Source organism: Mustelus asterias, chromosome 5 (genome assembly GCF_964213995.1).
Source record: "Mustelus asterias chromosome 5, sMusAst1.hap1.1, whole genome shotgun sequence".
In the NCBI taxonomy this organism is placed as follows: domain Eukaryota; kingdom Metazoa; phylum Chordata; class Chondrichthyes; order Carcharhiniformes; family Triakidae; genus Mustelus; species Mustelus asterias.
Window position 1 is genome coordinate 52,730,223 of NC_135805.1, and position 72,089 is coordinate 52,802,311.

Consider the following 72,089-nt stretch of genomic DNA (forward strand, 5'->3'; position numbering starts at 1 on the left):
AGCTTTAAGCTTTAAGTGAGTGTCAATACACCCACTGATGCTGATCCATTCAGAGAACATTCAAATGAACTGGCAGCATGGTGCCGGCACACTTTCTGCATTATCATCAGCAGCAGTGGGTTAATTATGGATTGCAATCCTCATGCCTGTTTTTAGTGGCTATTTCGTTAGTCCCAACAATGTTTTGAGTTTCTTTTTAACGCACTTCAATAATCTCAATTAGTTTTAAATTCCGACAGGAACTTTAGCCAAACTGGAATCTGCTGATAATCTTCATTTGTAAAGTCCAATGTGCAGAATTCTTTTTGCGCATTTGCTGTTTCTTATTGCTCCATAATATTTCCACCCAGTTTAACGCTTCTAGGATATAGAGGTTTACAGCATGGAAACAGGCCCTTCGGCCCAACTTGTCCATGCAGCCCTTTTTTTAAAACCCCTAAGCGAATCCCAATTGCCCGCATTTGGCCCATATCCCTCTATAACTATCTTACCCATGTAACTCTCTAAATGCTTTTTAAAAGACAAAATTGTACCCGCCTCTATTACTATATCTGGCTGCTTGTTCCAGACACTCACCATCCTCTGTGTGAAAGAATTGCCCCTCTGGACACTTTTGTATCTCTCCCCTCTCACCTTAAACCTATGCCCTCTAGTTTTAGACTCCCCTATCTTTGAGAAAAGATATTGACTATCTAGCTGATATGTGCCCCTCATTATTTTATAGACCTCTATCAGATCACCCCTCAGCCTTCTACGCTCCAGAGAAAAAAGTCCCAGACTATCAGCCTCTCCTTATAACTCAATCCATCAAGTCCCGGTAGCATCCTAGTAAATCTTTTCTGCACTCTTTCTAGTTTAATAATATCCTTTCTATAATAGGGTGACCAGAACTGTACACAGTATTCCAAGTGTGGCCTTACCAATGTCTTGTACAACTTCAACAAGATGTCCCAACTCCTGTATTCAATGCCCTGACCAATGAAACCAAGCATGCCGAATGCCTTCTTCACCACTCTGTCCACTTGTGACTCCACTTCCAAGGAGCTATGAACATGTACCCCCTAAACCTCTTTGTTCTGTAACTCTCCCCAATGCCCTACCATTAACTGAGTAAGTCCTGTCCTGGTTTGATCTACCAAAATACATCACCTCGCATTTATCTAAATTAAACTCCATCTGCCATTCATCAGCTCACTGGCCCAATTGATCAATACCCCATTGCAATCGGAGACAACTTTCTTCACTGTCGACTATGCCACCAATCTTGGTGTCATCTGCAAACTTACTAACCACGCCTCCTATATTCTCATCCAAATCATTAATATAAATGACAAATAACAGCAGACTCAGCACTGATCCCTGAGGCACACCGCTGGTCACAGGCCTCCAGTTTGAAAAACAACCCTCTACAACCACCCTCTGACTTCTGTCAAGAAGCCAATTTTGTATCCATTTAGATACCTCACCCTGGATCCCGTGAGATTTAACTTTATGCAACAACCTACCATGTGGTACCTTGTCAAAGGCCTTGCTAAAGTCCATGTAGACAACATCAACTGCACTGCCCTCATCTACCTTCTTGGTTACCCCTTCAAAAAACTCAATCAAATTTGTGAGACATGATTTTCCACTCACAAAGCCATGCTGACTGCCCCTAATCAGTCCTTGCATCTCTAAATGCCTGTAGATCCTGTCTCTCAAAATACCTTCCAATAATTTACCCACTACAGATGTGAGGCACTGTGGCTATATATGGCAATGACATTAACATTTAGCTGTTGTGACTTTGCTTTGAATGCTTTGATACTGATTGACATACTACCGAATATGTAAATAGTTTAGTATACAATGTCATGGGAAGTGATGTTAGATAACATGTGATACAGTAGTTCAGAGCAATGTTGGTTAGCGAAAGCACATGTATAGAAGAGCTGTCTTGGATCTTGTTTGCTTTGATGAAGAACCCTTCATTTAGTTTATGAATCATTGCTACAGTGTTTGATATGTTTGTATAAGAACCAACAACACAATATTAGCATCGACTTTTAACAGCACCAGTATCAATTCCACTTGAAACAAATTCTTCAACACATCCTTACTAGAGCACTTCAAGTCAAAATGTTGCCAATATTATAAGATAAATATTTAACTTTGAAAGACCTTACTAGATCTTCTAATTTAATGCAAGTTCTAACTGCTTACGGTATAATTGTGGCCAAATTCAAAGCGCTGTGTTTCACTCAGAATGTTGCTTTTTCTGGTTTATGAAAGGTTTATTGTTTTCCACCTAAAGGTTAAACATCCTGAGGTGAAAGGACAAAAGCTTTGGTGAAATTATAACAAAATGCAAATGTTATATCAGCGCAACTGATGATATTTCTGTCCACTTGATTTTAACCTATTTACATAATTAGTAAAGTGAAACACCATCCCGGACAAAGCACCCTGCTTGATTGGCCCCACGTCTACAAACATTCAATCCCTCCACCACCGACGTTCAGTAGCAGCAGTGTGTACTATCTACAAGATGCACTGCAGCAATTCACCAAAGATCCTTAGACAGCACCTTCCAAACCCACGACCACTTCCATCTAGAAGGACAAGGGCAGCAGATACATGGAAACACCACCACCTGCAAGTTCCCCTCCAAGCCACTCACCAACCTGACTTGGAAATATATCGCCGTTCCTTCGCAGTCGCTGGGTCAAAATCCTGGAATTTCCTCCCTAATGGCATTGTGGGTCAACCCACGGAACATGGACTGCAGCGATTCAAGAAGGCAGCTCACCAGCGCCTTTTCAAGAGCAACTAGGGATGGGCAATAAATGCTGGCCAACCAGCGACGCCCATGTCCCATGAATGAATTAAAAAAAAGTGGAATGGGGCCAGTCAGTTGAGTATTTGGTTTGTCCTTTGATGGAAATAATTTTATTGTTTGAGATGATCCTGCCAATTTCACAGGCCGCAGAAATAATGTGAAATGTTGCAAAATGTAAAGAATAGACTGCAGCTGGGTTACTACTGAGAATAACCTTGGGTGAAACTGCAAAGAGAACAAACAAAGAACAAAGAACAATACAGCACAGGAACAGGCCCTTCGGCCCTCCAAGCCCGCGCCGCTCCCCGGTCCAGGATTGAATCCTGAATCCAGGATCCCCGCCCAATTTTCCAGCCTATCTACATACCAATATCCTATCCACCGAGCTGTCCCTCACAGCTACGATGCTTTGTTCATTACAACCTATTAACTCACCCCCACCCCCCCATTCCAGACCATGTGATCTCCAGGGAGAGGCGAAAACCCAGAGTGAAAAACCCCAGGGCCAATATGGGGAAAAAAAATCTGGGAAATTCCTCTCCGACCCCCTGAGGCGATCGAAACGAGTCCAGGAGATCACAATGGCCCCGATCGGAAAATGCTTCCCAACCCTAGTCATTTCCACTTCCACGAACACCATATGAATTCCCTGCCCCCGAGACAGGTTCCCAACTATCCGCATCTGCCATGTCCCTCACAACCTGGGAGCTACACTCACCTCCATGCCTCAGCGTGGTCATCATGACTGGTTTTTGTTTTCAAAAACCAGTTGTGATTCATGCCAACGGGGGGAATATTTAACAGGACTGGAAGCAACAATAGTATAATTATATTATAATTCATTTAAATTCATGGAAATCAGGTTCATGCTCATTTTGGGCATGAACCTGATTACCTCGTTGGCGGGGAGTGGCAGGGGGGTGGCGGGGGGTGGGGGGGGGGGGCGGAGACAGGGAAGATTACAAGCCAAGATCTTGCAGCTGCAAATCCCATTATGACCCTCACGTGAGATCTAGCGGCCAAAGCTAGGTTTGCACCCACAGCAAATGCGCTCACAAAATTGCCCCAATTGGGTGTGATTTTCCCATGATGTCCGCTTCGGGACCGGATATTTCCACTCAAGGTCAATGGCGCTTTCAACGATCTGCTAAAGCAATGATTCTGCAGCAGACTGGAGGTTGCCCACCTCTGATATAGCCGGATGTTATGGAATGTTGAATGTGTACTAATGTTGTTCCTATGTTTTGCACAAAATTGATTGTGAGAGCCATGCACTCCTTCTGCATCCAAAGTGTTTATATTTCTATCATTTTTACCATTTAAAGTTGATGACAGTTCCATTAATATATAAATGATAAAGCATTTTCTATAACTTGTCAATAAATATTCAACGTGTATTAAGTCTATTTAGTCTTATTCATGGGGCCATGGGTAGTGAAGAGGCCTGATTGCAATCTTGCAGCCCACTGAGATGAAGGGACATTCATGCGGCCTGCTCACTGGCCTAGGTTGCCCATCAGTAGGCTAAGTTCAGGCTTTCCTTCATTAACAGCATATTTCAACTCACTGAAATGTGTCACTCACCCAAAATAACCCCAGATTGGAGATTCTGATTTTAGAAGTGGTTGCATAGCGGTTTCAATGTGGCATTGTTGTAGATACTAAGTGTGTGTTTGTTTTTACTAAAAATAGACACTTTAGGGAGTGTTTATTTGGTTTGGTTGAACTGAAATCAAAGAAATGAATTCCAGTGGGTTATTGCTGGATGAGAAAGGCTATTAGCGGGTTTCAAACTGATTTCCTCGCAGACTGTGAGGGAGAATTATTTTAAATGTTGCAGTTCAACCATATTCCCATTCTTAATGTTGTGTTTGTCCAATTTATCTTTCTGTATTACGCTTATGAACCGCCTGCCCACATATGGCAGCTATTAATATATTCCCTCTCTTTCCTCACTTTCTCTCATTCTATCCTTTCCAACCCCACTTAAATCGGTCGGTAGGAGCTGAATTAATGACCTCAGTTTGAACATTTGATTAACTTTTGCATCTTAATGTGAGAACAGCCCTCAATTCTCTTACTGACCCAACAAAAAATAAAGTTCAAAGATTAAAAAAAAGACAGACTGGGCAATTCCCACATAGGAAGTTTCGTGAAAACAAAAGCAGCTCTCCTGTCACTTCTACAGCTGAAACCTGTTTATGTAATGCTTGGGTAGACAAGGTATTGAGAAACATGCTTTTCATATGAAACACCCCATCTGAAAAATAACAAGTTGGTGGCCCAGACTGAATTCTGTTTAATTTTAATGTCATGAGCGTCTACAAAAGTACCATGTTACATTTTAAATCAATCAAAGCTGAAATGATTTGTGAGTTTATTTTTATTTCAGTACATTTCATTGTACATCATAACTATGATATATACTAAATTAAATGTAAAATGTTGAGTGCGTTTTGGTTACAGTAACTCTTCTATGAACCCACTTGTTGAAAAGGTCTTGGCACATTCTTGCTACTGGAAAGTTATAGCCGCTGGTGTTTCTTTAAAAATCCACAATACAATTGTTTTATGATGAAAGTTGAAATCATTTGCTATTATAGTAATGTCTTGTTGGCTGCCACTATATTTGCAACTGATACTTAACAGTTGCACTATCTCGCCTAGTTAGCAGTAGATTGACCCTGATGAAGTATTACATTAATAAAGGGAAATCATTAAGACAAAATTTTGAACTATCTCAAATTCTGGTGACCAAACAAATGTTTTAAAAGCCCCCCCTTTGTTTGTTTCTTTCTTGAGGAGGGAGCATCAAATAGAAGGATGATAATGTGAATGTTTTCAACTTTCTGTTATGGTATAATTTTTTAGTGTGTGTGATTTCCATCTGAATTCTTGTCCTTGTGGCCTTTTGTTCTTAGTAGTCAAACTATGAGAATTCAGCTTTTTTAAAACAATTTCTCTCTTGGTGTCAGAATTTGTCTGAAGCTCCCCAGATTCATTTCAATTTTAAAAGAAACATGATTATGAGGCCATGGTCTCGGGAATTCTCATGCTGAGCTTTAATTTTCATTTCTTTCTCCAAGGCGTGAAACTCATCTTTTTGAACAAGTTTGTTGCATCATTAAACTGGTCTCTTTCTGGCTCAGCATCTGTTTTCCTGATGCCTTATTTGTAAACTGCCTAAGGGATATCCTTAACATTAAAATGGATGTTGTGATATGGGCCAGAATTTTACAGAACTTGGGTGGGCATGTGCCTGACCTGAACTCACGTGAGAAGACGTTGGCCATACATCTGAAGTCATGGTGGCCTCGCATGATATTACAGTCCATGGGCATGTACAGTAGTCAGAAGCATGCCCGCTGACAATTAAAAGGGCAATTAAGCCCTTTAAACATGCATTTGTCCCAAATTTTACCTGGCCCATGTGCCCATTTGGCACACAGGACAGCCAGCCAGGTGATGTCAGGTTTTTTCACCATTCCCGATCAAGGGTAGGATAAAAGTGCAAATATGTTTGAGGTATGTATTTATAACAAAGAGCCTCAATCCACTTCCCAGTATTAGTTACAATGAGTTTGGCATGGTTGTCAGCCAACTGCTCACTGTTCTCCCATGCCAATATCTGTCTCCTCTTGACGAACCCAGGATGTACCTGAACAGGCATCAGAGTGCGGCGACTAGGGGATTTTCATTCCAGTGTTTATGTAAGTCTACTTGTGACACTAATAAATAAACTTTAAAATGTTTCTTTATTACCATGACTGTGGCATCCCATAATAAGCAGTCCTCAGGTTCTCATGCTGCCAGCAGGATAGATCTGTATCGGTGTAGCGTCTGTAAACCTACATCACCATATCGTGAAATTTTGACTGTTGGAATGGCAGCATAAAGGTTTGAACGTCTGAACTGATTTAACAATTTGGAAGAAAAGAGGAAAAGAAGAATAATTGATTATGAAACTAAAATGTTAGAATTGAAAGAATCAGCACTGAATTCAAACATTATTCTTTGCAATCACCTGCTTGATCATAAATCTGTGTAACAAACTTCATCACAATGATGAACTGGTTGTTCGTCTCCCAAAGGCATAATATGTGAAATGACTGTCCCTACTCCATAAGGTGAAGCATTGTAAGCAAGCAGTAATGGTAGTTTGGTTAAAATGAACCTTCTGCAAAGCATCTTTGACATCTTGGTATGCTTTCTCACATTCTATTGTCCAGTCCCATGACTGTTTCACACATAGTAAATTATGCAGTGGCTTCAATAATGTAGCTAAGTTGGGAACAAATTTATCATAATAATTTACTAATGCTAGAAAGGCCCCAGTTACATCACATTCATCAGACGCAGTGCTTCTAAAATAGCGTCCATCTTTTTAGATGCTTAATGTAGGCCTTTAGTATCAATAACGTGACCCAAATACTGGACTAACATCTGGAAAAAGTCACATTTTTCTTTCTTGATACGCAGACCATGTGTTTGAAGATGTTCCAATATTGCTTCTAAATTATTCAAGTGCTCTCGTTTACTGGACCCAGTAATTAGAATATCTTCCAGATAACACTGTACACCAGAGAGACCACTTAAAATCTGATCCATCAATCTATGGTATAGGGTAGGTGTAGATGTTATTCCAAAAGGCAATCCTTTATAACAAAAAATGAGTAACGATGGTAAGTAATGGTTTAGATTCAGTGGCTATATTCTTCTGTAAATATACTTTTGAAAGATCAATCTTGCTGAATTTCTGCCCACCCGATAACCCAGCAAACAAGTCTTCAATTAAAGAAGGCAGATATTGATCAGCACACAACACTGGATTTATGATTGTTTTAAAATCACCATAAATACGAAGTGAACCAGGTTTCATGACAGGTATGATGGGAGTAGCCCAGTCACTCTTTGTAACTGGCTCTAATACACCAGTGTTAACAAGCTGTGCTAATTCTTCTTTGAACTTGGGATGAATTACACATGGCACCATTCTTGCTTTGAGACTTTTTGGCTAACTATTAGGGTTCATCTTGAGTTTCAGTTGAACTCCCTTCATTGAGTCAAGTGTCTTTTTGAATACAAAGAACAAAGAACAAAGAACAATACAGCACAGGAACAGGCCCTTCGGCCCTCCAAGCCTGCGCCACTCATGTGCCCACTAGACCATTCTTTTGTATCCCTCTATTCCCAGTCTGTTCATGTGGTTATCTAGATAAGTCTTAAACGATCCCAGTGTGTCCGCCTCAATCACCTTGCTTGGCATTGCATTCCAGGCTCCCACCACCCTCTGTGTAAAATACACCCCCCTGACATCTGTGTTGAACCTTGCCCCCCTCACCTTGAACCCGTGACCCCTTGTGTTCGTCACCTCCGACCTGGGAAAAAGCTTCCCACTGTTCACTCTATCTATGCCCTTCATAATTTTATACACCTCTATTAGGCCGCCCCTCATCCTCCGTCTTTCCAGGGAGGTACATTCTTGTATTTATCCAGAAAGTGCTGTGGGTCTGTTTTGACATCGACCAGTCTGTTGACAGCAATCCAGCTTTATCTGTAAGCACTATCTTCTCCAACCATGATCTCCCATATAGAGCTGGAAAATTACCACAGGCCACATCGAGAGGCAACTCCGTTGCTTGTCCACTCAACTCTACATTGACCATGATGTAACCTTTTAACGGAACAATCTCTTCTGTGTATGTCTTTGAAATCAGTATAGACAGTATCAAGTCTCTTGCAAGTTCCTCATTAGGCATGGACATACGTGTAGGGTACTTGCAGCCATCTGTGGAATTCACACATCTCATTGTTTAAAGATGGACTAATACTGAAAGACTATAGAGTTTGCAGACTGCTTGTCTCCATGTTTCATACTGGACAAAAAGGAAGATTGAAACTCAATGGCCAATGTCAACTTCCCATTGTATTCCAATTAGATTCCCCCCCCCCCCCCCGCCTCCTCATCCAAACTGGACTGGTAGGCCTCAGAAGTGTTAGCCCAACAGTCACGTGATCAAAACTGGGTTCAGGAATTGCACTCTTAATACTCCAGCACCCAGCAGATCCAGCGGAACCTTCAGTCGTCCGCCAGTTTGAAAATCAGACTCTGAAATGAACTGCACGTGATCAAGCAGCCAAAATACCTAACCTATTCCAGTCTCAAAGTTCACCTGAGAATCAATTTCCAAGACATTTGAGTACAATGAAACCTCACAACCTGCTGGGAACCCTTTGCTTTTTACAAGACCCTCACTTCAACTTTAAATCATCAAATCCATTCGAGAAACCATAGCCTGCCAATGGGAGACTGGAAATCATAAATCAGAGACTAAATTGACTGTAATCTGTAACTTTGAACAGTCTTTCGAGGGAGTCCTCACTTAAAGTTGTTGGTGCATTCCTGAAATTGTGACTTAATGTGAAATGTCTTTACCTGACTCATGGTTTCCCATAGATATCATTGTTCAAGCCAGATTTGGGTTCCTTTGGACATGTCACCCAGAAAAAAACAATGTACAAGTATAAATACTGTACCACTGTATGTTTTCCGTACAATGCTGTCCGAGCTGAAATAACTTGTAAAATAAACTAAATCATTAAAAATAAAACAGACAAAATACATGACATAATTTTTAAAAGACGGACGCACATCAGTACAATAATTTTAGATTCACCAGACTCTATCTGGTGGCAGACGTTTGTTGGTGCAGGTAGCTGCTGGAATCCTGGGACTACCTGCACCAACTAAATTCTGTCACTAGATGGAGCCAAGGAGCTTCAGTTCAGAATGAGAGCCAGAGATGAAGCCAGAAGCAGAGGAGCTGAAAACAGACCCTGGTAAGATCAGAGGGTGGGACTACAAGTGCTGTGGGAAAGATTGTGTGTAGGCAGACGACAGCTGAAGAGATCTATGGAAAACAATTTTAAAGTGAAACTAGCAACGTTAAATATATATTGGAAGTATTTCATTAATGCTGTTAAAGTGAATTGACTTTAAGCAAGTCAACACTAAGTGAGGACTGATTTGTATCCAAGCTTTGTGTGTTTGTCCATGCATGAGACCAAGTGTGTACTGTTGCACTTATTTGAGGTAATTGTGTGAGAATAAATAGCATTTCTTGTTTTGAACTCATGAAAGCTTGCTGCTGAATTATTTAATTGGAATACACACTCCAAGGATGTGACACACTTCGTTCCATAAAAAACCTACTGATTATGGGAAGCATGTGAGCACATTCATTCTGCCTGTAACATTGGGTGGGATTTACCACTCCTTCCCACTGGCGGGATCTTCCAGTTTTGCTGAAGGCAACTCCTGTAGTGGGCTCCCCAGTGGCACTATCCGGTGAAAGAGGTTGTTTGGTTTAGGGAGCAGCTCGAATCCTGGGACTACAGACACTGACTAAATTCTGCCACCAGATGGAGGCAAGGAGCTTCAGTTCATAATGAGAGTCATCGTTTGCTTTTGCCTGTTATGAAAATTGCACTTGGAGCTGTTCAAAATGGCTATCCTGTATTCGGCTATTGAAACATGGGTCTACACACTACTTAATGGTGGAGATGTCCCTGCCTTTCTCAGATCTCCCCTAAAGACAGTTTTCAGAATTCAGCAGTTTGCTTCAAAAAGGTCTTTAGGCCTTTTGGTAAAATTTGGTCAATTTTGTGAGTTTGATCAAGTCATATCAAACCTATACCCTTACATCGAAGAACTAAGGAATAAGAGAGAACATAAGAGCTGGAAGCAGGAGTAGGTCATAAAGCCCATTGAGCCTGCTCCAGATTCAATACGACCATGGCTGATCTTGGGTTTCGACTCCACTTTCCCATGCACTCCGCATATCCCTTGAATAAATTTCTCCTCATCACAGTCCTAAATGATTGTCCGCTACCCTGATATTGTAATCCCGTGTTTCAGATTCCCCAACCAGTGGAAACAAGCTCTCAGTTTCTACCCTGTCAAGCCCCTTAGCATCTTGTATGTTTCAATGAGATCACCTCTCATTCTTGTGGGCTCTAGAGAATGTAAGCCCAGTTCGTTGAGCCTCTTACCATGGAGCAACCCTCTCATTGCAAGGACCAATCTAGTCAAATGAACCTTTTTTTGGTAACTTTGCACTACTGCCTACAAGCACATCTTTCCCTAAATGTGGAGACCAGAACTATTCAGGTGTGATCTCATCAAATAACTTGTATATGATTTCAAGGATGTAGATATAATAATGCCACATGTGTTAGGTAATCAGAAAGTTAAAACAAATGAAACAACCTCAGGATCTTATAATCTATTTTTTATATGAGGTACTTTTTCTCTTACACTGCTGAGTCCCACTCGAATGATTGCTAGATTTATTTTTAACTATCTCATGGATTGATTCAGTTGGGTTGAATTAGGTTCTTCTGCTCTGATTATCATGCAAATCTTTGACAAACTATCATATTTTACTCTGTCAAAACAATATGATACCTTTCCACTTTAGGTGGGAAACGTATCTTTCTTCAGAATGAACTCTTCAAACTCTAGGCTCATTATATCTTAAGGGAGGTGAGAAGGTTGGCTTATGAGGAGAGACTGAGTAGACTGGGACTGTATTCATTGGAATTCAGAAAAATGAGGGGGGATCTTATAGAAACATATAAAATTATGAAGGGAATAGATAAGATAGAAGCAGGGAGATTGTTTCCATTGGAAGGTGAAACTAGAACTAGGGGGAAATAGCCTCAACATAAGGGGGAATAGATTTATGACTGAGTTGAGGAAGAACTTTTTCACCCAAAGGGTTGTGAATCCGTGGAATTCCCTGCCCAGTGAAGCAGTTGAGGCTACCTCATTGAATGTTTTTAAGGCAAGGATAGATAAATTTTTGAACAGTTAAGGAATTAAGGGTTATGGTGAGCAGGCGGGTAAGTGGAGCTGAGTCCATGAAAAGATCAGCCATGATCTTATTGAATGGCGGAGCAGGCTTGAGGGGCCAGATGGCCGACTCCTGCTTCTAGTTTTTATATCCTCATGTCAGGTGAAGAAGAACGACAGATTTGAACCATTCAAGGCAAAGGCAGAGATTTCCCTTAATGGAAACAGTCACATTTCTAAAATTTTGCCATAATGGTGGCAGGTTTCTAGCCGTTCAGAACACCATTTTCACTGATCATGGATGCAACTCGAGTTGCCTGTGCCTGAGTCAGTATTTCTGGTAGCGAGAGACTCATTCTAAAAAGGTAAGAGGATGCTACTAGTGTGATGTCATGCCTAAAGTGTTACAGAATTTGAATGTCTATTGAACACTAAGTAACCTCACTCTTATCCAAATATATTATTTTCCATTTAAATATCCCTATGTCAGAACAGCAATCATGAATTCTGTAAAGGTTTTGAGATCAAGTATCCCTTCAACTATTTATAGGACTACTCCTTAAAGCACCCTGAATCTTTCTGAGTCTTTCTATTTCAACCAATATTTCATATTGAAACGAGAAATGGAATGACCAAACTCAACACTGAATTCAACAATTTTAGATCTTAACCCATGTTAAGAATGGGTTAACAGACCTTTCAATTAAGTCCTAATTTGATGTCATTTATTCAATAGAATCACTGATATATAAAGGTGCCACAGGTGGCACTATCTGTTGGGTGGAGAATTGTGTGTGAAGTTGGATCAAAGAAATAAAGGTATTTCATGAAGAAGCAGAACTTGTGTCTCCTTTACTCCACAGCAACTGAGAGGCCCAAACAACCCTGCTCGTGACTTTTTTTATTCATCCACTTTGCTTTCAGATAGCTGGTATCCAACTGTTCACAACCCATTTGGACACATCTTTTGTTTTACTTTGCCCATTAGCGCAAAACCTTTTCCCATTTAATCTCTCCAGCCCTCCACCCTATCACAGACCTTCCCTTTTGTCCTTCATCTCTGTTTGCTGCCACCAGCTCAAAACCTATTGCATTTCAATCTTTCCTCAGTTCTGATGAAGGGTTAAGAATGTCAACTCTGCTTCTCTCCATGGAGGCTACCTGACCTGCTCAGCATTTCCATCATTATCTGTTTTTATTTCAAGATCGTCTCATGTCCCAGTTCACTCTGATTTATTTTGTCATGTGATGGTGCATTGTAACAATCTCAAAATGTCGATAGCTATTGACAATCTGGTATCTCTAACACCCCTGGATATATGTGGGCAGCATCGAAGAAACAATCGTCAGCGATTTCAGATTCCATTATCCAGGTATTTGCTGATTCCTCCAAACAACTGGGCCCAAAATTCTGAATGGGCCGTTCCGCTGCTAGATGTTAGTCAATGTGTGGGCCCTAGTTTGTCAATGCAGGAACACCCAGACTTTGCCGGGTTCACGTGGCAACATTCAAGAGTAAAATTGGGCCTCACCTGTATTTATTATCCTGAATCTGAGAACCTTGTGGACATGTAGTATCCTGAGCTCTGAGGGCCATATGGCTGCTTGTAATAATGTGTTGCCCTTTGAGAAATGTCTAGCAGTGATGGAGTAAATAGTCTTAAATTTTCAGAGTCCTGCCCAAGATGTGCAGAATAAATCACAATTTAGCTGTTGTAATTAGGTAAGTTAGCAAAATAGAAATTTCCTTCTGTTTTGATGTCTAACATCGTACCTATTGCATGGGTGATATTGTATCCAGTGTGGTGCTCTTGCCAGAATGGCCCATAGCACACACACAGATGTCCCTCCAGAACAATATGCTTGTCAGATTTTATGAAATCACAGTCCAATCAGGTACACTGGACAGAAAAACCAGTCGGAGAGCCATTTACACAAGCCGACTTTCTATCATTTGTGACTGGTTTGGAAATGGCATAATGAGATTCACCTGTCTAGGTTCAAAACTGCAAAAGAACAAATACGTGTTATGCATTGTAAATAGGATCAGCTGAAAATCTGTTGCCAAACTGATGGTTGTTAATAGGGAATGGAAACTAATATGAAGCCACGATGCTACATTTTATTGCAGTGGATAATCCCCAGGCTTGAGACATTTCCTCTACTTTTCTATGCAAATAGTTTTCTTAACTCCATCTCCTTTGTCTTTTCACCAGCTCAAAACCTATTGCATTTCAATTTTTCCTCAGTTCTGATGAAGGGTTATCAATGTCAACTCTGCTTCTCTCCATGGAGGCTACCTGACCTGCTCAGCATTCCATCATCATCTGTTTTTATTTCAAGATCGTCTCATGTTCCAGTTCACTCTGATTTATTTTGTCATGTGACGGTACATTGTAACAATCTCAAAATGTCGATAGCTATTGACAATCTGGTATCTCTAACACCCCTGGATATATGTGGGCAGCATCGAAGAAACAATCGTCGGCGATTTCAGATTCCATTATCCAGGTATTTGCTGATTCCTCCAAACAACTGGGCCCAAAATTCTGAGTGGGCCGTTCCGCTGCTAGAAGTTAGTCAATGTGTGGGCCCTAGTTTGTCAATGCAGGAACACCCAGACAACAATCAATGTGAGGAGACGACAGGTTTCTTTGTCGCCAAGATCAAGACTATCTGATCATCTACCTCTGCCTTCCTTGCCTTCAACTTACCCATGCAGCCAGACTTCCTCTCTCATTCTTCCCTGAACTGGCATCTTTCTCTAGTTTCTCTGCTAGATCTCCTTATGCCCTCTCTGGTCACACCTTCTCCATGAACCCCACCTCTTGCTCCCCTGACCCCATTCACAGTAACTGACAGAGCACACAACTTTTCTTCCTAGTCCCAATATGTCAGCTGATATTGTTAACATTCCTGTCTCGTTGGGCGCTGTCATTCTCTCCTTTAAATCTGCCATCATCTTCCATCTTGTCAAAAAAAGACAACCCTTGACCCCCACCATCCTTGCAGACTACCACTGCACTGCCAAGCTCTCTTTAGACTCAAATGTTGTTAACCACTTTGTCATCTCCCGAATCTGTGCCCAGTTTAAACTCTTCCAACCAGGTTTCCACCCCTGTACAGAACCAGACTGACTCCCAGCAAAGTCACAAATGAAATCCTACGTGACAACATTTAAACTATCTCTTCTAATCCCTCTTGGACAGTCTGCAGCATTTGACACAGTTGACCACAGCATCCTCCTCCAATGCCTCTCCACTGGCTGTGTGGGACTGCCCTCACTTCATCTATCTAATAGCCAGAGTATCACGTGCAATGGCTTCATTTCCTACTTGTGCACCATAACCTCGAGTGCCCCCAAAGGAGCTATCTTTGGCCCCTCCTATTTCTCATCTCCATCCTGCCCTCATCTGAAAACATAGCATTAGTTTTCACATGTACATTGATACCCAGTTCTACCGCACCGCCATCTCTTATTGACTCGTCTAGTTAAACATTGGGAAGACTGTGGTCCACATTCTGTTCTCTGGTCACTGACTTCATCTCTCTCATTGGCAACTGTTTGAGATAAGAGTCATAGAGGTTTACAGCATGGAAACAGGCCCTTCGGCTCAACTTGTCTATGCCGCCCTTTTTTTTAAACCCCGAAGCTAGTCCAATTGCCCGTATTTGGCCCATATCCCTCTATACCCCTCTGTACCCATCTTACCTGTGTAACTGTCTAAATGCTTTTAGATGTGATTCTAAACCAAGATGTTCAGATTTGACCCTGAGATAAGCTTCTGACCCCATGTCTGTGTCAACACCTTCTTCCAGTTCTACAACATTGCCCGACTTCATTCTGTCTCAACTCATCTACTACAGAAGCCCTCATTCCTGCCTTTGTTACCAACAGACTTGACTATTCCAATGCACTCCTCGCCAGCTTTTCAAATTCTAATAAACTTGAGGTTATCCAAACCTCTGTTGTCCAAATCCTTTCTTACACCAAGTCCCATTCACCTATCACCCTGTGCTCATTGATCTGTATTGGCTCCGGCTCAAGCAACACATCAATTTTAAATTTCCCATCCTTGTTTTCAAACCTCTTCAGGGCCTCATCCCTCCCACCATTGTAGCTTCTTCCAGTCCCAAAACCCTCCAAGATATCTGGACTCATCTAACTCTGACCTCTTGAGCAACCCCAATTTAATTGCTCCACCATTGGTGGCTGTGTCTTTGGCTGCCCAGACCCTAAGCTCAGGAATACCCTCTCAAAATCTCTCCAACTCTTTACCTCTCTTTCTCCCTTTAAGGTGCTCCTTAAAATCTATCTCTTTGTTCAAGTTTTTCGTCTTCTCCTCTGATATCTTATGTGGCTCAGAGTCAAATCTTGCTGTATAACTCTCCCGTGAAGCACCTTGGGGCATCCTATCATGTTGTTAAAGCCACTAAATAAATGCAAGTTGCTGTTGCTGTAACCATAAACAGGCAGAAGGGCAGCTCATTGTCACTGGAATGAACATGTATCTGTGTTTGACCAAGTTGAGCTACAGGTCACAGAATCACGGAATTATAACATGTTTTTTTTCCACTGATTGTGTCAACTTGGTTCAGTGGTCGCTTTCTTGCTTCTTGAGTCAGAAAGTTGTGGCTTCAAACCACGTTCCAGGGATTTAAGCACAAAATCTAGTCTGAAACTTGTGTGCAGTATTGAAATGTGGGGCGGGATTTTCCGGCTGCACTTGCCCCAAGACTGGAAAATACCGCGGGAGGTCAGCAGAGTTTGCATGGCCCGCTACGATTCCTGTGGCGGGCGGGACAGGAAGAATTCCCCCACGATCTTTTGCATGAAATGTTAAGCCAAGTCTGCTCTCTCTGTTGAATCTAAATGATGAAGAGTTTTAACAACACCAGGTTAAAGTCCAACAGGTTTATTTGGTAGCAAACACCATTAGCTTTCGGAGCGCTGCTCCTTCGTCAGATGGAGTGGAAATGTAACCCCATGGCACTATGTTGAAGAATAGCATGGGAGTTCTCACTGGTTTCCTGGTCAAGATATATTGAAACGTGCTATCTGGTCATTATTTAATTGTTGTTCGTGCAACTTTGCTGTGTCTAAATTTGCTGCCAGATTTCCTTACTTTTCGTCAGTGACTACACATCGAAAAGTACATCAATATTGTGGCATCCTGAAGATGTGAAAGGCATGATATAGGCCAGAATTCTCTGGCTGTTCACGCCCCACTGCCACTGCCCGCGAGAACGGAGAATTTGGCATTCAGCCAAATCTTCATTCACTGCCGCGGAACCGGAGAATCCCAGCCGTGTGCAAGATCGGAGAAACCGTAAATTATTTCTTTTTAAATAGACTCAATCTAATCCTACCCTTCTGCCCACACTTAATAGCCTTTCTTATTAGATACTGCAGCTACTCCCCATTAATGTTACAACAGTTGTCTGAACATTTTCAGAAAAAACACCTTCATTCATCACATCCGTGCTTAGGATGCATTTAATTTTAGCCATTGCTTCAAATCCTTTTAGCTGTTTGTTTTATTTATTGAACAACATATTAACATAAGGCAACTTAAAAATGATTAAAAATTTCAATTACATTGTGAATAATTGGAACATACTCGGGAACTCACTATACTACTGTCCTAAGGAGGTCATTTAAGGGCACATGTATGCAGGCTTTGATGCAAAAAGTCTGAAATATTACCAGAGCAAGGTGAATGGCTGGCTGCAGTAATTCTAATCTATCACAGATTTTATAGCAATTGTACTTTGGAACAATCCTCCAAAAAATTCAGTTAATACAAAGATCACAGATGGATTTTAAATGTTTGAAGACAGATATTGGGCCGGATTTTTGTGGGGTGAGGGCATCCTTGGAGTGATTTAGTATGGTGGCTGGGACTCGATCTCGGGATTCCCACTCTCTTGCCGGCACTGGCAATTTCCACCAGCAAGCCCTTCTGAATAGGTTGGCTCCATTGTTGGGGTATGCATCTCCTAGCCTCCCCCAATTTTCATGGAGATGGGGCAACTTCTTCAGAGCTCATGGCCGCTCGGAGCGGTCATTAACCATAGTCTGGATTCAGGAACCTGTTGAACCGTACGTTTAAAAGGTCTTACCCATTCCCCCAGTCATTCCCCTTGCCAACTCGTGCCTACATAAAAGAAATGGAGGTATCTAGACTAGTAATCCAGATACTCAGGGTAATACTCATGGGACCCGGGTTTGAATCCCACTATGGCAGATGTCTAATGATGACCATGAAACCATTGTCAATTGTGATGAAAATCCATCTGGTTCACTAATGTCCTTTAGTGAAGGAAATCTGCCGCCTTTACCTGGTCTGGCCTACATGTGACTCCAAACCCACAGCAATATGGTTAACCCTTACATGCCCTCTGAAATAGTCTAGTAAGTCCTTCAGTTCAAGAGCAATTAGGGATGGGCAATAAATGCTGGCTTAACCAGTGATGCCCACATTTAATGAATAAAAATAAACTCCCCATGGCCCTTAATGGTCTCAATGCCAATTCATGAATCTTCCATGCCCATTCACCCACTAACCAATAAGTACGCAACCAACAAGTCATATTTATTAACATATATTGGAATTGGTGGGAAAAGAATAACTTATAACCATTTAAATATGTCAATCAAGTAAAGCCAATAATTCACTTCATTGGCTAAAACGGAATCCCTGCTCAGTCCATGTTTGTATTGGACTGGGCTCTCAGTCAAGCGTGCATAATGATCTCATCTCGAGGTGAATGGGTTCGGAAGGACAATGAGTTGACAATGGAGGGTCTTAGGGGTCATCATGCATGGGTGAGGTGTGTAAGGGGTGATGACCAGAGGGCCTAACTATTTTTATTACAAGTATTACAATTACTAGGGGCCACAGCTTTAAGGTGTGAGGGGCAAGGTTTAAAGGAGATGGATGAGGCAGATCTTTTACACAGAGGCTGGTGGGTGCCTGGAACTCGTTGCCGGGGGAGGTATGGAAGCGGATATGATAGTGACTTCTAAGGGGCATCTTGACAAATACACGAATAGGATGGGAATAGAGGGATATGGTCCCCGGAAGGGGAGGGGGTTTTAATTAACTTGGGTAGCATGGTCAGTGCAGGCTTGGAGGGCTGAAGGGTCAGTTCCTGCGCTGTTATTTTCTGTGTTCTTTGTAGGACAAAGTCCCAGAGAACTAAGACTGGCTTGCTACCCAGCCTGCCTCAGAATTTGCCCTCTGGCTGCCTACCATCTGCTTCCGGGGTCAGCGGACATGATTTCATCCTGCACCTGCCTCCCAGACTGAAAATTGCCGTTTAAACTGAGGCAGGTGTGTTTCCAACTCGAGCTCCCCGCTTCGGTAGCAAAAATCCGGCCTAATTGACATTACAAATTTTTTATTTGCAAACTAAAATTATTTTGTAATACCATCCCTTTAAAACATTAAAGGGATATACGTTTATCTACACTTAATGGGTTTGTAATGTTGGCCAAAACTGTGTGAGAGAGTAAAGTTTTTTTTCTAATGGCTGCTTTTAATTTAGTTCAAATTGACATCAGCCCTCTGGGACTCGGTAATGAAAACAATAATTCATGCTAACTTTTTTTTTTGTTTTCCCTATCACAAAAGAAAATCATTAAGTAAATAATGTTAAAACATTTCAGCTGCATTTCAAAACTTCACTTGAATATGTTTTTGAGGAAAAGTCCGGAACATTCCACAGCAGTGCCGAAGTTAAAGTTGATCACAAAGAGTCATAGCCAGCTTGTCAGACAATCACTTTGATATGTTAATATGACAGAGGTTCCCAGAATTCTTTGTGAGTGACAGAGCTGGCTCGGATGGCTGTTACAGATTGGGGAATTTAACTGTTGCCTTTGGCATTAGTTAAAACAGCTGCCAATCAGCACGAAGCAGCATAAACTAGCTGCCAATCAAATGCCAGCAAGGAAAGAGGGTTACAGTCAATCAGTGTGAAACAGTAGTTTGACAATGTAATTACCAGGCCCGGCTGGAGCAGTGCAGCTTAGAGTAGATAGAGAGAGTTTTATTGATTTGTTTAGAGGAGGAAATTTATCAATGTCGCGGTCTGGATGCAGAACGTCTCTCTCAGAAGGACGTTGACCGGTTCTGTGGAAAATCCAAGTTGATAGTTCTGTCGAAACATCCATTTTACCCTTTTAAATGAAAAAGAAATTGTGAAAGAAAAAATGATTTATGTCAACGCACATCAGTGGCTTTTGTAATGTGAGACAGGCTAACAAGAACTTTTCCATGTGACTGCTTATTGAGAATTGTTTTGAGTCAAGCAAACTGCAAATTGAGCATTTTCTCAGCTAACTTTTGATCTTCGCAAACTTTTGTGTTTTTTTAAAAAACAGACTGAAACCTTGAGTTCATAGCCATTTTTGTTAGACCACCACCTACTTCAAGTCAGTATACCTCAAAATGTAATTCTGGAATGAGTAAGTGTCAATTAATACATCCACGTCTTCTGATAAAGTCTTAGGTTAGAATCATTAGAATATGCACCCATTTCTAAATATAATCTCTTCATTTGGCGAGAGTGATCTTCTTTTTCTTTGTACAGTGTTTGTAAATCAGTATCAGTGTCAAGTTTGTGGGTGGCACAGTGGTTAGCACTGCTGCCTCACAGCACCAGGGACCCGTGTTCAATTCCAGCCCCCCATGACTGTCTGTGTGGAGTTTGCACGTTCTCCCCGTGTCTGTGTAGGTTTCCTCCGGGTGCTCTGGTTTCCTCCCACAGTCCAAAGATGTGTGGGTTAGGGTTAAGTTGATTGGCCATGCTAAATTGACCCTAGTGTCAGGGGGATTAGCAGGTTAATTATGTGGGATTATGGGAATAGGGCCTAGGTGGGATTGTGGTCGGTGCAGACTCGATGGGCCGAGTGGCCTCCTTCTGCACTGTAGGGATTCTATGATAGAGTAAACTTTGCCAACTCGGAGACACTTAAGCAAGATTTTCCAAATTTATGTTGCTGCATTGGAGCTGTGTGTGTGGGGAGCGGAGCAGGTTTGGGTGCTGCGATCAATGGTCCGTGTAGGACTTTTCTATTCATTAAAATGCATGCTTTGGGCCTCAGACCATTCATGTCTGATTTCTTGATATGAGCATCCACTGTGTGAAGATTTGAACTGAGAGCACAAAATTGTAAAATCTATCCTTTAATATAAGAAATTGGCTGTTACACCCTTTGTTTCTACAAATGGAATAAAGTTTTTATTTTTGATTCAAGAAACTAAATGTGGAAGGCCATGGCCATTTACTGAAAAGTATAGCAGGGAAGATGCAGAGGCCAATCAAATAGTATCGATGTCACCAACATTGGATTCTGATCAGTAGAATGAAGAATTTAAGATTATCTATAGTTTTAAGGTATTGGACAATTATAATTTTGATTAGGCAGGTCTTGTGGTACAGCGGGTGATGATCCTGCCTCTGAGCCAGAAGTTCTGGATTTGAGTCCCACCCAGGACTTGATGGCCAAGGAAAGTGCTTTCATAACGTGGCCAAACCGGTTGAGTGTCAACCTGAAAATCCTTCCAAACATGCCAATGGTTGGTGGTAAGAGCGGGAGGGACTCCTGGTCAGCCTTGCTTGATGTGGAGTGGCGCCCCTCAAACTAAAAGCCTCTGGCAACAGACTAATGACTTGTTCCAGGAATAACTAGCTATGGAAACAGATGAAGGTCTGCCTTAGGGTGGCACAGTGGTTAGCACTGCTGCCTCACAGTGCCAGGGACCCGGGTTCGATTCCCGGCTTGGCTCACTGTGCGGAGTTTGCATGTTCTCCCCATGTCTGCGTGGGTTTCCTCTTGGCGCTCCGGTTTCCTCCCACACTCCAAAGATGTGCAGGCTAGGTGCATTAGCCATGCTAAATTCTTCCTCAGTGTACCTGAACAGGCGCTGTAGTGTGGCAACTAGAGGACTTTCACAGTAACTTCATTGCAGTGTGAATGTCAGCCTACTTGTGACTAATTAATAAACATTAAAACTTTTTGCCACACCATTAGGTGCGGGAAGAGAATCGGAATTGGAAGGATCAGCTTAGGTTTCAATGCAGTGGAGAAGTTTTGAATCTTAGGGGAAACAAGAAGGTAAGTTATGGGGAACAGTGACAGCCGGTTCAATACAGAGAGAAGCCAAAATGACTGCAAAGTGTGGAAAGTTTGAAATTTAGAGGTTACAGAAGGATCACTTTGTAGAGTCAACAAATATGCTTAGATGAAGCCGGCCTTTCAACTCATTAGATCCCATCCTTCAAGGCTACCAATCCTACCATCTTACCACTAGAACAGCTCTCCAGCCTCGGGTACTCATCTCGGTACCTAAATGAACTAGCAAGCTTTTAACAGCAAGTTGGCGCAGCAAGCGTTTTTATTTGTGTTCTGCCCACAAGTACAAAACAAGAATTGGCACAAGTTGTAAAGTTCCATCTTGGGTCAAATTTCACATGTGAAAGCCTGTATGTCAAAAATAGTGGCATGTTTTTTTTTGTTCCTCTCTGTAATCCTGTTAGAGAGTTTCCACTGTGGCTTGGAGGGGAGAACAAGGCATTTGAACACGGACAAAAGAGTGTGTTGTCTGCTTTATGTGGTAGTGTTAATGATGGGTGAAATTAAAATAACCTGGAGATGGGCCTTTGTTTGTTCAGTGCTTTTTTTTAAACAAAGCCTCTCCCTCTATGACAGAGTTGCAGTTTTGTCCTTAATTCTTGGGGCAGATTGATCTGGCATTAGGGAGATCATTAAAAAAAATCTGAAAATGGTCCACACTTGCTGCCAAGTGAATAGCAATAGATTGAGATTTTTTGGACTTTAAGGGCAGTAATGGAATTCTCTGAAATCAACTGACAATATAATCAGTTCCACAGGCTTGCCAGGCCCACATAAGCAGGAAATTAGCACTGCTGCCTCACAGCAGCAGGGACCCTGTTTCGATTCCAGGCTTGGGTCACTGTCTATGTGGAGTTTGCATGTTCTCCCTGTGCCTGCATGGGTTTCCTTCGGATGCTCTGGTTTTCTCCCACAACATCATTTCTCCCACAATCCAAAGTTGTACCGTTTAGGTGGATTGGCCATGCTAAATTGCCCCTTAGTGTCCCAATATGTGTAGGTTAGGGGGATTAGTGATGTAAATACATGGGCTTACAGGGATCGGGGTGGGGTGGTGGTTGGGCCTGGGTAAGATGCTCTGTCGGAGAGTCGGTGCAGACTCAAAGGGCAGAATGGCCTCCCTTTGCTCTGCATGAAAATGGGAGAGTTTCAGATCCTTTTTTTTTGGTGAGGCTACAAATGAAATCTTATGGCACTTAGTGCAAAAATGATGCACAATCTGATTCTCGCCAGTAGGGGCAGGGAGCAGGGCCCAAGCTGGCCAGAAAGCTGGCTGCTCACAGTAGAGGGTGCAATTGCACATGCGCAGCTCTTTCTGTTCTGTGCAACAGAACAGAGAAATCTGTCAGTAACCCCCACCCCCCTGGATATTGCCCCCCCCCCCCACAGATTATTGGCCATCCTGGCCGATCGGCTCCCCATCCCCCTGGATATCGCGCCTTACCCACCCCTGGCCGATCGTGTCCCTCTGGCCCAGTCAATTGCCGCACTGGCTGGGTTGAAGAGTGCGCAGCTCCCCCCAGCCAACCTCCCGTTGCAGAGTGCACACCGTCCCCCTCACCCAGCTCCCCTTAGGCCCTCCCCCTATGATGTCCCCGTCCCCTCCCCTTAGACCCCAACCTCTCACTCCCACCCACTGGGTGCCTGGTGGTCAGCGCCAGTGTGCCAGGCTGGCACTGCCAGGTTGCCAAGCTTGAACTGCCAGGCTGGCACTGCCTAAGGGGCACTGCTCCCCTGCCCCCAACCTCACGGGAACGTCAATAGCCTGCGATCCCACCAACAAGGCCACCACGTCAAGTTCCCATTGATGGGGATCATACGTGATCCTTGCCAGTGAGGACCTTCACAAGCAAGGCTGTTGAGGCAAGTGAGCTGAACGATTACGTCCTGGGCTGACTACATCTATGGAAATGAGGATTTTAATATGTAAAGGGCGTGAGGCTGATCATGCTGGAAATCCAGGCCGCTAAGATCGCGAGAGGCGAGAAATCGGGAGCGAGCCCAATTTTTAGTCTCTCAAAGGCGTTCAGGTAAGTCAAAGATTCACGGGGTTGAGGGAGGGTGGCAAAGGAGGCAAGTCCCTCTGGGCGAATGTGGCCTTTCCTGCCCTCAGCCCTGCCAATGGGGCATGGGGTCCTTGACATTGATGGCACCCCAGCCTGCCATGGCAGGGCCGCCTCTGCTTAACAGGCCGCCTCCTCACACAGTGTAGTCTGCTCTGCCGGACGAGGCCCCAGAATCACCCTGAACTGGGGCCTTCAGTAAGTAAATTGGTTGCCCAGCAACTGATCCATTTCCCAGGGAAGTTCCCCACTGGTGGGAATGTGGCAGGGAGCCATTCCAATCTGGCTGCCCTGAATTTCCGTACCCCCCCCCCCCCCCCCCCCCCCCCACCATCACCACCACCACCCCGTCTCCCAGGCCGGTATCACAGAGCCAGGATAATTCAGTCCTCAGAGTCCATATTAATGGCTGCCTTTGGCGAACAAGTAGACGGAAAACTGAATCAAATCATGCCCGAAAATTTATTGTACAGCGTATCTATATATTCAACTAAAGATTACTCAGGAGGATATCTGGGGGATCCCGATGATAGTTCTAAATTGCTTGAGCTTTGTCTTTTGGTTTATGATACAATCTAAATCTCTCCATTAGATTACTGCTTTGTAGGCACTGCTAGATATCCATCGTGTAATGCACTCATGAATAATTCACAATCCGAGCGCATGTCAGACTTTTTCTCATATAACGCAAATGTAGCTGTCGACACAGTAAGAGTGACTCCATTGAATTATGCTCAAGGTTTGCCTCAGGAACACTGTATTAGTGATATAAATGTCTGGGAGCCTGTTTCTGATGGAATGCTCCTGTAGCAACTACATACCTTGATTCAGTCCCAGAGGGGGTGTCTTAATAAAACGTGTTATACATCCATTAATGCTGTTTTCACAGTTCACTAGGGTATTGGTTATTTTTTATACTATATATACATATATATATATATAAAGTATATATCTAATGCTAATTGTGTAAAGTGTTTTTTTTCTCAGTTTGAATCCAATTTTTGTGAGCAGCAGCTGTCAGTGAGCATGTTGTTTGCTAATATGCTTACCACCTCAGTGATGCATGAGGCATGGAAAACTAAGAGGACAAGATATAACACAAGGGTCCTTCAGGCATTGAGGCTTATGGAGCAGGGCCAGGCCAAATGGAGCTCCAGCTATTAGATGAAATGATAGTTACACATACAGGCAGTTCACCCACTTATGCAGCTTTCTTTTAAATACCTGATCAAGCTCATGATACACGGAGTCACTGTGCACACCGAGTCCCTCATTAACGCAGCTCTGTGAAACTTCTGCCAGGCTCCAGTTTCTTTTTAAGGCAATAGCATTGATGTTATTGTTTTTTAAGTGTTGTGGTCAGATTAGCAGCATGGTGAAGGATAGCTGTTGAATTGGAGAGCTGCTCTCTCAACGCTCTGATAATGCTACCCTTCTAAACATCTTTGTAATTGACTTTTGAGGGCGAGTTAGGGACAGAGTAGGAAATGGGTCCTGTTCTGGTATTTTCCTCCTTGCTGGTCAATTCTTATAGAATCCCTACAGTTCAGGAGGAGGCCAGTCGGCCCACTGAGACTGCACAGACAACAATCCCACCCAGGCCCTATCCCCATAACCCCACATATTTACCCTACTAATCTCCCTGATACTAAGGGGTAAGTTAGCATGGCCAATCCACCTAACCTGCACATCTTTGGACTGTGGGAGGAAACTGGAGCACCCGGAGGAAACCCATGGGGAGAATCTGCAAACTCCACACAGACAGTGACCAGAGGCCGGAATCAACCCTGGGTCCTTGGCGCTGTGAGGCAACAGTGCCACTGTGCCACCGTGCTGCCCTATCCATAGACAAGACATAGAAGTAGGGCAAAATGAATTCCTAATTTAAAAATTGGTTTCCAATTTAGGTTGCAGAGATTTTTAGCCAGCCCAGTCAAGGTGTGTAATTATTTTAAAAAAGCAAATTACTGCAGATGCCGGAATCTGAAACAAAAACAGAAAATGCTGGAAAATCTCAAAACGTCTGAAAGCATCTGTGGAGAGAGAATAGAGCTAATGTTTCGAGTTTGGATGAATCTTTATCATGATAACCAAAGGCTGTGATAGTAACATTCTGTTGTTAAAAGGCAGAAAGGAACATATACAAATGTTTAGGAGGCACTGGCATCATTCGGATCATATACTTCCCATTTCGTTGTTGGACAGAGGAGCGTGTGACCATGAGTCTCTTTTCTTCCATTTCTCATCTTCTCCCACTTCCTCTTGGTCTTTAATCCAGACCTTTCATCAATAATAAGCCATTTTTATACTTTTCTGGTTAGACCCTTCCTCCACCCTTAACCAATCCGCCACCTCCATGATCGTCTTATTTGATGTCAATCGCTTATCACTACACATTTCCAAGCATTCCTTCATGTCCGCACCTACCTCGTGTTCCCCTTTTCACAAGGCTCCGCCTATGTGACATCCTGTTACACGGCTGTGGAGGTTACTCATAATTGAACTATTTCAGCTTGCTCAAGCACCTTACTGTTATAGAGTCATAGGGCAGGATATTCTGTCCATGCTTTCCCCAAAACAGGAAAATCCCACCCGAGGTCCATGGACCTTGGCATGCTCTGCCCCCCTGCCCACCCACTACGATTTCCATGGCAGGCAGGACAGGAAAATTCCCCCATAGAGTCATAGAGCAATACAGCTAGGAAACAGGCCCTTCAGCCCAACTGGTCCATGCCGAACATGGTGCCTTCCCAGCTAGTCCCAATTGTTATGTGACCTATTTTGTCATGTACCCTAGAGCATACATGACCAAAAATCCTACATGGGAAAGGAAGAGAGAGAGAGAGAGAGACAGTGAGACAGAGAGAGAGAAAAATGTAGAGAGATAAAGAGAGAGAAATTCTACCATCCAGTGTCTTACATTTACAGCCGATATGCTCAACTTGTCAACCTTTCCTCCAGACTTACTGGGCGGCAGTTTCTCGTCCCACCCACCATGGGAATCGTAATGGGCGGGACACGGACTATACAAAGATCTGTTGACCTTAGGTGGGATTTTCCAGCTTTGCAGCGAGCAGGGCTGGAAAATCCTGTCCCCTATTCTGAAATGCAGCTGCTATTTTGAAATAAGATCCTTAATACGAGCTACAGGTAGAATTCAAGTGAAAGTAATACAGCTCTGGCCAAACTGAAACCTCCACACACAGCCGGCGCCCTAGAAATATCTTGCATTACAAATCCCCTTGACTAGCTGGCCATTATTGCATAGTGATGTGACGAGAACAAGCAATCTCAGTTAGGGCAGTGGCTGATTTTTGTTCCTTTTCCCCCGTGGAGGCAAGAGTAGGAATGTATTGATCGTTAAAGTGGGAAATCAAAGGATGGTTCAGCAGGGGGGAGGTGCCAGATACGCTGACTCTTGACGCAGAAAGTTTGATTGGCTGAAAGGCCTTTCTCATCCTGGTCCTTAATTTCATGGCCGTGAGAGAGACCCTGATGACTTGTCACCATGGGAACCACAGCCATTAATGTCACTACACTAAAATTGAACCATAAAACCTAACAAATAAAACATCATGGGCTTAAATAGCAACAATGTGCAATAAATAGAATATCACAGCGGTAACAGTAAATTACTGGGTTCATTTCACTTGTGAGGCCTCTCAGATTCTTATGAAGCACACCCAGTGGTACATTTTGTATCAATATATGGAATAGTGAAGATACAACTGGGAATAAGGAAATGTTGGTACTGTAGCCACATTGCTGCACTCATAATGGCTCTAAGAAAGATTTAGTCATCCTGAACCAATGGGTTTTGTATATTTTAAGCTCATGTCTATACTGTTGATTTAAATACTGACACAATGGGCAACTTCCCTGAGGCGATTTTGGAGGGAGGGTGGGAGGGTGTCAGGTGTTATTCCATCACCTGCTCACCCCTGCCCCAACTAAGTCAAGGGTGGGAAGACTCTTGGACAGCCTCCCCACCTTGTCACCAATTAAGGTCCTTAAGTGAGCAATTAATGCCCACTCAAGGGCCAGAGACTGGTAGGGGGACTTTTCCTCTTGGGCTTGTTTGCCCTACGGGTGGTCCCTTGTCAGGCTTGATGGAGGGACCAAACATTGGAAGGGGGCAGACTGCTGGAAACATCCCCTCCACCGCTCTTGGGGGCTGGGATGGAATTTCCACCCCTGGAGTCTTTGTTCTGGGGGATGTAGAATCAGTGGGGTAAGAAGGGGGAGAGATATGGTGAGCCATTCACCTTTCTGACTCCCTGCTGTTCAGTCAGGGGTGGGAAAGGTCAGAAATGGCTTTCCTGCCCAGAGGCCAAAAGAGGCTTTTATGTATTGTGGGTGCTGTATGGCAAGTGGGGAGGTCACCCATTAAAAACTGGTGGTTTCCTTATGTGGTCTTGGGGTAGGGGAGCCCTCATGATTAGCTATGCTGTGGCTCATGGAGGGTTCTTTCGGCAGTAAGGACTGCCCCAGTTGAAATACCCTACCCTGCTCTCAGCAATGATCATCCCCACCCATTCACCAGGACCTGCTTGACTGGTTCTGGTGAGCAGGACACTTACCTGGGTTCCGGGGCCTCCTCCATTGGTGCTTGTCCTGGCCGGTCATTGGCCATTGCCCCTGGTGGCACTGCTGGCCCTTCAATTGGCCGGCAGCTCTTGAAGGTGGGATCTTTGCTCTTAAAGGGACAGAAGCCCTGACCGTATGCAAGATGGGCATAAATTGTACTGGGCCTCATAGAATCACAGCATCACAGAATCCTACAGTGCAAAAGAGGCCCTTCGGCACATGAGTCTGCACAGACGCATGAAAGACCCCGGCCTGCCCACCTAATCCCACTTGCCAGCACTTGGACTCAAAGAACAAGGAACAGTACAGCACAGGAACAGCGGTTCGGCCCTCAAAGCCTGCGCCGATCACGTTGTCCTATCGAGACCAACCACTTATATCCCTCTATTCCCTGTCTGTTCATGAGCCTAACCAGATAAGTCTTAAATGTCGCTAATGTATCTGCCTCAACCACCTCACTTGGCAGTGCATTCCAGGCCCCCTCCACCCTCTGTGTAAAAAAGCTTCCCACGCACATCTCTACTGAACCTTTCCCTCCTTATTTTGAACTTGTGCCCCTTTGTAATTGTCATTTCTGTCCTGTGAAAAAAACTTCCAACTGTTCACCCTATCCATACCCCTCATAATTTTATAAACTTCTATCAGGTCGCCCCTCAGCCTCCATCTTTCCGGGGAGAACAATCCCAGTTTATTTAATCTCTCCTTATAGCTAATACCCTCCATACCAGGCAACATCCTGGTAAACCTTTTCAATACTCTCTCTAAAGACTCCACGTCCTTCTGGTAATGTGGTGACCAAAATTGGACACAGTATTCCAAATACAGCCTAACCAACGTTTTATATAATTGTAACATAATTTGCCAACTTTTGTACTCGATGCCCCGTCCGATGAAGGCAAGCATGCCGTATGCTTTCTTCACCACCTTTTCCACCTGTGCTGCCACTTTTAAAGATCTGTGGACCTGTACTCCCAGATCTCTCACCTTTTCCACCTGTGCTGCCACTTTTAAGGATCTGCGGACCTGTACTCCCAGATCTCTCTGTGTGTATATGCTCCTGATGGTTCTGCCATTTATTTTATAGCTCCCACCAGAATTGGACCTACCAAAATGCATCACCTCGCATTTGTCCGGATTAAATTCCATCTGCCATTTCTCCACCCAATTTTCCAGCCTATCTATATCCTGCTGTACTCTCTGACAATCTTCATCACCATCCGCAACTCTGCCAATCTTAGTATCATCGCAAACTTGCTAATCAGACCAGCTATGTTTTCTTCCAAATCATTTATATATGTTACAAACAACAGAGGTCCCAGCACTGATCCCTGCGGAACACCACTAGTTACAGATCTCCATTCAGAAAAACACCCTTCCACCGCTACCCTCTGTCTTCTATAGTCAGCGACTCCTGGTGGGGTAACCCTGGCTTTCTGGCATGCAACTAGGGCCACCACTGTTACCAATAAATTTGACTTCATATGCTTTGATTTTAATTTATTTTATTGAAACAACGACAGTTCAGTTTTGTATGTCAAAAAAACTAGAATTTATTTTCTCCTGCCGAGCACACTTTACTGTTTTGGGTTTGAATACAGCCTTGTTCATGAATATTTTCCTTCCAGAAGCAGATGATTGATAGGTTCAAGCTATCTTGTGTACAGTTAGTTCAAAATGTATCATATGGCCCACATAACCAGTGACGATACTCCTACTTTCCACAGTTAAACCCATTATATACAAATACTCCCATTGCCATTTCGCTCCTTCCTTTGGTTATGTAATAAAAAATTCACTCCTGAGGAATCTTGAGAGAAAAATATTGTTGATTCAATCTGATGATTTGTCAGGTAAGCCTTGAAAAACTGACCCTATGATATTAATGTATTCTTTTCTGATAAATATCCTCTGGTATTTATGCTCAATGGATGTTCTTCACTGTAAAATGGTGACGGCAATAGAATTGGATCTTCCCTGTTTGTTCCAGTCAGCAAAAACTGTTATGTTCTTGTGTCAGAGGCTTGAAATGATGATTTCATTATGGTTTTTGGCAAGACTCATAATACAGTGGTGCTGTAATCTCACGCCACTCATTGGGAGCTCAGGAAACAGTGAGATGTATTTTTGTGTATGTGTGTGTAAGTGGGGATGGCTGGTTTAAGTCCAAATAGCCTGATGTTACCGAGGACTTTGAAATTCAAGCCTTTGGCTCAACATTACAATCAGAATTTCAAATGAAGGAGGGGATGTCACGGATACTTTTCACACAGTTATCTCTGGGCAAGTTAGATAGTGAAGCACCATGGAGATAAGCAGGAAAATAATTGAAATTTGCTGTTTAAATTTCACAAGAAAAATGTTAGGTCACAGTTGGAGTATAGCAGGCCATTCTGACCATCTGTTTAAGGAAGCATCTCTGGGTCATGGAAAGGATTCAGCGAAGATTCTGTGAAATTATGTCAGGAGTGAGAGGTTTATAGTTGTGAAGAAAGGCTTGAACAGTTGGCGCATTTTTACTGGAAAATGAAATAAAGGCCAGGTTTTCAAGATCATAAAACATGTTCAAAATTTTGAAGAGGTTTGAGAAGTGATAACTTGTCTACACTAGTTGACAACAAGTGAATGTAGCCCAAGGATTATCATTGAAAGGCTGAAGTGAGAAGTTGTAAGGTGTTTTTTACACAAAGGGTAATTAGAATATGGAATGGTTTATCAAAAGTGGCTATTGAGACAGCTGTAAATGTCAATGAGTTAAGTATTGGACAAAGGAGAATATCAAAGGATTTGGGGAGGAAAAAGAAGATAAATAACATTTGAGAAGGCCATTGAAGAGCCAACTACTGACTTGACAGGTAGGCCCTATTGTGATGTTTAAAATCATGAGGGGGCTGTACAGGGTAGATAGGGAGAAACCGTTTCCCGCCGTAAAAGGATCAAAAATGGGAGGCATAGATTCGAGGTGATTCGCAAAAGAAGCAAATGTGTTGTGAGAAAAAACGTTTTCACACAACAAATGGTTTGGATCTGGAATGTATTGTCTGGACGTGTGGTGGAGGCAGGTTCAATCGAAGCACTCAAGAGGGCATGAGATGATTACTTGAATAGAAACAATGTGCAGGGGTACGGAGAAGAGGCAGGGAATAGCACTGAGCCATAATGCTTGTTTGGAGAGCTAGGTGCAGACATGATGGGCCAAATGGCCTCCTTCTGCACCGTAAGGATTCTGTGATGCAACTTCCAGAATTCTGTACTATTTTGATATCATTTCTTTAATAAATAGAATAATTCTGAGGACTTAAATCACATACAACACAAAGCCACAAAGGTAAGATTAGTCCCAATTGCTGGAAGAATGCCAGGAAGATGAAAATTGGCCTCACAATTCTGACTCTGCATCACACACTATAAAATCCAGTTATAAATGAAGTGTTAACATGCAATGAAATACAGACAATTCTTTTCTTTTCTCTCCCAGCCAGTCAGTGTGCTACTTACACTTATTCCTTATCATTAGCTATATTCTAAAGCAATTGCATGTATCTGGTTAATCACATCAAATAATAATTATTCACAAATTATTTACTAAGGACTTTTCATTACAGCTGCTGACTGAAGTGAATCAGTGATTTATTTTCACTGTCTTAAAGTGGCTAATTTGTTTTAGTTGTTTACTTTCCTTTCTCCAGGTTGAATGGAGTGGGGAAGGCTTGCAATTCGGGCTACTGTAGCTTTACTCAGTGGAAACATTGTCATTAGAGGCAACCTCACAACAGAAAAGTGGAGGCACCTGCAGCTGTGTGGAAATGTTTCGACCCAATTTTGAACTGGTGACTTTTTGCATGTGAGGTGAACGTGATAACCACTAACTACAGAAACACTGTGATTTGTTTTTTTCAGAAGCACTGCAATCGGGAATCAGCAGAATCCATGCAGCACATTGGGGATTAAAGTGAACACAATCAGCAAATGGTCAATTAATACTAACAGGATAGTTGTCACCTGATCAGAGATTCAACAATTTCATCAGCTGTTCAATAAGTAGCAAGTTTTCCCGTTCATTTCAATGAGAGCTATGGTTGGATTATAAAATGATTCAGCATATGCTAAATTATCATGGCCATTGTTTGCAGCAATTTCTGTCTCTGCATCCCCATAATTCTCTCATTCATAGTGACGCTTCCTTGTGCTAATTTTAAAGTTTTATCAAATTGCTTTGGAATTTATTATGCTGGCAAGTCCACAAAAATCTGTTTTCCTGCTGTTTTGTAAGGTTTCAGCTTATGCACCATGATCGCAAATAAACACCAATGTCACAATAACAAGAATAGTTTCAATGTTAGGAGCAGAATTCCTTTAATAATGATCATAGACATTGAAATACACTTCACTTTTGCTTGCCTTGTCTTTTTTTTCTGTTCTCTCCTCTCCTTATTTGGGTTGTTTTCTTTATAGAATCATAGAATCCTACAGTGCAGAAGGAGGCCATTCGGCCCATCAAGTCTGCACCAACTACAATTCCACCCAGGCCCTATCTCCATAACCCTTATTTTTTAACCTAAGATAGTCCCGCTGACACTAAGGGACAATTTTAGCATGGTCAATCCACCTAACCCGCACATCTTTGGACCATGGGAGGAAACCGGAGCACCCGGAGGAAACCCATGCAGATACGGCGAGAACGTGCAAACTCCGCACAGACAGTGACCCAAGCCAGGAATTGAACCCGGATCCTTGGCGCTGTGAGGCAGCAGTGCTAACCACTGTGCCACCGTGCCGCCGCCACATCAAACTTCTATCGAATCTGTCTGTAGTCATTGAGAGCCTTGGTTGTAATTCTGACTGAACGATTCTCACAAAAAAGTAGTTGAGGAAATGTTCGGCTTTTGTGTGCGCTGGTATTTGCAGCCAGTGAATGTCACTTGCCTGTCTTCCAGGCAATTGGTGGATGGTGATTAATCATCAGAATGTGGCAATTTATGAAATTTATCTCAACGAATCGAATTATGCATTGTCTGACTGAATATAAGATTTGTCCCATCAACAAGCCGTCATTATATGTTTTTGTAAATCAGCGCATTTTCCATCAATTTGAAATGCATTCCTTTTATTGAAATTGAATTTTTTTCTTTAAATAGACATTGTAAGAATGGCATGTGACTGCCAGATGTTATGTTCCATTGAACAGTATCCATGGCTCTTCAAAGTATAAGCATATGTGATGTTTCAATCAGTGAAATTGCGAATTTAGTTTAACTCTGGCATGGATGCTGATATTGATCCAATAATGGGTAATCAGTGTTTTGATAATCCACTATCAAAGATGTCCATTGATGATCCAGGCTGTTCAGAATGTGGTTTTCAGATTAGATGTCCATTTCTCTGCAATTTTAAGGCTTTCCCTACCCCTCATCACATTGACACCAATGAATTTTCCAGAGCTCTAGACATTTTCCATAGAATGTTGGAGGTAGTCCTAACAACAGTCATGCAAAACCTTCTTGGATTACATTTTCTTTGGTGATGCAAAGCCACCAAAAGGCCTTAACATATGTTGGCAAATGAAAACATGCCCATCCCTGTACCATATTGCTGCTGGGTGTCTATACTGCCCTCAGTGTAACGCTGCTAAGTGACATCCATCTCACTTATAATCAGAAAAAGGCAGTTAAGCATTGACGAAAGGGAGACTGGGATTATTACAACGTTTGCGCCAACACTTACAATGTTGTTCTCTTTTGAAATGGAAGAAACTAAATCTCTGGCTCAGATGGAGTATCTGGATGTGTTTCAGTGTTCTGTGGGACAGCAGTTATAGCATTACAACATCAAATTTTATGACTTTTATATAAAGTGCTGAAAAGGGGATCGATTGCATTCTAATGTTAGAAACTGTTATAGAGTCAGCCGTGGCTCAGTTAGCTGACAACTTGTCTCTGAACCAAAAGGTTGTGGCTTTTAGTCCCGATGTGGAGATGCCGGTGTTGGAGTGGGGTAAACACAGTAAGAAGTCTCACAACACCAGGTTAAAGTCCAACAGGTTTATTTGGTAGCAAAAGCCACTAGCTTTCGGTGCGCTGCTCCTTCCCACTCACCTGATGAAGGAGCAGTGCTCCGAAAGCTAGTGGCCTTTGCTACCAAGTAAACCTGTTGGACTTTAACCTGGTGTTGTGAGACTTTTTACTGCTTTTAGTCCCACCCAGGACTTACACAAAAGCCAAGGCTGATTGGCTCAGTACTGAGAGAAAGCTGTACTGTTGGATGTGCACTCTTTCAGATGAGATATTAAACTGAGGGCACTGTCTGCCGACTCATGCTGGTGGCAAAGAAATCCATGGCACTATTTTGAAGGTCAGATGAGTTATTTCCAGCATCCTAGTCAATATTCGCCCCTTAATCAACATCACAAAAACAGATTATCTAGTCATCGTCACATTGATCTGTGGGAGTTTGCTGTTTGCAAATTGACTGCTACATTTCCTACATTACAATAATCAGGACACTTCCAAAAAAGTATTTTATTAGCTGTAAAGTGTTTTCAGATGTCCGGAGGTTTTGAAAGGTGCAATATCAATGTAGGTTATTTTTTATAAACTGTATAGCAATGTTAGATGGAAATGGTTACATTCAAATCTTAGACACTCGATAAATGCCCTTCAAAGGTCAGATTTCCTCCTTCTCTATCTGTTTATTCAGAAAACCTTTTCCCAGTTGTTTTCCTAAGTAGAATCCCTATTGTGCAGAAAGAGGCCATTTGACCCATTGAGTCTGCACCGACTCTCTGAAATGTGTGGGGTTACAGGAATAGGGTGGGGAAGCTCTCTCCTCCATCCGATTCCTGTAACCCCATGCATTTACCATGGCTAATCCACCTAACCTACACATCTTTGGACACTAAGGGGCATTTTAGCATGGCTTATGCTCCGAACCAGCACGTCTTTCGGATTGTAGGAGGAAACCGGAACACCTGGAGGAAACCCACGCAGACACAGGGAGAATGTGCAAACTCCACAGACTCCAAGGCTAGAATTGAACCTGGGTCCCTGTCGCTGTGAGGCACCAATGCTAACCATTGTGTCACTGTGCCACCCCAAATGCATTGACTCTTTTCTGTGGACTGGACCACAGACACCAGTCAGGCTTTGGTACCTAACCAAGCGGACTTCTTCATACAGGACCCTAAAAACTGATTGCAAGCAAGCCGGTGTAATGAGTCTAGCAAGTTTCTGTCCTTGTCCTAAGTCTACACTTCCAGTATGGATTGCTAGTCAGTAATCAGAAGTGAGAGTGCTGGTTAACTTTCCCCTCCAGAACCTGGTATATGAGGCAAGTAAGAGTGCACCTTTCATCACCCTGGCAACCTACTAACTCAATATAGGGTGTGAAGCCTTTCTGTTCTGCATGGCTGAGTTGCTTACCAATGCAAACACCAGCGCTAAATGTTTTTTTCATCAATGCCAATTTTCTAAACTGCAGGTTTAGTCATTGTGTATTTGTGCCTTTGTGTTCAGTGTTGGTGTAAGCTTCGCAGTGTCCTTCAATCTTTCTTTGACAGAAAAAAAGAGAGATTCCAGATTGGCAGTTTAAAATCTGGCAGATTAGTAGGAATTCACCGATCTCCAATCTAACTTAACTCTGGATCAAATGAAGCACAGTTTGGAGGACAATGAGGCTGTAGAGGGAAGATCTCTGGAGGAGGTGAAGTCAGTGACAGTCCTGGAAACAATGTTTGATGTCCTGTGGGGTAGTGTATAATGGTTCAGGTCATGGTCCATGGCGATGTCGGAGGAAGTGTAGAGGGTTAGCGTTCGGCCTCTGCTAGGCGGAGGTCAGTTCCACAGACAACAAAAGCACAATCCTTGTCATCATGTTTATTCACAGTGTGAGGGTTGAACCAGAGAAAGGACTGCAGGCCTCTGTTCACATTTGTTATGTGAGTAAGTCTGCTAGCTTTGATTGGTTCAATTCATTTGCAGGCGACACAGTTATTTTCTGAATACTGCTCCTCCATTGGTAGGTTTAGGTAGGATAGCATTTGGAACTGAGGGGCAGAGTTCTCCTATGTCCCGACCAATGGGATTGATGGCGGGTGAGGGGGAGGAGAATTCAGCAGGAGGCCCAAAAGTCTCTTTTACCCTAACGTGAAATTACAACGGCATCTCCCGATGCTGCCCACCATGGCGGATCAGGAATCCTGCTCGAGTCCCACTCAGCCTCTTGAGCCTGCTCTGCCACTCAGTAATACCATGGCTGATCAGATGGTAACCTCAAATCTGCACCCCACCTTTTCAAAGCTGTAAAGACTCACGACTCTATGAATGGAAAAAAATGGCCTCATCTCCGTTTTAAACGGGCGATCTCTTATTTTTAAGCAGTGACCCCTAGTTCTAGATTCCTCCACAAGAGGAAACATCCTCTCTACATCCACCCTGTTGAATTCCCTCAGGATCTTACGCGTTACAATCGAGTCACCTTTTCCTCTTCCAAATTCCAGCGGCTGGAAGCCCAACCTGTACAGCATTTCCTCACAAGACAACCCGCCCATTCCAGCTGAATACCAGTCTGGTAAATACTCTCTGATCTGTTTCCAATGCATTTGCATTCTTCCCTAAATAAGATGACTAACACTGCACACAAAGTTCCAAATGTAGCCTCACTAATATCCTATACAACTATAAAATCATAGAATCCCTAAAGTGCAGAAGGAGGCCATTCGGTCCATCGAGCCTGCATCCCACTCAGGTCCTATCCCTGTATCCCCATGCATTTACCCTGTTAATCCCTGACACTAAGGCGTGATGTAGCATGGCCAATCAATCTAAACCACACATCTTTGGAACGTGGGAGGAAACCGGAGCACCCGGAGGAAACCCACGCAGACACGGGGAGAATGTGCAAGCTCCACACAGACAGTGACCTGAGGCTGGAATTGAACCCAGGCTCCTGGCGCTGTGAGGCAGCAGTGCCAACCACTGTGCCACCGTGCCATCCCAGATGGGAGAATTCCATGCAACTATAGAAGACTTTCATCCGACTGAACAGGCTGCAGTGCAAATCAGTGTGAGACAGTCCCTAAGGCCCACCACTAGATGTCAGTACAGTATTTATATTACACGTTACGTTGTGCCAGATGACACTGGAATTGGGTCTGATTCTAATCAGACCTCAGAGGCTTTAATATTGCTGTTCTCATACCTTTTGGTCCTGTCAGGTGTCCTGGATTACTATAGCCACAAAAAAAAAGAAAAAGATAACATCCAGCTTCAATCAACATTTTTGCTTTCAAATTGCGCCTGACCTTAATCCTTACCTTGCTATATAAATAGAAACTGCAGCCAAGGTTGTCACCATCAATGCTTTGACGAGTTAATTGAGGGTCAAGAGGGCTCCAGTGCACTTTTTTTTAAATCTTCCTAATCGATCGTTATTACTGGTACAGGGTTGAGGGGGACTGGAGTGTGTTTGCAGTGTTCAGGGAGCAGGTCAGAAGAGACAACTGATGGGGTGGGCTATGTGCTGCCATGCAGTTGTTCATTTATGCTCTTGATTTATTTTATATTGTTAGCAATTCCTGTCAGTGTTTGCCATTCCCCTCTCCTGTAACATTGGCTCCTTCCATGGATACAGTCCCATGGGGCCCTTGTTGCTCTGTGAGGCTAACAATCAAGGGCTGATTTCAGCTCCTGGTGAGAAGCCAGTGGGAGTGGAAGTCAGTGTAGTGTGAGAGATGGAGCCGAGGATCCTAACGGATTTTAGCGGCCTGCTCTAATTCGGAAGCTGCCAGCTGGCTGCTTGTCTGTTATCGGTGGAAATCAGCAGCTGACTCATGGAGGGGAGGTCAAAGATGAACCAGAGTTACACTAACTCTCAGCCTTTCGTGTTAAGAGTGGCCATGGGTGGCACGGTGGCACGGTGGTTAGCAATATTGCTTCACAGCGCCAGGGACCCGGGTTCAATTACCGGCTCGGGTCACTGTCTGTGTGGAGTCTGCACGTTCTACCTGTGCCTGCATGGGTTTCCTCCGGGTGCTCCGGTTTCCTCCCACAGTCCAAAGATGTGCGGGGGTTAGGTGGATTGACCATGCTAAAATTGCCCCTTAGTATCAGGGGGATTAGCTAGGGTAAATGTGTGGGGTTATGGGGGTAGGGCCTGGGTGGGATTGTGGTTGGTGCAAACTCAATGGGCTGAATGGCCTCCTTCAGCACCGTAGGATTCAATGGTTCTATGATTAAGCTGGTTTTGGAGAGCACAAGGAGAAAGCTGGTCACACAAGGTCGGTTCCAGTGGGAGGCGATATTAAAAGGAAAGGCTTGCATTTATATGACATCTTTAACATCCATCGGACATCACAAAATGCATTATAGCCAACTCTGTACTTTTGAAGTATAGTCACTGTTGTAATGTAGGTGACGCTGCAGCCCCTTTGCACACAACAAGCTTCCACAAACAGCAGTGTGATAATGACCACCTAATCTGTCTTTTAGTCATCTTGACTGAGGAAGAAACATTGGCTGGGACATCGGGGACAACTCTACTTCTCTTCGGGCCATGGCTTATCATCTCACCCAATAGACAACAACACAGCCCTGTACTGGAATGTCAGCTTTCATTTTTATGCTCAAGCTCTGGAGTGGGGGTTGATTCCACAACTTTCGGAACCAGAGGCAATGGTGCTGCCAATGGGGACACCACGGCCTTTGTGGCAAGCAGCTCGTGGCTGTGGAGGGAGGTGGTTGGAGGGTGGGGCTGGGGGAGAAGCTGGAACATCAGAGGGTGGATTTTACTGAGAGGCTTGGAGCAGCGCTGTCGCTCCTCCGGGTCCATTAAGATATTATTTGATCTTGTACTCATTGCCTTTGCTGACTCCCTGACAGTTTCCCAGAGCAGCAAATGAAGCGGCTCTTTTAACTATTGCCCCTGGTCCCTTCCTGCCATTCAGAGAGGGCTAAAATAGCCCTATTGGTGTTGGGAGGCTATTTAACTATGGAAGCATTACTGTCAATCCTGATCCTTACCTGTTATCCATTGTTGCACACTTCCAGCAAGCAGGTATTCAAACATATGAGGAGTTGGCCATTTGGACACTTGAGCCTACTCTGCCATGGCCATGGCTGATCTCATTGTGTCTTCACCTTCACACTCTGCCTACCCCTGATGACCTTTGACTCCCTTGTAACCCTTACGCTCTCTGGGGAAGAGAATTCCAACTGGGAGTAAAAGATTCGTACAATCCCTACAGTGCAGAAGGAGGCCGTTTGGCCCATCAAGGCTGACCCGACCACAATCCCACCCAGGCCCTATCCCCATAACCTCATGTATTTACCCTCGCTAGTCCCCCTCACACCGAGGGGCAATTTAGCATGGCCAATCAACCTAACCTGCACATCTTTGGACTGTGGGAGGAAACCGGAGCACCCGGAGGAAACCCACGCAGACACGGGGAGAATGTGCAAACTCCATTTAGAGAGTGACCCAAGCCAGGAATCGAACCCAGGTCCCTGACGCTGTGAGGCAGCAGTGCTAACCACTGTACCACAATGCCACCCTAATTCTTCTCATCTCAGTCTTAAAGAAAAGATTCCCTATTTTTAGACATGGCCTCCCAGTTCTAGTCTGTCCCGCAAAGGGAAACATCCTTTCAGCATCAACCTATCAACTCCCCTCAGGATCTTATATGTTTCAGTGAGATCACCTCTCATTCTGAATACGACAGCAGTCAGCATTGCGAACTTTGGTTTCTCTTCTTGCTTCAATTTCTTACATTGATCAACTCTGTGCTTTCACGATAATTCAGCTTTTAAAGTGTATATTAAAAAAATGTCTTTCTTTCAGTTGACAATGCCTGTCTGTATGGAAGGAGTGAGCGTGTTTTGGGTGCTCTGGAGCTGGGAGCTACAAGCATTGTACGAGCCTTTCAATTAGAGCAGACAGTAATTTGCCTCGGGGGCAGAGAGTTCCAACATGTTGGACAAGCATTTCACAGACACGTCTATGCTTTGAACTTCGTTGGGGATGCGAGTAAGAATGGTATGACACAATATCAATAAATCCCAGTAAGTCCTTTCTGTGTCTATTTTTTCTTTTATATTCAGTGACGTTTTTCCTGACTCTGTCAGTGATATGTTCCTTCGAATGGTTTCTGACTCAAGTTGGAGTAATTTGGTGCCACAGTGCCGCATCACATATTTGAATCTTGGTGTCAGTGAGTTGATGAATATGCCCATACCACATCTGTAACTTATATCTATGTAGTGCCTTTGAGGTAACGAAACATCCAAAGGCACGGCAAAAGATTGATTCACATTAAGGGGACATTAGGTCAGATGACCAAAAGCTTGGTCAACCAAAGAGGTTTTAAGGATTGTTTTAATGGAAGGATGTGAGGTCAAGAGGTGTAGAGAGAGAATTCCAGAAATTGGGGCTTTGCTTTAATTCTTTCACGGGCTGTGGACACCGCTGGTTAGACCATCATTTATTGTGCATCCCTAATTGCCCTTGGCCACCTTCTTGAGCTGCTGCCCTCCATGTGGTGTCGGTATACCTTGTGTGCTGTGAGGGAGGGAGTTCCAGGACCTTGAGCAAGTGACAGTGAAGGAACAGCAATAAGTCAAGATGGTGTGTGGCTTGGAGGGGAACTTGTAGGTGGTGGTGTTCCCGTGTGTCTGTTGCCCATGTCCTTCTAGATGGGAGAAGTTGTGAGGTTGGAAGGTGCTGACTCCCTGCTGGAAGAGTGGCACACGCACAGTGGCCAGCTCAGCACACTGATGCTTGCCTCTCAGACGGGATTAGGCCCCGTTCCCCACTACCAGCACGAATCACCCGGCGGACTCAGTGAAGCACAGAGTGCCGGAAGTTTAACTAAGTGCGCCCAAAAAATGGGTGGGAAACTCTCCTGTTTTCCTGCCCGTTGGGCACTTAGATTTTTGGAGGGACAATCACTCCCAGGATTTGTCTCCGAAAGGACATTGCCGTGATCACTTCTACCAATACAGTTATAGACAGATACATCTGTGATTGGCAAGTGAGTGAGGATGAGGTCGGGTAGGTTTTCCTCTCGTTTTGTTTCTCTCACTACATGTGCAGACCCAATCTAGTTGCTACGTCCTTTAGGACTCGGCTAACTCATTCAGTAGTAGAAACAAAGAAAAGTAAAGGTATGGCGGTTTTTTCCACCTGCGTCACAGAGAGAACGGATAAAATGAGCTCCCGTGTGTTCATTGGTCTACTAAGCACTCATGCTAGCTCTTTTCTCTCCTCGCAGATGTTGCCAGGCCTGCTGAGATTTTCCAGCATTTTCTCTTTTGGTTAAAGAAAAGTACAGCACAGGAACAGACCCTTTGGCCTTCCAATGCTAATTGTGCTAATCATGATGTCCTAACTAGACAAAAAAACCTTCTGCCCTTACATAGTCCGTATCCCTTGATTCCTCCCTACTCATGTACTCATCTAGGTGCCTCTTAAATGTTGCCAATGTGCCTGCTTCCACCACCTTCTCTGGCAGTGCATTCCAGGCACCCACCACTCTCTGCGTGAAAAACTTAGCCCGCACATCTCCCTTAAACTTTCCCCTTCTCACGTTGAACCTGTTCCCCCTGTAATTGACACTTCCAACCTGAGAAAAAAATCTCTAACAACCCACCCTGTCTACACCTCTCATAATTTTGTAGACCTCTATCAGGTCTCCCCTCAGCCTCCATCTTACCAGTGAAAACAATCCTAGTTTATTCAACCTCTCCTCATAGCCAACATTCTTGAGGCCAGGCAACACTCTGGTGAACCTTCTTTGCATTCTCTCCAAGGCTTCCACATCCTTCTGGTTGTGTGGCGACCAGAACTGCACGCAATATTTCAAATGCGGCCTAACCAAGGTTTTATATAGCTGCAACGTGATTTCCCAACTCTTGTACTCAATGCCCCGATCGATGAAGGCAACCATGCCATTAGTTTCCTTAAGCACCTGTGTTGCCACTTTTAGAGAACTGTGGACCTGCGCACCCAGATAACCCTTTGGATGTTAATGTTCCTAAGGGTTCTGCCATTCACAGTATAATTTACACGTAAATTTGATCCTCCAAAATGCATCACCTTGCATTTATCCGGATGAAACTCCGTCTGCCATTTCTGTGCCCAAGTCTCAATCTACCTATATCCTGTTGTATCCTCTGACAATCCCCAGCGCTATCAGCAACTCCATCAATCTTCATGCCATCTGCAAATTTACTAATCAGACTGCCCATGTTTTCCTCCAGATCATTTATATATACTACAAACAACAGAGGTCCCAGCACTGATCTCTGTAGAATACCACTAGCTACAGATCTCCATTTTGAAAAACACCCTTCCACCGCTACTCCCTGTCTCCTATAACAAGCCAGTTCTGTATCCGTCTAGCCAGCCCAACCTGAATCCCATGAGATTTTAGATTTTGTACCAGTCTGCCACGTGGGACCTTGTCAAATGCCTTACTAAAGTTGATATAAACTACATCCACAGCCCTTCCCTCATCAATTATCCTCATCATCTCTTCAAAAAACTCCATCAAGTTGGTGAGGCTATTTTTTTCCCATACAAAACCATCCCGCCTGTCACTAACTAGTCCATTTTCTCCCAAAAGTGCATATATTCTGTTCCTCAGTATCTTCTCTAAAAGCTTCCCCACCACTGACGTCAGGTTCACCGGCCTATAATTTCCTGGATTATCCCTGCTTCCTTTCTTAAACAAGGGAATAATATTGGCTATTCTCCAGTCCTCTAGAACGTCGCCTGTGGTCAAAGAGGATGCGAAAATATCTGTTAAGGTCCCAGCTATTTCTTCCCTTGCCTCCCGCAGTAACCTGGGAAAGATCATATCCCACCCCGGGGACTTGTCTATCTTAATACAATTTACTCAACAATTCCTCCTTCGATATATTGGCATTCTCTGGAGTGTTCACACATCTATCCCTGACGTCAACATCCATTGGGCCCGACTTTACCATCAAGTTACTTGGTAAAGTCGGGCGTGAGGCGAGTACCGCCTCTGCTCCCATTCCCCCTTTACCAATGGCCAAAAATGGCCGCTGTTGAGACCACGCCTGAAACGGGCGTGATGTCAATTTAAATGTATTTGCATGCATTTAAATTGACTTAATGGGCTGCACGCCCGAACTTACCGGCACTTCCCCTTTTACCACCGTGTTCGCCCGTCTAGATTCGACGCAAAACAGACATGGTTCGCAAAGGTCCGATTCGGGCACTCCAGCTTCTGAGGAGTAAGTTCAGAGCTTCCGGTGGCTCTCTGACTCAGATCGGTGGTGGGGGAGGGGGGGGGGGGGGGGGGAGAGTGGTGGGTCAGATGGCTCTCTGGTGGGAGGGAGGGAAGGGAGCCAGGTCAGATGGCTCTCTGATGGGGTGGGGCGGGGGGGAGCAGGGGCGGGGGGGGGTCCGCTGCTACTCTGCATGCGATCAGTGGGGGGGAAGGGGGGGTCCGCTGCCTCTCTGCATGTGATCGGTGGGGAGGATGGGGGGGTCCACTGCCACTCTGTGCGATCGGTGGGAAGGAAGAGGGGGTCCGCTGCCACTCTGCATGTAATTGGTGGGGGGAAGAGGGGCAGGGGGCCATGATCAGTCTGGGTAGCAGGGGGGTGGGGGGATAAGGAGGTTAGTTATGTTGCAGGGGATGGGGCAATATCTGTGGGGGCCAGGGGGAGGCATTATCTGGCCCGGGCGCGATGTGGCAGGGGAGTGTTTAAAAAATTGTTTTTATTACGCATGCGCAGTTGGAGGCTCCGATCAAAGCAGCAGGGTTTCGGGCATGTTAAGCCCCACCCACAAGCATCTGCAGCACGATTCAGAATCGGTGATATTTTTCCAGGCAGAGTGCGCATGGGGGCACCTGAGAACGGGTCTAAAAGTCGGATCTGAAATACTTCCAGTTTCAAATCCGCCCAGCACTTAGAATTAAAATGGTAAAATAGGGCCCATTACGTCCTTCTCCTTGGTGAATACTGATACAAAGTACTCAATAAGGATCTCACCCACTTCCGGTGGCTCCATGCATAACTTCCCTCCATTGTCCTTGAGCGGGCCTACACTTTCTCTTGCTCCTAATATATGCATAAAAAGCTTTCGGATTCTCTTTGACCCTGTTTGCTAAAGACATTTCACGGCCCCTTTTAGCCCTCCTAATTCCACGTTTAAGCTCCTTCCTACTTTCACTGTACTCCTCAAGGGCTTTGTCAGTTTTTAGATGCCGAGACCTATTGTACGCTTCCTTTTTCCTTTTGATTAAGCTTACAATTTTCCTTGTCATCCATGGTTCCCGAATCCTGCCATTTCTATCCTTCATTTTTGTGGGGACATGCCTGTCCTACACATCAATCAACTGGCCTCTAACCACCTCCCACACACCAGACGTGGATTTGCCCTTAAACAGCTGCTCCCAATCCACATTCCCCAGTTCCTGTCTAATTTAGATGAATTTGGCCCTCGCCCAATTAAGCACCCTCACCCGAGGACCACTCTTGTCCTTATCCATGACTATCCGAATGGAATTATGGTTGCTAAGCCCAAAATGCTCCCCCACTGAAATGTTGATCACTTGGCCTGGCTCATTCCACAATACCAAGTCTTGTATACCTCCCTGGTTGGATTGTCAACATCCTGTATCAAAAAGCTCTCCTGGACACATCTAACAAATTGCTCCCCATCCAAGCCTTTGGCTGTGAGGGAGTCCCAGTCAATATGGGGGAAGTTAAAGTCACCCACCACAGCTACCAGGCTTTTTTCACACCTTTTCAGTATCTGGCTACACAATTGCTCCTCTGTCTCTTGGGTGGGCTGTTGGGAGGTCTGTATTACACTCCCAACATTGTGATTTCACCCTTAGTCCTGAGCTCCACCCATAATGCCTCACTGCAAGATCCCTCCAATGTCTCCTCCCTCAGCACAGGTGTGATCTGCTCTCTAATCAGCAATGAAACTCTCCTACCCCTTTTGTTTCCCCTTCTTTCCCATCTAAAACAATGATACCCTGAATGTTAAGCTCAGTCCTGTCCCTCCTTTAACCATGTCTCTGCAATTGCAATAACATCATAATTCCATGCACTAATCCAGGCTCTCAGTTCATCTGTCTTCCCTGTTATACTTGCATTAAAGCAAATGCACTCCAGACCTCCAGGTAACATGGCATCCCTCTGCCTGCTCTTACTCTGCTCTATGTTTATCTCAGTCTCTACACTTACTAGCTTGCTGTTCTAGTTCCCACTGTTACCCTGGTGGTCCTGCTTTTTAGCCCCCATCCTAATTCCCTGAATTGTCTTTGCATGACCTCTGCCCTCTTCCTGCCTATGTCATTGGTGCCAATGTGGACAATGACAGCTGTCTGTTTACCTCCCGTTTCAGGGTGCCCTGTACCCACTCAGAGACATCCAAGACCCTGGCACCAGGGAGGCAACACACCATCCTAGAGTCTAGTTCATGGCCACAGAAACATCTGTTTGTGCCTCTGAATATTGAGTCTCCTACTATTATCACTCACTTGGACTTAACACGACCCTTCTCTACAGCAGAAACAGTTGTGGTGCCACAGGCCTGGCTGCTGCTGGTATTTTCCCCGCGCTCCCCCCCCCCCCCCCCCCCCCCCCCCCACCCCCCGAAACAGTATCCAAAATCATATACCTGTTTGAGAGGGGAATGATGTGGAGATGCCGGCGTTGGACTGGGGTAAACACAGTAAGAAGTTTAACAACACTATTTCCTCGGGTGGATGGAGCTATTACAAGGGGGCATAACTATAGGGTTTGTGGTGGGAGATACAGGACGGATATCAGAGGTAGGTTCTTTACGCAGAGAGTGGTTGGGGTGTGGAATGGACTGCCTGCAGTGATAGTGGAGTCGGACACTTTAGAAACATTTAAGCGGTTATTGGATAGGCACATGGAGCACACCAGGATGATAGGGAGTGGGATAGCTTGATCTTGGTTTCAGATAAAGCTCGGCACAACATCGTGGGCCGAAGGGCCTGTTCTGTGCTGTACTGTTCTATGTTAACACCAGGTTAAAGTCCAACAGGTTTATTTGGTAGCAAAAGCCACACAAGCTTTCGGAGCTCTTAGCCCCTTCTTCAGGTGAGTGGGAATTCTGTTCACAAACAGAGCATATAAAGACACAACCTCAATTTACATGAATAATGGTTGGAATGCGAATACTTACAACTAATCCAGTCTTTAAGAAACAAAACAATGGGAGTGGAGAGAGCATCAAGACAGGCTAAAAAGATGTGTATTGTCTCCAGACAAGATAGCCAGTGAAACTCTGCAGGTCCACGCAACTGTGGGAGTTACAAATTAGTGTGACATGAACCCAATATCCCGGTTGAGGCCGTCCTCGTGTGTGCGGAACTTGGCTATCAGTTTCTGCTCAGCGACTCTGCGCTGTCGTGTGTCGCGAAGGCCGCCTTGGAGAACGCTTACCCGAATATCAGAGGCCGAATGCCCGTGACCGCTGAAGTGCTCCCCAACAGGAAGAGAACAGTCTTGCCTGGTGATTGTCGAGCGGTGTTCATTCATCCGTTGTCGCAGCGTCTGCATAGTTTCCCCAATGTACCATGTCTCGGGACATCCTTTCTTGCAGCGTATCAGGTAGACAACGTTGGCCGAATTGCAAGAGTATGTACCGTGTACCTGGTGGATGGTGTTCTCACGTGAGATGATGGCATCTGTGTCGATGATCCGGCACGTCTTGCAGAGGTTGCTGTGGCAGGGTTGTGTGGTGTCATGGTCACTGTTCTCCTGAAGGCTGGGTAGTTTGCTGTGGACAATGGTCTGTTTGAGGTTGTGCGGTTGTTTGAAGGCAAGAAGTGGGGGTGTGGGGATGGCCTTGGCGAGATGTTCGTCTTCATCAATGACATGTTGAAGGCTCCGGAGGAGATGCCGTAGCTTCTCCGCTCCGGGGAAGTACTGGACAACGAAGGGTACTCTGTCCACTGTGTCCTGTGTTTGTCTTCTGAGGAGGTCGGTGCGGTTTTTCGCTGTGGCGCGTTGGAACTGTTGATCAATGAGTCTAGCGCCATATCCTGTTCTTATGAGGGCATCTTTCAGCGTCTGGAGGTGTCTGTTGCGATCCTCCTCATCCGAGCAGATCCTGTGTATACGGAGGGCTTGTCCGTAGGGGATGGCTTCTTTAACGTGTTTAGGGTGGAAGCTGGAGAAGTGGAGCATCGTGAGGTTATCCGTGGGCTTGCGGTACAGTGAGGTGCTGAGGTGACCGTCCTTAATGGAGATGCGTGTGTCCAAGAATGCAACCAATTCCGGAGAGTAGTCTATGGTGAGTCTGACGGTGGGATGGAACTTGTTGATGTCATCATAGAGTTGTTTCAGTGATTGTTCACCATGAGTCCAGACACACGGAACAGCCATGGGGACCAAATTCGCACCTCAATATGCCAACATCTTCATGCACAGGTTCGAACAAGACTTCTTCACCGCACGGGACCTTCAACCGATGCTATACACTAAATACATCGATGACATTTTCTTCCTTTGGACTCATGGTGAACAAAGTGAGAGAGTCTACGCCATTGTAGTAGTGTGACCCTTTGAGCGGGAGGTGGGGGGGGTGGGGGGGGGGGGCAGGGGGTGGTGTGGGAGGGTGTTTCCTGAGGACAACATGATCAGTGAGGAAGCTATGGATCATCCCAGTGGGAAGCTGAGCCAATCAGCAGGAGGCTGCACACATTGGGTGAAGGAGGGACCCACAGTTGGAGCCAGGGAGTCGAGTGGAGCAGTGGCATTGTAATTCAGTCTGAATTTGTTGTACATATATTATTCTTTATTTGGCTATAAAGCCTTTGTTGATCGAAGCCACATCGAGTCGCCCTTGGTTTACTGCAGCCATCAAACACACAAGTTGCTTGCATGCAATTTATTGCCTTCAATTTAATTATCTTTGCTCTATCTTCCCATGAAAACTGTTTCAACCTGGCCTCCTTCAAAGAGTGGAGGTGTTTGACCAGCCTGAGACTACGGACCTCTCCTGACGTGTCCGGTTTAAGTGTTACTTTCCAAGTAGTTGTCAGGAAGTGTTGCAATCCTACACAGTTAAGAGATGCTTCTCATTTGTCGAACTTGATTAAGATCTTTTTTTACCCAGGGCGGCATGGTAGCACAGTGGTTAGCACTGCTGCTTCATAGCTCCAGGGACCTGGGTTTGATTCCTGGCTTGGGTCACTGTCTGTGTGGAGTTTGCACATTCTCCTCGTGTCTGCGTGGGTTTCCTCCGGGTGCTCCGGTTTCCTCCCACATTCCAAAGATGTGCGGGTTAGGTTGATTGGCCATGCTAAAAATTGCCCCTCAGTGTCCTGAGATGTGTAGGTTAGAGGGATTAGCGGATAAATATGTAGGGATAAGGGGGTAGGGCCTGGGTGGGATTGTGGTCGGTGCAGATTCGATTGGCCAAATGGCCTCTTTCTGCACTGTAGGGTTTCTATGATTCTATGAAGTCTTGTTAAGTCCTTTTAGCGGCAGATAGATTGAGGTGACAGGCATTCCTGGCTTGCTACCCTACTGTAACTAATTAAAATGCTCACTATCTTAACATTTGTTACCTTTAATTCAGTAAGAAGTCTCACAACACCAGGTTAAGATCCAACAGGTTTATTTGTAATCACGAGCTTTCGGGGCGCTGCGCCTACATCAGCTGAATCACTCAGTGCTCCGAAAGCTAGTGCTACCAAATAAACCTGTTGGACTTTTACCTGGTGTTGTGAGACTTCTTACTGTGCCCACTCTAGTCCAATGCCGGCATCTCCACATCACCTTTTATTCAATCCTAATACTTTTGAAGATATACTGTTAAACATGTTAAATCACAAAGGGGGGAGGGGGCTTGATGTGGAAGATAAGTGGAAATTGCCAAGAAATGGATGAATAAGACGACCTAATGCATTTTTCTGGGATTTCTCTCAAACTCCCATCAATTTCAGTGGGAAATTAGATCAACCCTTACGGAAAGTGTGTACAATTGTAGTTGGTTTTTGCATATTTAATATGTCTATAACCCAGGTGAAAGGGTTATACTAGCCCTCAAACCCTAATCAATTTGTGAATAATTATTGAGCCTTATCCCTCAGTCATGGCTTGCACGACACAAGCCAGATGTACATTTTGTATTATTTTATGTATTCTCAGGATATGGGTGTCACTGGCTGGCCAGCATTTATTGCCCATCACTAATTGCCCAAGGGCAGTTGAGAGTCAACCACATTACTGTGGGTCTGGAGTCACATAAGAACATAAGAACTAGGAGCAGGAGTAGGCCATCTGGCCCCTCGAGCCTGCTCCGCCATTCAATTAGAGCATGGCTGATCTTTTTGTGGACTCAGCTCCACTTACCCGCCCGCTCACCATAACCCTTAATTCCTTTATTGTTCAAAAATGTATCTATCCTTGCCTTAAACATTCAATGAGGGAGCCTCTACTGCTTCACTGGGCAGGGAATTCCACAGATTCACTCAGTCCTAAATCTGCTTCCTCTTATTTTGAGACCATGTCCCCTGGTCCTAGTTTCACCTGCTAGTGGAAACAACTTCCCTGTTTCTATCTTATCTATTCCCTTCATAATCTTATATGTTTCTATAAGATCTCTAAGAACAAAGGACAAAGAAAATTACAGCACAGGAACAGGCCCTTCAGCCCTCCAAGCCTGCACCGACCATGCTGCCCGACTTAACTAAAACCCCCTATCCTTCCGGGGACCATATCCCTCTATTCCCATCCTATTCATCGATTTGTCAAGATGCCCTTTAAAAGTCACTACCGTATCCGCTTCCACTACCTCCCCCGGCAACGAGTTCCAGGCACCCACTACTCTCTGTATAAAAAATCTGCCACGTACATCTCCTTTAAACCTTGCCCCTCACACCTCAAACCTGTGCCCCCTAGTAATTGACTCTTCCACCCTGGGAAAAAGCTTCTGACTATCCACTCTGTCCATGCCTCTCATAATCTGGTAGACCTCTATCAGGTCGCCCCTCAACCTCTGTCGTTCCAGTGAGAACAAACCAAGTTCCGCCAACCTCTCCTCATAGCTAATGCCCTCCATACCAGGCAACATCCTGGTACCCTTTTCTGTACCCTCTCCAAAGCCTCCACATCCTTCTGGTAGTGTGGCGACCAGAATTGAACACGATATTCCAAGTGCGGCCTAACTAAGGTTCTATAAAGCTGCAACATGCCTTGCCAATTTTTAAACTCAATGCCCCAGCCGATTAAGGCAAGCATGCCGTATGCCTTCTTGACTACCTTCTCCACCTGCATTGCCACTTTCAGTGACCTGTGTACCCGTACACCCAGATCCCTTTGTCTATCAATACTCTGAAGTGTTCTGCCATTTACTGTATATTTCCTATCTGTATTAGACCTTCTAAAATGTATTATCTCACATTCGTCCGGATTAAACTCCATCTGCCATCTCTCCGCCCAAGCCTCCAACCGACCTATATCCTGCTGTATCCTCTGATGGTCCTCATCGCTATCCGCAAATCCACCAACCTTTGTGTCGTCCGCAAACTTACTAATCAAACCGGTTACATTTTCCTCCAAATCATTTATATATATTACAAACAGCAAAGGTCCCAGTACTGATCCCTGAAGAATGCCACTTGTCACAGTCCTCCATTCAGAAACGTACCCTTCCACTGCTACCCTCTGTCTTTTTTGACCGAGCCAGTTTTGTATCCACCTTGCTAGCTCACCTCTGATCTCATGCGACTTCACCTTCTGCACCAGTCTGCCATGAGGGACCTTGTCAAATGCCTTACTGAAGTCCATGTAGACAACATCCACTGCCCTACCCTCATCAATCATCTTTGTCACTTCCTCGAAAAACTTGATCAAGTTCGTGAGACACGACATCCCCTTCACAAAACCATGTTGCCTCTCACTAATACGTCCACTTATTTCCAAGTGGAAATAAATCCTGTCTCGAAGAATCCTCTCCAATAATTTCCCTACCACTGACGTAAGGCTCACCGGCCTGTAATTACCTGCATTATTCTTGCTACACTTCTTAAACAAAGGAACAACATTGGCTATCTCCTCTCATTCTTCTGAATTCCAACGAGTATAGCCCCAGTCTACTCAGTCTCTCCTCATAAGCCAACCATCTCCGGAATCAACCTCGTGAATCTCCTCTGCACCCCCTCCAGTGCCAGTATATCCTTTCTCAAGTAAGGAGAACAAAACAGTACACAGTACTCCAGGTGTGGCCTCGTCAGCACCTTATACAGTTGCAACATAATCTCGCTGTTTTTAAACTCCATCTCTCCAGCAATGAAGGACAAAATTCCATTTGCCTTCTTAATTACCTGCTGCACCTGCAAACCAACTCCTTGTGATTCTTGCACAAGGACACCCAGGTCCCTCTGCACAGCAACATGCTGCAATTTTTTACCATTTAAATAATAGTCCATTTTGCTATTATTCCTACCAAAATGGATGACCAACATTGTACTCCATCTGCCAGATCCTCGCCCACTCACTTAAACTATCTATATCCCTTTGCAGACTTTCAGCATCCTCTGCACACTTTGCTCTGCCACTGATCTTAGTGTCATCTGCGAATTTTGACACACTAAACTTGGTCCCCAACTCCAAATCATCTTTGTAAATCGTAAACAATTGCGGTCCCAGTACTGATCCCTGAGGCACACCACTAGTCACTGATCACCAACCAGAAAAACACCCATTTACCCCCACTCTTTGCTTTCTGTTAGTTAACCAATCCTCTATCCATGCTAATACATTACCCATAATAGGTAATTAAGAAGGCAAATGGAATTTTATCCTTCATTGCTAGAGAGATGGAGTTTAAAAACAGCGAGGTTATGTTGCAGATGTATAAGATGCTGGTGAGGCAACACCTGGAGTACTGTGTACAGATTTTGTCTCCTTACTTGAGAAATGATATACTGGCACTGGAGGGGGTGCAGAGGAGATTCACCTTTATCTTATGGTGTGGCACCTTGTCAAATGCCTTCTGGAAATGCAGATACACCACATCCACAGGTCCCCCATTGTCCACTGCACATGTAATGTTCTCAAAGAATTAGTCAAACATGACCTTCCCTTCATGAACCCATGCTGCGTCTTACCAATGGGACAATTTATATCCAGATGTCTCGCTATTTCTTCCTTGATGATAGATTCAAGCATTTTCCCTACTACAAAAGTTAAGCAAACCGGCCTATAGTTACCTGCCTTTTGTCTTTTTTAAACAGTGGCATCACATTTGCTGTTCCAATCTGCAGGAACCACCCCAGAGTCCAGCGAATTTTGGTAAATTATCACGAGTGCATTTGCCAGACCTGCTAAGGATGGCAGACTTCCTTTCCTAAAAGGCACGAGTGAACCAGATGGTTTTTTATGACAATCAATAACAGTTTCATAGTCATCAGTAGATTCTTAATTCCAGATTTTTTTATTGAATTCAAATTCCACCATTTGCCGTGGCGGGATTCGAACCCTGGTCCCCAGAACATTAGCTGAGTTTCTGGACTAACAGTCTAGCGATAACACCACTAGGCCATCGCCTCTCCGTTTCATTCTGTCTTTTTATTTATTTCTGTCACAGCATTTTGTGGTTCTGGTTTGGGTTTCATGCAGTCATCATCAGATGATAGAAGGAAGAATTCTTGTTTTTGTTTAATATAAAGTAGGCATTCACTCTCTTGCACATATTATATAAAGTGTTGTTGTGAGGACCTGGGGGCTAACAGTGAAATTGAAATCGAAGCTATCCCTCTGCTCCACACCAGTGTCATTTGAACCTTTGCCAGCTTCTCCCTGGATCACCACTCGACATGATGGAGAGGCTTGTGGGTTTCGACGGTCCCTTATGTGATGCTATGGGGGTCTCCTTGCTCCTTGTAGCCCACCCAGATTTTTTTGTTTATTCATTCATGGAACATGCCGTCGCTGGCTGACCAGCATTTATTGCCCATCCCTAGTTGCCCTTGTTCAGAGGGCAGTTGAGAGTCAATCACGTTACTGTGGCTCTGGAGTCACATGTAGGCCAGACCAGGTAAGGATGACAGATTTCCTTCCCTAAGGGACATTAGTGAACCAGGTGGGTTTTTCTGACAATTGACAATGGTTTCATGGTCATCAGTAGATTCTTAATTCCAGATTTTTTTATGGTGGGGGGCAGGGAGGCAGACCAAGTGTTCTCAATGCTGGAACAGGCAAAGGAGGACTGCAGCTCACTGGCTGCAAAGGCAAAGAAAGCTGAAGCAACATGTTGGTTCTGGTCATCATAGTTTGACACTGCAATTTGGCCACCAACTTGTCTGTAGATCATGCAGACAATGAGAGCGCTTCAAGATTCCCATGTTAAAAAATGTCATGTGCAGGCTACTACCAGGGTCCATTTGCCAAGTCCTGTGACTTTGGTTTGATTTGATTTATTATTATCGCATGTATTAGTGTACAGTGAAAAGTATTGTTTCTTGCAAGCTGTACAGACAAAGCATACCGTTCATAGAGTAGGAAAGGAGAGGGTGCAGAATGTAGTGTTACAGTCATAGCTAGAGTGTGAAGAAAGATCAAATAATATGAGATAGGTCCATTCAAAAGTCTGATGGCAGCAGGAAAGAAGCTGTTCTTGAATTGATGGAGGATTGCTGATGGAGATGGGGCTTTGAACCTGTGAGTCCTGAGTCAAGAATCTGCGCGCAGGCGACAGGTACGTATACGCCATTGGATACCTGTGTTAGACACAGCATCCCTGACTGAGGAAATAATTGAGCAAATCCTTTTCAGGATACCCTCTGCTCACTCCAAATGGAAGGAGGAGGGGGAGAGATGCTAGAAAAGGTGCCCACAAAATAGACTCCCAATTTCTCTTGGCTGGGAAAACCACACCCAGCAGGATCTTTATCTTTTTTGAGACTGTGAGTAGATGCTACCTTAAATCGAGGGACAGCCAATTTGAATCTTGCACCCTGCTAGAGTTTAATTCCTTTTCTCAAATATGCACTGCTGACGTGTGAACAGGAGTAAGTCCTTCAACCCCTCAAGCCAATTCCATCATTCAAGTGGACCATGCTTTCTTTGTATCTCAATTCCATTTAGCAACCTTCAACCTTATTCTTTGATATCCTTAGCTAAATCTATTGACCTTAATCCTGAGAAATTCAATTGACTCAGCATCCACAGCCATTTGAGAAAGTGAGTTCCAGATTTCCATTACCCTTTGCGAAAAAAGTGTTTCCTGACCTCACACCGGCACAGCGAGCTCTTATGTTAAGATTATGGACTGGATTTTGTTTTCCTCATGGAAGATGTAATCAGCTCGCAAAGCACAGAACATAGTTTATTTTGCAGGAATCAATTTTCTCTGCCTTCCCAACCTCAAGCCACTTTTGTGTGGCCTTTTCACAGGCCAGAAATGCCTTAGGTGCAAAGCACACACGTACCGCTACTGATATCAGGGTACCCATTGTGAAGACCACAGGAAAGTGGTATTTCCACCCGCACACTGTTTCTGTGTGTTAGTGGGGGGTTTGAAAACCCAAATGAATGCAGCTCATTGAAGAGTTTTTGACCAATGGCGCAAGCCTGCTAAGGATTCGCAAACAATCTGACAGTAAAGTGCAAAATGTTTCGACATATTCAAATGTCACTAAGAGACGCTGCATTGTAATGTAGATATATTATCAAAACAGTGATTCATCATAGGGTTCTTACCTGCAATGCTAATTTGACCATTATATTGACTAGCATTCTGCAAGTGTTGACATGTATTGCAGTACTTTATCCATGGAGAAATTACCAGAATGCATTCAAAAATGAGAAACATGTGTTGTTAAATCCTCCTGTCATATTTGGAACTGTGTTTTAAATGCATAGACAGTTCTGACTCTGAAAAAGACTTCCCCTACTTTGAAAATGAAAAGCAAGTCTATGCACCCAGAAGCAAGTCTATGCACACAGGGCAGAAGCATGCCATTCAGCCCATTGAGTCTGCACTGACTCTCCAACAGAGCATCCCACCCAGATTGTAACCCCACATATTTACCCCACTAATCCCCCTAACATACAAATCTTGGGACACTAAGGGGCAACTTAGCATGGCCAATCCGTGGTTTCCTCCCACTGTCCATGTTTGGACAGGGGGAGGAAACCGGAGCACCTGGAGGAAACCCATGCAGACACAGGAAGAATGTGCAAACTCCACACAGATAGTTACCCAAGGCTGGAATCAAATCCAAACTGTGAGGCAGTGCCAGGGACCCAGGTTTGTTAACCACTGTGCCATTGTGCCACCTACTCCCCTCCATTGAGTGATATGTAATCTGGTTTGCAATGGAAATGCAAGACCATCAGTTCTTTCAATTTCAGGGTCTTGCTGATTTATGGGTAATGATTTATTTTGATAGCTGTAGCTATTATGAATGCTTGGCGGAGTTTCAAAATAAATGAATGGTCTAAGATCAGTAGTTATTCTGTTTACACAGCTGGTCACTGGAATGAATAGGAGTTTGTAATTACATAATCTGGCTTTGGTATGGTTTCTGAATACTTGGTTGTTAGTTCACATAACATAATGGCAGTTAAAGGGATTAAGATTCTGAATGATTTTGACAAGGTGGACATAGAATTATAGAATCCCTACAGTGCAGAAGGAGGCCATTTGGTCCATCGAGTCTGCACTGACCATTATTCCACCCAGGCCCTATCCTGTAACCCCACTTATTTACCCTGCTAGTTCCTCCAACACTAAGGGACAACTAAGCATGGCCAATCAACTTAACCCACGCATATTTGGGAGGAAACCAGAGCACCTGCACAATGTACGAACTCCACACAGATAGTCACACGAGGCCAGAATTGAACCCGGGTCCCTGGCGCTGTGAGGCAGCAGTGCTAACCACTGTGCCACCATGCTGCCCAATGGAAAGGATATTTCCTGAGTCCAGAATTTGGGGGTACTGTTTTAAAATTCGGGGATCACCCATTTACAACAGAGATGAGAATTGTTTCTCTCTGAGGGTTATATGACTTTAGAACTCTCTGCCTCAGAAGGAGGTGAAGGCAGGGCCACTGAACATTTTTACGGAGGAGATAGATTTTTGTTAGGGCAGGAAATCAAAGGTTATCTGGTGTAAATGGGAATGTGGAACTCAAAACACAAACAGCTCAGCCGTGATGTTATTGAACGGCGGAGAAGGCTCAAGGGGCTGAATGGCCTACATCTGCTTCTCTTTCCTGTTTTTGTATGTTCAGAAACCTTTTTACTGTAGGATTCTGTTGCAGTATCAATGACAGTTTTCGAATGAGAGCTTGATTACATTGTCACAGATTTTTTATGCTTGCATATGAAAGAATTCTCATTACTATTACATGGTTTCTGACAACTGTACATAGTGTATACTGGGTGAGTGGCTGTAGAGGATATATGGGGGGCATAGATGGGGCAAGGAGTGGTACTGGGGAATCTGAGGGGGCATGCAGGTGGCCTGGGAATCTGAAGAGGAGTGGAGCTGGCATCAGTTGGCATAAGGGGTGAGTGTGGGTAAGGTTTAGGGGTCTTTTTAATGATGTTTGGAGATGAGCTTCCAGTCAGCCCATCTCCACCCCCCGCACTCCTCCTGCATTCCATTGGGGCTCACAAACTGCACTGCAGAACCAAATCTGTGTGAATAAACATAAGTCCTCAGCAAAATCAATAATAAGTCAGTTTTGCATTCTGGAAGGTGGGAAAGGGCCTGACTTCTTATCCTGGATTCACCCACCACGAGGAAATAGTTTCCCTGTATTGAATCCTTCATAATATTTTGAAACATGATTGGATCACCATTCAGTCATCTGAACTCAAGAAACTACAAATCAACTTTAATCAACCTGTCCTCAGTTTAACCCTTTAAGTCCTGGTACCATTTTGATGCAACTGCTCTGTAATACTCCAAAGTCAATATAACATTCCGAAGGTTTAAGTGTCCAAATTTGAATGCAGTACTTCAATGGGGTCTGACCAAGGCTCTGTACAACTGAAATGTCACTTTCTACCCTTTATATGCAACTTCTTGAGATATAGGCCATTGCATTAGTTGTTCTGTCACCATTTTGTACTTGTTCACTAGGCATGTATGCTGATGATCAACAGAAAGGGCCCTTCTTCGCTGAAAATAGGGCAGGCTTGTGACTCAGTTACTTCATTCTGCTACTTCTGTTCCACTGGTGATTTGGGTTATTGTTAGCAGTAATTACTCATAGTATTTATTACTGTCAATTTTACTTGCCATTAACTGGCAGATTCAAACAATCTAAGTGTTCATGGGCAGTGCTGTGCTGCTTTTAAGTCTGTGGTAAATCTGGGTCAGGAATTTTATCTGAGCAAATACATTAAGCCCAAATTATGAGAAGGGCACTTGCTTGTCAGAGTTTCAAATTTAGCACAACTTCAATTCAGACTCTGTCTCAGGACAAAGCTGGACTCTGCCTTTGCTATATTAAACAAGTGTCAGAATGAAAACATAAAACAAATTAGAACCCTCATAGCACAGGAATTTAGTCAGCTTGACATGCACTCTCATTTAAACATCTGGAAATCAGAAAATAATCATTTTCTTAGAATTACATAGAATATACACTATGTCATAGACCCAACCAACCCATGACGACATGGTGGCGCAGAGGTTAGCACTGCTGCCTCACAGTGTCAGGAACCCGCGTTTGATTCCTGGCTTGGGTCACTGTCTGTGTGGAGTTTGCACATTCTCCCCATGTCACGTGGATTTCCTCCAGGTGCTCTGGTTTCCTATCACAGTCCAAAGATGTGCAGGTTAAGTTGATTGGTTATGATAAATTGCCCCTTACTGTCAGGGGAATTAGCAGGATAAATACGTGGGGTTATGGGGGGGGAGGTAGGACCTGGGTGGAATTGTTGTTGGTGCAGGTTCGAATGGCTGATTGGCCTCCTTCTGCACTGTAGGGATTCTATGATAATGTGTATGCTCAACTGGAGCCTCCTCCTATCCTTCATCATTTAACTCTATCAATGTAACTCTTTACCCTCATTTATTTATCTACCTTTCCTTAAATGCATCTAGTCTATGCATCTCAACTATTCCCTGTGGTAAGTTAAGTAGCTCTCGCCACCTATCCCTGAATGTCCTAATTAAGCCTTTGGTGACAGCCATATATGCCAAGAAATTGGCAGTGATTTTCCCATTTATTGCTGCACTGGCAGTACTTGGAAAAATTGTTCCTAATATCTATGCAAAGATTAAAAACAGATAATATATAGCAGGCCAACTGGGCAGTGCTGCCATGCCATCCTGTTGTGTGTGGATTGGTAGCATTTGAAGGACCAATACCTGTATCTGAAGTAAACCATAGAAACCCTACAGTGCAGAAAGAGGCCATCTGGCCCATCGAGTCTGCACCGACCACAATCCCATCCGGGCCCTACCCCCATATCCCTACATATTTACCCCCTAATCCCTCTAACCTACGCATCTCAGGACACTAAGGGACAATTTTAGCATGGCCAATCAACCTAACCCGCACATCTTTGGACTGTGGGAGGAAACCAGAGCACCTGGAGGAAACCCATGCAGACACTAGGAGAATGTGCAAACTCCACACAGACAGTGACCCAAGCCAGGAATTGAACCCAGGTCCCTGGAGCTGTGAAGCAGCAATGCTAACCACTGTGCTACCGTGCCTCCCTTCCTTTCTTGTTCCTTTCTTTCCTATCTTAATTATGAATAAAATGGAAATCGCTGCTCCTTTTTTTGTTTGAGTACACTAATGTAATAAAGCTGATATGAGTTGTGACTGTTTTGAAGCTGCTTCAATGGCTAGTTTAATTCATTCCATCACTGATTTCCCGGCAACCTGTGGGATCTGTGCATGGTGTCACAGTGACAACCAGCATTTCTTCCTTTATGAATTTATTTTTTAGTGTCACAGGTTGACACTGCAATGAAGTTACTGTGAAAATCCCTTAGTCGCCACACTGTTCAGGTACACTGAGGGAGAATTTAGCATGGCCAATGCACTTAATCAGCACATTTTAGGATTGTGGGAGGAAACCGGAGCACCTGGAAGAAACCCACATAGACACGGGGAGAACATGCAGACTCCGCACAGACAGTGACCCAAGCCAGGAATCGAACCTGGGTCCCTGGCCCTGTGAGGCAGCAGTGCTAATCATTGTGCCAGTGTTCCGCTCTGACAACACCCTGACGCCCATCCTCATGGGACATCTCCCACCAACACACAGGCCTGATTCTCATCCCCTTCCACCCCCAACCTGACCCTTCAGATCCCTGGACCCGAACCACGCCCCCCCTCCAACCTGACCGCCCAACTCGACATGACCTGACCCGCTCAACATATCTGGACCCCTATACACATGCCAAGCTGATCCCTGACCCCTCGGACCCCACCCCACCTGATGTTTGCACCCCCTACCCACCCACCCCGATATTTGAACCCCCACCACTTTGAGTCTGTCTGCTCTCGCCTCCACCGCCCCACCCTCTTCTCCAAGTTCAGTCTCACCTCTTCTCCACCTCCTCAGTAATCACTTTACCCTGTCCTCCACTTCTGCACTTTCCTTGGCACAGTGGCTAGCACAGTGGGAAGATTATTGGCAGCTCCAGGCTATCCAGAACAAATTTAACAATGGTCATGGGGGGTTTAAATCAGCCTTCTTTACATCTTTTGCAATCATTGGAATAAGAATATATATATATTTTAAAAAACTTATTTGGTGTTGATCTGAGTTGAAATAAAAATTCAGTTATGTAATGTATAAAATTTACTTGCTGTTCTTTTCTCTTTTGATGCCCACATTGAATGAATTCTCTTTATTGATCATGAGTCAGTGTATGACAAAGTTCTTGTTTTCAAAATATTTTTCATAGCTAACTGAAAATGAATGCTTTCATTTGACTGTGTTTTAGCCATGGTTTCATCCCAATGTGTGTGGAATTTACTGAGAAGTCAAATGTTTCTTTTCCGTTCCTCTCCTCCCTCAAGAGAAAAATGCAATTTACTGCTTCACCTGAGATTAGATCAAACTTAACTTGCCCATGACTGGTGGATTTGATCACTTGCGTCAAATTCTTCCATTGCTGGGTGGTTTTGGGGCTTAAACTCAGGATAACATTTGTAGCTATTGACATCTAACATCACAATGGTCCATAGGAACATTTTCTTCTCCCCCAGATTCATGTATCAATGGGTGCTCCTTATGGGGTTAATTTGACAAAGGCATTGGTCTTCAACAACATACGGGCCAGAATTCTCTGGTCTCGCACCCCCCACTACTGCTGCCGGTGAGAACGGAGAATTCAGCGCTCAGCCAAATCTCTGCTCACAGCAGCAGAACCGGAGAATCCCAGCCGCGAGCGAGGTCCGAGAATTCCGGCCATCCAATCTGAGAGTGGAGAAGAATGTGCTAATGAGCATCTCAGTTCATGGCATCTTGCCGGGCATGTTAGTGACTTTGTGCACTTCAAACATAATTGGCAATGTGGATCAGATGGTGATATGTGTCAGTGAGGAGGATCAGAGCTTGATGTGCTGGCTCGTGTATGGAGCTTATTGCAATGCTGCACAATCATCATTTGAGCAGTTATTCTGCTTACAGTACCTTTGATATCATCCAAACAGTTAACAAAATAGTCATTTCAGCTGCTTAATTTATTGTTTTAACTTTACTTTGTAGCTATTAAAAGAACATTAATAATCGAGATTTACAGTTTGGGTACTTGATCCGATAGCATTAAAGGCGACATTTACTGATGGAAACATATAGAATATCTTTCTAGTTTTAAGTAATTTGTTGTCTTATTTTTATAATCTTTAGTTGCTCCCATTTATAAGTCAGTATCCCTAGTTATTTGCAGAAGCATTATCCGGAACAGACACAAGGTGAGTGAAGAAGGAAAAAAGGTGCCTGTCTTACAGCACTATATATATATAATTGTGGTGAACCATCGTTGGTTCCCACTAGATAGTACTGAGCCAGGGTCTGGCCAGTACTACAAGTATGTATATATGTTGCTGTTGGGGTTAGGGATGGGTTGTTCTACTTGTTGCTGTTGGGGTTAGGGTTGGGCTGTTACACCTTGTATTATAGTTATTGTGGTACATCCCAGTCGGGCTCCGCCTCCTGGGAGAGGTATAAAGGTCTCTGCTCTGTCTGGGACCCCTCAGTCTGGGATCGTGTATATAATTAGTAGCTGCCTTGTTACAGCAAATAAAAGCCTTTATTTCCTGAGCATCAAGCCTCGTGTGTGATAACCCGCATCAATAATATATATGAAGCCAGAGTTTCGCTTCCCAGTTTTTGGCAGAGTTAGAGTCATAAAGTCATAGAGGTTTACAGCATGGAAGCAGGCCCTTCGGCCCAACTTGTCCATGCCGCCCTTTTTTTTAAACGCCGAAGCTAATCCCAATTGCCCGCATTTGGCCCATATCCCTCTATACCCATCTTATCCATGTAACTATTTAAATGCTTTTTAAAAGACAAAATTGTACCCGTCTCTACTACTACCTCTGGCAGCTTGTTCCAGACACTCACCACCCTCTGTGTGAACAAATTGCCCCTCTGGACACTTTTGTATCTCTTCCCTTTTACCTTAAACCTATGCCCTCTAGTTTTAGACTCCCCTACCTTTGGGAAAAGATATTGACTATCTACCTTGTCTATGCCCCTCATTATTTTATAGACTTCTATAAGATCACCCCTCAGCCTCTGACGCTCCAGAGAAAAAAGTCCCAGTCTATCCAGCCTCTCCTTATAACTCAAACCACCAAGTCCTGGTAGCATCCTAGTAAATCTTTTCTGCACTCTTTCTAGTTTAATAATATCCTTTCTATAATAGGGTGACCAGAACTGCACACAGTATTCCAAGTGTGGCCTTACCAGTGTCTTGTACAACTTCAACAAGACGTCCCAACTCCTGTATTCAACGTTCTGACCGATGAAACCAAGCATGCTGAATGCCTTCTTTGCCACTCTGTCCACCTGTGACTCCACTTTCAAGGAGCTATGAACATGTACCCCTAGATCTCTTTGTTCTGTAACTCTCCCAGCGCCCGACCATTAACTGAGTAAGTCCTGCCCTGGTTCAATCTACCAAAATGCATCACCTCGCATTTGTCTAAATTAAACTCCATCTGCCATTCGTCAGCCCACTGGCCCAATTGATCAAGATCCCGTTGCAATCGGAGATAACTTTCTTCACTGTCCACTATGCCACCAATCTTGGTGTCATCTGCAAACTTACTAACCATGTCCCCTATATTCTCATCCAAATCATTAATATAAATGACAAATAACAGTGGACTCAGCACTGATCCCTGAGGCACACCGCTGGTCACAGGCCTCCAGTTTGAAAAACAACCCTCTACAACCACCCTCTGACTTCTGTCAAGAAGCCAATTTTGTATCCATTTAGATACCTCACCCTGGATCCCGTGAGATTTAAGCTTATGCAACAACCTACCATGCGGTACCTTGTCAAAGGCCTTGCTAAAGTCCATGTAGACAACATCAGCTGCACTGCCCGCATCTACCTTCTTGGTTACCTCTTCAAAAAACTCAATCAAATTTGTGAGACATGATTTTCCACTCACAAAGCCATGCTGACTGTCCCTAATCAGTCCTTGCATCTTTAAATGCCTGTAGATCCTGTCTCTCAAAATACCTTCCAACAACTTATCCACCACAGATGTGAGGCTCACTGGCCTGTAGTTCCCAGGCTTTCCCCTGTAGCCCTTTTTAAACAAAGGCACAACTTTTGCCACTCTCCAATCTTCAGGCACCTCACCCGTGACTATCGATGATTCAAAAGTTGTAATATCTGATCCAATAATGGGAGATGGACGCGGTCTCTGCCAAGCCTCACTGTTTCAAGAAATAGTCTATCAGCAAACATTTACCAGAAATAAATAATTATAAAATATAGTACTTAGTTGTCAATTTTTTCATCTCAGTAACAACATTGTAAATGTGAGATTTCCGAGACACTGGTCTGGATTTTCATATTAAGCTGGCAAATTGTGAGCTGGATACTTATGCGGCATTGCAAGTAAATGCTTGACTCATGTCTGACTTTGCCCATGATTTTTAAGTTTACATGCAAGCGTATATGCAGTTTGTGAGCCACAATGCTACAAGGACAAAGGGTGGTTGTGGAGACCGGTGGTTAGAAGGCCGGCCTTGGTTTTCTGGGAGACTGCAGTCCAGCTCCCAACAGGTCCCCAGAACTTCACATTCATGCCCCTCAGATCTCCTTTACTCCCTTCAAGCCTCCCTTGAATTCCCCATAGCCACTCACCCAGTATCCACTATGTACAGTGCTCTGGAGCCATGCAATGGCAAATTAAATTGTTTTAAATTCAGGTGTAAAAACATAAACCTGTGAGAATCTATTAAAAATTGTAATTGATGCCACAAAGAATGTAGTTTCTCTAGAAACTGTAATGCTGCGCAAACAAATGACCATGCAGTCAGACACCACATCAAAGGCATATTTTGTTATTTCAATCTCTTAAAACCATCACTTATTCTCCTGAGCAGCTGTGTTAATAGAACAATTGCTAAGATCAGGCCATTTCAGACTTTGGAACTCAGGTGAGCATTGATAATAGCCACAATTGTCACAACATTAGCTTTCAGCTCCAAAGAACTTGAAATTGAAGAACTGATTGAGGTACAGAGGAGATGTCAGGGGTAAGTTTTTCACTCAGAGGGTGGTGGGTGAGTGGAATCGGCTGACGTCGGTGGTGGTGGAGGCAAACTCGTTGGGGTCTTTTAAGAGACTTCTGGATGAGTACATGGGATTTAATGGGATTGAGGGCTATAGATAGGCCTAGAGGTGGGGATGTGATCGGCGCAACCTGTGGGCCGAAGGGCCTGTTTGTGCTGTGGCTTTCTATGTTCTATGTTCTATGTTCTATGATGCTGTTGCATTTTCATTCCAAAGCAGATTACCTGTCAATCAATGGAGGAGAGCAGGTGAATAGATGTTTTACTCCTTTTCAAAGTAGAGGGAATTTTTTAAAGTCAAAGTTGATTGCACATTTAAGTCACAATACCAATATGACAGGAAGGTTTACCAACATATTTTTCAACAATTTTGAAATCACTTTCTCCAATGGAAGAAGTACTATAATATATGTCAGCAGTTACACAATGCTGGTCAATGTAATTGCACGACAGAACCCTATGGTGAATTGTGACATTAAAAACACATTTACATTACGATGCAGCATCTAATAGTGACATTTGAATGTGTCAAAACATTTACAGCTATCTGTGGAAATATTCCTGACTTCTCAGCAGGGTTTTCCCAGTGACCACAAACTCTCCAAGGAGGATTATTTCTGGGGTCAGGAGTACAATTGGTCCGGAATACAATTTCCAATATTTGGTCAGGAATACAATTTTCCTGTGGCCTTGACAATGGGAATCCCAACCTTGGAAGAGATGGATATGCATTTTGCATCCAGGGTCTTCCTAACCCATGTGTAGACCAAATGAAAATGGTGTGGGATTGACAAACTACAGGAAAATGATTTATCCTATTAAAAAAAACTGCATTGGTGAGCTGATTCCCACTTCTCACTAACCCGCCAGCTCTGGACCACCTTCCTCCCTATCTCCCGGCCTATTCTCTGAGTACCCAATCACCCCCAATCCCCCCCCCCCCACCTCCTAACGGTGAGCTGCCAGGGAATCCCATACCCTCCCCTGCCCGGTGCCCATGGTACTTACCTCACACTGGCTCCTTGCATTTAGTTCCAGGCATGTTGCTGCAGAGTCTCTTCCGACCACTGTAGCTCTGTGCCTGGGTGGGCTGGGGAGCTGCCAGCCAATCAGATTAGCCAACAAATGTCCAAGGTGAGGCTTCTTTCTAAGTGCAGATGGAAATCCCGCTGGCACCCGATCAATGTTTATTTGAATATGAAATGCCAGTGGGCCTGTTGGATTCCGCGGAGGAGGTGTGCGTTACTCACCGATTTTAAAACATTCAGGCCAGTGACCAAATTTTCAGGAATTCTGCTCTACCATTGCAAGGACAGAGTGGCCAGATTGAGATGGAGTTTTTTGTGAAGCTTTGATTATGTCATGTCTGGCATGGGGGAAGTACAGTGGCACAGTGGTTAGCACTGCTGCCTCACAGCACCAGTGACCAGGGTTCGATTTCCGGCTTGGGTTACTGGAGTTTGCACATTCTACCCGTATGTGTGTGTGTTTCCTCCAGCTATTCCAGTTTCCTCCCACAGTCTGAAACTTGTGCTGGTTAGGTGCATTGGCCTTGCTAAATTCTCCCTCAGTGAACAGGCGCCGGAGTGTGGTGACTGGGGGATTTTCATAGTAACTTCAGTGTAACGTAAGCCTACTTGTAACACTAATAAATAAACTTAAATTATTACACAGGACCCAGTTAGTGAAGATTTTAAAGTTTTCTCAAAGGAAGTAATGAAGTATACACCAAGGTTATGGATTTTATAGCTCTTGCCCCCTGGGATGACCCTCTCCAGCTCCACTAATCTCCTTCAGCATGAACACAACTCCCTCTTGTCTCAGGTAATTCCTAAAGAAAACAAACTGATGGTTTCTGCTGTAGAGTAACCATCTAGGATACATTGACTGAATGAGAATAATAAATGAGACTCATAGAAGGATAGGAACCCTACAGTGGGAGGCCATTCAGCCCATCAAGCCTCTACCGACAACAATCCCACCCATGCCCTATCCCTGCAACCCTACGTATTTACCCTGTTAATTCCCCTGACAATAAGGGGCAATTTATCATGGCCGATCCACCTAACCTGCACATCTTTAGACTGTGTGAGGAAACTGGAGCACCCGGTGGAAACCCACGCAGTCATGGGGAGAATGTGCAATCTCCACACAGACAGCGACCCAAGGCCAGAATTGAACCTGGGTCTCTGGCCCTGTGAGGCAGTAGTGCTAACCACTGTGCCACTTTGTTTCAGTTTGAAAAGTGAGTCTGATTTAAAAAGTACGATGGGAACTGATCGTGCCTGGCTTTCACAAACAAAAGAAAAAGTGGTTAGGTCCTCCTGGCGAAATGGGTCTTTGCAGTTACTTTGTACAGCCTTGGAATTTCCAGGGTTCACCCAGTTGTGAGCAGAGCTGGTTTGCACATGCAGTACGAGCTGACTCATTGCACCAAGCCGAGAGGGGTATTTCCTGAGAGAATGCTCACTGGACACTCCACTGCGGGGGACTGAGTGAAACAGAGCTATGATTTCCCCCTGCTGATCAGAGGATGAGCAGTGGTCTTAGGGACAGGTTGGGGTAAAACAACCGGTTGGTTTAAAGTTCATATTCTCTCGTGTCTCTTCCCCCACCTTCACAATGTTTACGAGTGGTTTCCATCAGTGGTCGGAAGGCCTACAATTGCATTCACATTTTCTTCCCCTCCTGCCAGTCCTAGGCCCATTGTAGAAATGCTGTTGTTTGAATAGGAACAGAGTGCTTTGAGTGTACTACCCCTGTCCGGAATGGGGACAGAAAAGCAGTCAACTAAATCTCTCCTTTTCTTTTTTCTGTTGGGTGGTGGCGGTTGTTTTGGCGGGGGGGGGGGGGGGGGGGGGGGGGTGGGGCGGTGGAAGCGCTATGACAAAGTCAGCAAGCATGTCACCCTCTACACCTGCAAGCCTCTGCATTCAGTGGGAATGACAAATGAGAACTTTGCATACAACAAATAATGGAACCAATCTTCTAAAGCCACATCAGAAGCATTTAAAAAAAAACTCTGATTGCTACGGATACAGAACAAAAAAAAAATCAGGAAATGTGAAGCCATTATCAAGTTATTTAAAGTGCTTGATCATTTCTAGTCAAGAGAAAAATCCTTTCAGGACTACATTACAACCATCATCCGCCTTTCAACAATGCATGTGGTGCTATTTATCCAATCATTTTCATTATTTAACAGGTGCCATAAATAGAGAGGAATTCCTGGTTCACAATAAAAATTGTTGGATAATTGAGAGTTCCTTATACTTACCCTGACACAGTAAGCATTTGGCTTCTGATTGGTCTAATTAGATCAACTGATTAAGTTCCCAGCATGTGCAAATAAGTCACACATTTTTTTTTCAATTTAAAATTGATTCCAGATACTAAGTCCTGATTCTTTGGTCTCCCAACTCAAAGCTAAATAGTAAATTCTGCAAGAATTGCACAGTCTGATAATAGCAACATTTGAGGGGGTATTTTTATGATGGCTCTTGTCTCCTATTGGTACTTTGCACATTGTCTCAAGATTTATCCCACTATTAACACAGGGTGATTGAGGAGAAGCTGTCCATAGCCCTGTAATGTTCTGCTTGTGGGTGAACCTGTACATCAGGGTATGGGCTTCATAAAATTACTTTGTGTTGTGTCATAGCAGAATCTGTGAAAAATTGAGGTAGAATGCTCATTGCAATTGAGCTGATTCAAGCAAACGGAGATGGAAGAAGGTTTAAAGTGGCCAAAGAGGCCCAAAGGAAGAATTCTGTTGAATTCTGGGTCTCAGTCAAGGTCGAGGCCTGCAGGGGTTTGTCTATGGAGCCAAATTGGAAGCCATTTCTACCAGCCTTCTCCATCCATGATTGTATTTCTGGGCCTTCCTGCCTTAGTTTCTCCTTGTAGCTAAATGGAATGGCCAGCACGAAGATCTCCTGGAGAGTGGCTTCTGCCTCCCAGCAGATGGGGCAGAGGCAATCCATGGCAGTCATAACGCTGCTGAAAAGGATGCAGGCAGAGAATCTGTTTTTCCCAGTCTTCTGCTACTATACCATCTGGTTTCCAGTGGCAATGCAGTGAAAAATCGTAGATTAGATCATAGATCCTAGATTCCCCACAGTGCAGAAGGAGGCCATTCAGCCCATCGAGTCTGCACCGACCACAATGCCACCCAGGTCCTATTCCCGTAACCCCACATATTTACCCTGCTAATCTGGCACAGGGCATTATTTCATTTGTTTTCCTATTTATTGTGGCGTGACATGGGGTTGCAATAATCTCTTGCAGTTCTGGAGATTTAGGAAATAAAATAGTTCTTGGGATATGAGTGCCTTGGTGAGGCCAGCAGTAATAGTTCATCCCTCTTTACTCCTGAGAAGGTGGCAGTGAGTCACTTTGCCAAGACAATATGATTTCTGTTACAAGGTATAGTGTGTGTGTGTATCCAGAGCACAATCCTTAGGGTGGCAGCTCTTCTTCTCCAGCAATATTCCAAGAGTAGAGGTCAACATTATTACTGAGAGAGAGAGACTGCCCAATACATGGTAGCACAATGGTTAGCACTGCTGCCTCACAGCGCCAGGGACCCGGGTTCCATTCCCGGTGTGGGCCACTGTCTGTGTGGAGTTTGCATGTTCTTCCCGAGTCTGCATGGGTTTCCTCCGGGTGCTCCGGTTTCCTCCCACAGTCCAAAGATGTGTGGGTTAGGTGCATTGGTCATGTTAAATTCTCCCTCAGTGTACCCGTTGGAGTGTGGTGACTCGGGGATTTTCACAGTAACTTCATTACAACGTGAATGTAAGCCTACTTGTGAGTAATAAATAAACTTTTTGGCTTTACTGGGAACTGAACCTTTTTGTCCAAACAATGTTACACAATTACTTGCTCATACAAAGTATTTTGTGCACAGACATTTGTCATTCGGCCTAACATTGCTGGTGTTTTTGCTCAACCGCTTCTCTGCTTTCACATCACAGCCCCCCTCCCATTTGCAGTGAGGTATGCTGTTTGTGTTACTTCATTAGGAAGAGGAGGGTGGAATGTGAAGCCATCATCAAAGCCACCAGCGCCATTATTTATTGCTGTTTTGGTGCCATTCTTTGTTATGTTCCCCTTTGCAATAGTGGAGAATGCTATCTGCGTGCTGCCTGTTCTTCAACAGTCATTCAATTTTAAAAGAAGGAACAAGCAAATATGGAACAAAGTCTCTGCTCGATAAGAATTTCAGGATATTAGAGGTGACCACTATACATTTTCTGTTCCTACATTGTTCCATTCTTTTCATAATCAGTGGCTGTTATTATCCCATATGATGGTGTTCTTTGCCCAGTATTACCTTGAGAAAAGCCAATGACAGATTTCCAACCAAATTGTATGGTCACAGCCATAAAAGTTCTTTGTGGTGCCCTGTCATTCTTAATCCATAATCTTTACCCGAATTGAAAAAAAATATGGATAATGTCCAAACTTCCTTCCTACATTTCTGCTTCTTCCTCCTCACCAGGGATATGTATCCAGACAAGGTTTCATTGAACTATTTTATTTCTGCAGCTTATGCCAATATTGCCTTCCTAAACTCAATTAGATGTGTTAAAAGCTGAGTCAGTATGATTTGTTTGGGGAAATAGCTGCAGAAATAAGAATCATAGTTCTGCTGGTATAGCATCTCAAGGTCAAGAGGAGTCGGAATCAATTTTCCGAGGCTGTGGAAAGTGCAAAGTAAACTGATTATTTTCCATTGAAAACATTGCAAATGTTCTAAACAGAAGTTGTCAGTCAGCCATGTGATACAATAACTGTTTCCAGTCACAAGGCTGAGTATAACTTAAGCATTATGGGGACCTTGATCATACCACAAGGCTAGTGATGTTGTAAGCTTTATTTGGGTGGGGAAGAACAGCTACACTGAATATTTTCCTTCCATTTTACTTCAGTTTGTCAGAATGTTTTCCCCAATGCACAAATGAAATGCAGATTTAAAATAAAACTGCAAAGAACTTATGCAGACTTTATGTAGCTATGTAGAATAAAAAGGGTGGAAAAAATGCTGAAAGTCTGAAATAAAAGTAAAACATGATGGAAAGCAGGCCAATCTATAGCCGTTAAGAAAAAATGTTATACCGCTCGAGGAATCTACCTTAAGGTTTAAAGTTTATTTATTAGCCTTTCTTTCTTCAGGTTTGTTATTCACATATGGTTCATTATGCTTTCAAAAGCAGCAATAAAGTTGACTTAAGAAGACTCTCTGTATGTGCCTGTAAAGAATCTGGGCTTAACTTGGTGGAAATTTGCTGCATCTCCGACAGTTTGATGCTCAAACATCTCAGCAACTAGGTGAGCTTAATGTGCTTTTCTTTATTCTTTCATGGGTGCAAGCATTGATGACAAGTCCAACATTTATTGCCCATCTCTAATTACCCTTGAGAAGATGGTGGTGAGCTGCCTTCTTGAACCACTGCAGCACATATGGTGTAGGTAAACCCACAGTGAAGTTAGGGAGGAAGTTCCAGGATTTTGACCCAGCAACAGTAAAGGAACAGCGATATATTTCCAAATCAGGATGGTTTGTGGTTTGGAAAAGAGTTTGCAGGTGGGGGTATTCCCATGCATCTGCTGCCCTTGTGATTCTTGGTGGTACAGGTTACGGATTTGGAAGGTGCTGTTGAAGGAGCTTTGGCGAGTAACCACAATGCATCTTGTAGATGCTACACACTGCTGCCACTGTGCATTGGTGCTGGAAGAGTGAATATTGAAGGTGGTGGATGGGGTGCCAATAAAGTGGACTGTTTTGTCAAGCTTCTTGAGCGCTGTTGGAGCTGCACTCATCCAAGCAAGTATTTCATCAAATTCCTGATTTATGCCTTATAGATAGTGGACAGGGTTTAGGGAGTCAGGAAATAAATTTCGCTGCAGTTTTTCCAGTCTCTGACCTGCTCTTGTGGCCACAGTATGTATGTAGCTCATTCAGTTCAGTTACTCTATTAATTCTATTAAGTTTGATTTAATTTTGAGGGGGATTCTGACTTGAGAAGTGTGAAACAGGTTTTGATAAAAACTGTTGATTAGATCCACTGAAAATTACAAGATTAAATGAGTAAGTAAGCGCTAGCCATAATCCACCATGGATAATAGACATCTCTTTCCATTAGAGAAAAACAATTGGTTATATATGCACATGTACAGATGCTGTAACAGATTCACTAATGCCTGTGTTAATGGAATTAAAGAATTGCTATTGTGTAATGTTATTAGTTGACTGACTGATGTTATAATGTTTGATTCATTTTGGGAGTTTTACTAATTAAAAGGGTTACTAGTTTAAAGGGTTAACAGATGGAAAATGCTAATGTATGATATGGATGATGGTGTACCACTGACACACATCAGACATGTGTTGACCTCTCAAAAGAGAGGTGGGAATCATGCCTCAGAGCCATGTGCCTATTCTGTAATCTGTTTCAAAGTAATGCTAATAAACAAGTATTAAGCAGATATCCGAATAGGCCTACAGTCTGTCTAAGAACCAAGTCCCATGTCCAGAGTCCAAAGCAGAGTGATCCAATCTTAGAACATGGTGACAGCCCAGAACACCTTCAAGGCACAGGATGACATTTAACCAAGTTTTATTGCCTTTGCTTATAGAACATAGAACATTACAGCGCAGTACAGGCCCTTCGGCCCTCGATGTTGCGCCGACCTATGAAACCAATCTAAAGCCCCTCTAATCTACACTATTCCAATATCACCCATATGTTTATCCAATAACCATTTGAATGCTCTTAATGTTGACGGGTCCACTACTGCTGCAGGCAGGGTATTCCACGCCCTTACTACTCTCTGAGTAAAGAACCTACCTCT